This window comes from Spinacia oleracea, chromosome 2, assembly GCF_020520425.1.
Source record: "Spinacia oleracea cultivar Varoflay chromosome 2, BTI_SOV_V1, whole genome shotgun sequence".
Taxonomy (NCBI): Eukaryota; Viridiplantae; Streptophyta; class Magnoliopsida; order Caryophyllales; family Amaranthaceae; genus Spinacia; species Spinacia oleracea.
In genome coordinates this window covers 22,372,249-22,444,337 of record NC_079488.1, presented here as the reverse complement: position 1 = coordinate 22,444,337, position 72,089 = coordinate 22,372,249, and the positions used below count along the sequence as shown (strand labels likewise).

Genomic DNA, 72,089 nt, shown 5'->3' with positions numbered 1-72,089 from the left:
TAAAAAACTAACCACAAAATTCAAACCCTTTTCCATCAAGCAAGTACTACGGGACCAAAACACACAGGTCGACGCACTTGCAAACTTAGGATCCGCACTCAGAAAATCACCATTCTCAACCATTCCCTTAGCGCACCTACTGTCGCCCACTATAGACAAAGTAATCCCACAAAACACCAGCCTCGTCCTATCAACCACAAATAAAGACAGCTAGGCCAAACCCATTCTCGACTACCTAACACACGAAACTTGTTAGGGGGGAAAATACCCTCTTGGTGACATGTCCAAACACGCCACCATGGAAAATACGTGGCTGCCAGCAAGGAAGGACGTTATGTCTAGATAACTTGCCCCCAACGGTTGAGTGAAGACGACAACGGTTACATGACTAAGTAAAGTGCAATATTGACTACCTTCATTAAGTCTAATTATGTATATTAAATTATGAACGTTACGTTCATTGTGTAAGGCCTATAAAATGGCTTAGACAGCTCTTTTGTACGAATAAGTTCTACTTGCTAATAATACTCTCACTTATGCTCTACGACTCACCCTTGTTACTTTGCATTATCTAGCTCAATCGATTGTTAGAACCATCCTCAAGACAAGTTTGGCTCTGAGCAGAATTTGTCCAAAATAATTTGGCGTCCATCGTGGGGCTGACAATCAAGAGCATCTCGATAATCTCAACCCAAACACCAAGGCTGGAAATGCTAGCTCATCCAATTATATCACTCGTCGCGTTGAGGCCATGGAGCACCGCATTAGCCTCCTCCAGAAGGAGAACGAAGCTTTGCACTCTCAAGTCAGATCTTCCACCTCCATCGCCACTAGGTCCAGGTTCCAGTACCGTCGAGACACTTCTGGGCTGCGCCGCCGCCTAGACCTCGATGTCGCTCCTGAACATCCCCTCCATGTACCATTCGGCGAGCTCGAAGGCCCAGTCCTCGAACAGATCCGTGAGTTCGAGTTGCTGCCGAGCCAACCTCGTCCAAATCCGAGTTGGCTGCCTCCCCCTCCAACTCAAACGTTTTCTGCAGGTACATCGACGATCGTCACTGCCTCAACGGTCGCCCAAGTCAACTCATCCCAAGTCGGCATATCCCAGATGCCGACGTCTGTCCCCGTATCGGCACCCGTCTCCAATCTGGTATCCCGTCCGTTACCTCCTCCAACGGTAACTGTTTCGATGCCATTCCCCGTCTCGGCACCACCACTGAGGCCGACTACAACACCGACGATCCAAGCACCATGGGATCAACTCTTTTCCCAGTAAGTCGTTCAGCCCGTCGTCAACCTATTCACTTCGGCACCAGGAGAACCTCCTCAGATAATGGTGGTTCCCTTAGCAAGTCAGGCGCCGCAAGCAGCGTTCCCGCACACTCCGCTTCGTCCAGACTTCTCTCGAAAATATTCAATTTATAATACTCCTACCAGGTCAGTTGTTCCGGTTAGTCACGGTTTTGTAACTCCTTTTCCTTATGTGGCAGGTACCAACGCTACCCTGGGGACACCTCCCTTCATGCAACAAGTCGTGTCTTAGTTCACCCCCCATCAACGTCATAACGTGTACCCACAAAATACCTACTACCAACACCTTCAAGCTAGCCTTCCCGAAACATTTAGCCCCCTTGTTATGGTGCTCAACAGCATCTGCGAAAATACCAACCACCAGCTCCGACAAATCATGACCATGATAAAAAAAATTCTCTGTAGTTCCCACACCAATCAAAGAAGCCAGCCTGGATAGTTACGCTGATTCACCATATGCTGACCCCATCAATGCTATCGACATCCCGAAACTGTTCAGCCCACCCAATATGCCCATGTATGATGGAACCACCGACCCTAGAGAGCATATCCTAATCAACAAGAAGCGTATGATGACGATCCCAGTCCTCAAGCACATGATGGAAGCCAGTTTGTGCAAAGGCTTTAGCTCGACGTTAACCGAGCCCGCCTTAAATTGGTTAACCAATTTTCCAAATGGATGTATTACTTCCTTTGCACATCTCGACAACATGTTCAACCCGCAGTTTGCCAGCAGCAGAGGGTTAGAGAAGAAGACAAGTGATCTATACCGTGTGGTCCAACGACCCGACAAACCCTTGAAGGTTTCTATAGCTCGGTTCATCAGGAAGAAGGTGACAGTTCCAGAATGTGACGTCCCAACTACGATTGAGGCATTCAGACAAGGGTTGTATGGGGAGACCGACATATGGAGAGATCTCATCAAATATCCTTGCAAGACCTTTGAAGATGCCCAAGCCAAAGCAATGGCCCAAGTCAAGCTCGAAGAAACTCTCTACTCCAGGAAAGGAACCAACGATTATACAAAGACGGACAGGCGAATGCCCTATCCTAAGAGGAGAGATGATCGTCCTGCCCCTTACTCCCGATTTCAACAAGTAGCAGTGGTGGAGGAAGACGACGACACTGATTGGAAGAATTGAACAGCCCCGACCTACCTCCCAGAATTAACGAATATTCTTTCTGTGATGACACTGTAGGTCTGATGAACCATCTCTCGAAGATGGGGAAAGCAGTGCAATGGCCGCCGAAGTCCAGAAAACTCGACTCAAAGAAGGATCCCTCGAAGTGGTGCGATTTCCATGCCGACATCGATCACACCACCAATGAATGCGTAGCTTTGAGGAGAGAAGTTTCCTACCTACTAAAGAACGGATACCTCAAAGACGTCATGTCTAAAAAAGGTCGAGGCCTCGTCAACAAAGACAACTCCAATTCTCCATCTCGACCTCCTCCAGCTCCCCCTCATACTAAAACTGTAAATTTTATTGCTGAAGGCTCGGACATTTTTGGTTTGACTTATTCTGCAGCAAAAAGGCATGCTCGAGAGAATGAGATCGACAGACCAGCAAGGGCAGTGGCCGCGAAACATCTGACCCCTATATCCTTTGACGAATTCGATGCAGGTGACATCCCTGACAAACATCATGACGGTCTGGTAATATCTATTCCCGTTGGGAATTGTATGATCAAACGGGTCCTTGTCGACAACGGTAGCTCCACCAACGTTATGATGCTAGATGCCCTCAAGGAGATGGGGTTGAACCCAGACACCGACGTCGTTAAGAAATCTACGGTTCTGATAGGATTCATTGGCGAAGCAAAAACCCCCTTCGGAGAAGTCACTTTTCCCGTCTATGCCCAGGGAGTCAACCAACAGGTAAAATTTTGTGTTATTGATTGTCCTTCCTCTTACAACATTATCATGGGCAGGCCATGGATCCACGACATGAAGGCCATCCCATCGACCTATCACCAAACCATCAAGTTCCCGACTCGGTGGGGGGTCTAAGAAATCAAGGGAGATCAACAGGAATCCAAAGAATGTTACAAAGAGGCACTGAAGCCTTCCGCCACCAACAAATCCTCATTATAGAAACTACAGTCCATTTTCCACCCCAAAAGCTACAAAGAACCAAAGTCTGAACAACTCGACAAAGTTATCTTAGATCCTGCCAAACTAAAGCAAGTCTTCTTCATTGGGTGTGATGTACCAGACGACATCAGGTCGGAGCTCAAAGCATTCCTCAAAGACAACGCGTATTGTTTCGCATGGTGTTGTTCCTAGGTTTTGGTTGATGACACACATATTGCAAACTTCCTGATTGTGGTTGCTAATGACTTTAGACAGGTGAGTGCTTGAGTTCTATTAGGATAGGAACTTGAATAAGATGTTGAAGTTCCTGATATGCACTTGGAACAGCTACTGGAGTTCCTGAGTTGGAAGCAATACAAGCTAGAGTTTCAAAGTCACCAAAGGAGCAACACACATTACAAATCGAGTGTTCTTCATACTCACAAGAAAAGCTACAGACTCATGGCTACGAGTTCCTCTATAAGCATAAGAGGAACTCATCAATGTTCTAGAGCAGGAACAAGTGAAGCTTCAGAGCTGAATACCTCACAAAAGAAAGATATAAAAGTCTAGGTAGTTTACTGTACTTAAAATTTTGTGTAAAGTATTAATTCTGCTTTTGATATATAAGGAACTCGAGGAACGTAGGATTGTCTTTGTGTATTTATCTTATATCAGGCGACTAAGGTTTAAGGAAATTATTTAATTAAATAAATGATTCTTTTCGTTAAATAAAAATCAGATTTTCCTTAAAGATTTTGTTTACTAAATAAAAACAGTTTTGATATTCCTAAAATCCCTCCTAATATTTTGTAAAAGCTACAAACTGATTTCTGGTAAAAACTAAGTGGTTTATTTGGTCTAAACCACGTTTATTGATTAAGGAAGTTGAGGGAGAAGTGGTCTTCCCTTGATCCTCAAGTCAAGGGACGTGGAAACCAAAGTGACTGGCAGTTGGCAGTTGTGTTTTTGAAGGGATCTAAACCTAGGGATAAAACTCTATAAAAGGCCAGACATCCTATTGGAAAAACTACACAAACATTCTAAGAGTCTTACATTCCTAAATCGTTTTGTTAAAGCTTTTCTAAAACAGTTTGTGTCCTAGCAAAACCTGAGTTCCTAAGTTCCATATATATACTAAAGCTTTATTAATATTAAGAGTTCTCATAACACGCATTGTATTTTCACATTAGAGAGGATAGAGTTATCCTGTAAAGACTTAGAGTTTAAGTCTGAGAGAAAGAGAAGAAAAGTGAGTAGTGATCTGAGTAGGTCACTGTGAGGAACTTGAGTTTGAGTGGAACTCAAGTCAGAGAACTATTATAATCGAGGCATTACCATAATATAAAGGAATTCTCTTCTTGATTGGTGTCAAGAAGTGTTCGAAATTGTTATTCTTTGCCTTTATAATTCTCAGTTCCTTGATTATTTCTAAGTTTCGAAGAAACTCTCCTAAAGTTCGAATTACAATTCACCCCCCCTTTCTTGTGTGTGTTCCTACTGGAATATCAATTGGTATCAGAGCCAATACTCACTAAAACCACAGGAAAACCTGTTTGAGTCACGTTCCTGGTAGTATGAACTCACAAGAGAAATTGGAAGAAGGCTACTCCACGCAAAGGCCACCTATGTTCAATGGTAAGTTTTACTCATACTAGAAGAACAAGATGGAGATATTCATCAAAGCTGAAAACTACCAAGTGTGGCGTGTGATAGAAGTTGGAGATTTTGAGGTAACAAAAACCAATGCAGAAAACGAGGTAGTTCCTAAACCAATGTCTGAATTTGCCAAAGAAGACTTTGAAAAATATGAGATAAATGCTATGGCTGTTAAAATCTTACACTGTGGACTTGGACCCCATGAACACAATAGGGTCATGGGGTGCAAGAACGCAAAACAGATTTGGGAACTACTACAAGTAACCCACGAAGGAACTAATGAAGTTAAGCGTTCCAAAATTGATCTTTTGATGTCTAAATATGAAAGATTTGAAATGCTTCCCAAAGAAATTATTCAAGAGATGTTCACTCGATTTACTAACATAACAAATGAATTAGTTTCTCTTGGTAGAATCATTCCCACTGATGAACAGGTAAGAAAGATACTAAGGAGCATGCCACAAGATGATCGTTGAAGAACAAAGGTTACTGCACTGTTTGAGACCAAGGACTTTACAAAGTTTAACAATGAACAACTTGATGGTTCCTTGATGACACATGAACTGCATCTTGGAGCTGCTTTTCCTAAGAGCTCCAAAAACCGAGGACTTGCTCTGAAAGATGAGGAACTCGATGAATCTGAACCAGATGAGGAAGAGGCTGCCATGCTAGTCAGAAGGATGAGAAAGCTCTACAGGAACTTCAAACCAGGCAACCAGAAAGGAAGGAACTTTGCAAGGAAAACTGCTAGTTCCAAAACTGAGCAAGGTTGCTTCAAATGTGGAGAAACTGATCATCAAATTCGTGAATGCCCTTTGTATGAAAACGACAAAGTCAAAGGAAAAGGAAAGGAACAGGTCAAGGAACGCTACAATAAGTCCACCTTTAACAAGCCAAACTTCAAAAAGGCTATGATAGCTGCATGGGGCGAAGCAACAGACTCAGAAGATGATGAGGAACAACCAAATGAAGAAACTGCAAATCTTTTCCTCATGGCAAGAACGGATGGAACTGAACTAGTTCCACCAGAAGAAGTAAGTTCCTCCACTCTTCAGTGTATTTCAAAGTCAAAGCTAATTGAACTGTTGCTAGAAACTCTAGATGATTATAAAAAGTTAAGTATAATAAAAGCTCAAAGTGATAGAGCACTGGAACTCAGTAAAGACCATATGAATTATCTAAACAATGTTAGATCTGATGTTCAAGGTAGGTTCTTTGAATTGCTAGATAGGAATACCTTCATTAATGAATCATTCGAGAAAGTTAGGAATGAAAACATCCTTCTACAAGTAAAACTCAGTCAATACAAGATGTTTAATTTAAGTGTAGACCCTACAAAATCCTTGGAAATTAACATGGGTATTTTCAATGTCGACCTAGAAAGATTAAACAAAGACCTGATCACCACAAAGGAACAGAAAGAGAAACTAGAAAGGGAACTAGCCATGGCCAGAGCCCAGAAACAACCACCAAAGGTTCCTCCCAAGTGGATTGAGAATGCTCAATCCAAGAGAACATAAGGTTGAGGTTTTAACCACAAAACTAGTCATAAGAAAAAGTATGTGGAACTCCCAAGTGTGAAAGTCTGTTTCTCATGTTGAAGTGGAAGTCATGTAAGTACTGAATATTCCAAGATGAAGGAAGAGGATCAAAGAAACATAAACTATGTAAAGCAAAAATGGGTTAAGAAGTCAGATGTTGTAGTTGAAAAGGAACTCGATGAAACCCGAGTTCCTGTAACTAACCTTTGATCTCTTTTCAGATTCTAGTGAAGGGGAACAGCTCGTGGTATCTCGACAGCGGGTGTTCCAAACACATGACAGGAGACAAATCTAAATTCCTCTCACTAGAAGCCTACAATGGAGGAACTGTGACCTTTGGAGACAACATGAAAGGAGAAATTGTTGGAATTGGAAAATTTGGAAGGTCAAGTTCCCATGCCATTGAAAATGTATTTTTAGTCGAGGGATTAATGCACAGTCTACTAAGTATTTCCCAATTTTGTGGCAAAGGGAACTCTGTAAGTTTCACTTCTGCAAATTGTCAAATTATTAACAATAACACTGGGAAGGTTATTTTGGAAGGAACTCGTAAAGGGAACACATATTCTGTGGATCTCAATACGGTTCCAAGGAACAACTTAACCTGCCTCAATGCCATTGAAGAAGATCCCCTACTATGGCATAAGAAGTTTTGACATGCTAGTTTCTCATTGCTCGACAAACTAAGATCAAAGGAACTGGTTCGAGGACTCCCCTCAATCAAGTTCCTAAATGATAAAGTCTGTGATGCATGTGCAAAAGGCAAGCATGTCCGAAGTTCCTTTAAGCCTAAGAAATTGGTAAGCACAACAAAGCCTTTGGAACTCATCCATATGGACTTGTGCGGACCAATGCGAATCCAAAGTAGAAGTGGGAAAAGATATGTTTTAGTTATTGTTGATGATTATTCTCGCTTTACTTGGGTCGTATTTCTAACAAGCAAAGATGAAACATTTGATGAGTTTGTCACATTTTTAAAGAAAATCTAGAAAACTACAGGTCATCAATTGATCCATATAAGATCCGATAATGGAACAGAGTTTGAAAACTACAAATTCGATGAATAATGCAAGGAACAAGGTATGGATCACAATTTCTCAGCTCCCAGAACTCCACAACAAAATGGAGTAGTTGAGAGAAAAAACAGAACCTTGGAAGACATGGCAAGAACCATGTTAATAGCCAGTTCCTTGCCCAGGAACTTTTGGGCTGAAGCAGTCAATACAACTTGCTATATTATTAATAGAGTTATGATTCGAGCAATTTTAAATAAAACTCCCTATGAACTGCTAAAAGGTATTAAACCCAATATCTCTTACTTTAGAGCTTTTGGTAGTAAATGTTTTGTTCACAACAATGGCAAAAGGAACTTGGGAAAGTTTGATGAAAGAAGTGATGAGGCAGTGTTCCTAGGATATGCTCTAAATAGAAAAGCTTACAGAGTCTATAACAAAAGGTCAATGTGCGTTGAGGAAAGTGTACACATAATATTTGATGAATCTAAAAAAACTGATACAGTACAGGAACTAGAACATTTCGAAATTGGTTTGTCTCGTGCTGCAGACAATGATGAGGAGTTCCAACCAAGCAGGCAACCAGGCAGAGGAACTGTTTAACAAAATCAAGAAGCTCCTGTACAAGAGGAACACGAAGAAATCCAAGAAGATCCAGAAATAACTACAGAACCTGAGGAACTCCACACTGATCAACAAGGAACTCAGGTCACAGAAGGAATTGAAGAAGATACCTCACCACCAGCAGCTCAGTTTCAACCTAGACCTTGGAAACATCAAAAATCTTATCCAATGGAACTCATTATGAGTGACATTAGAAAAGGAAATCAGACAAGGTCATAGCTAAGTAACTTCTGTGCATTCCACGTGTTCCTCTCCATATTTGAGCCAAGAAATCACATTGAGGCTCTGGAAGATGCTGACTGGATCATAGCCATGCAAGAAGAATTGAATGAATTCAAAAGAAACAAAGTGTGGCACTTGGAACCCAAACCAAAGCACCAGAAAGTAATAGGACTAAAATGGGGGTTCCGGAACAAGAAAGATGAACATGCAACAATCATAAGGAACAAGGCAAGGTTAGTGGTCAAAGGCTATAACCAACAGGAACGTATTGACTTCGAAGAAACTTTTGCACCTGTTACTAGATTAGAAGCCATTAGAATTTTAATTGCTTTTGCTGCTTTCATGGGTTTTAAACTTTATCAAATGGATGTTAAATGTGCTTTTTTAAATGGTTTCTTAGAAGAGGATGTCTATGTAGAACAACCTCCTGGCTTTGAAAATTCCGAATTTCCAAATCATATTTACAAGCTAGATAAGGCTCTCTATGGACTAAAACAAGCCCTAGATCTTGGTATGAAAGACTATCAAAGTTCCTCCTACAAAATGATTTCAAAAGGGGCAGAATAGATAAAACTTTGTTTCTAAAATCTAGAGGAACTGACTTGTTAGTAGTTCAAATTTATGTTGATGATATATTATTTGGAGAAACTAATGAGAACTTGTGCAAGGATTTTGCGAACTTGATGAGCAGTGAATTTGAAATGAGCATGATGGGGGAACTCAACTTTTTCCTTGGTTTGCAAATCAAGCAAACTGAGGAAGGAATCATGAACCACCAACAAAAGTATGTGAAGAAACTCCTAAAGAATATGAGCTAGAATCAGCCAAAGTGAATCACACTCCCATGGGAACAGCTACCAGATTAGACACTGATCCAAATGGGAAAAGTGTAAATCAAACTAAGTATAGAGGTATGATTGGGTCACTATTATACTTAACAGCTAGTAGACCTGAAATTTCTTTTAGTGTAGGACTATGTGCAAGGTTTCAATCAATCCAAAGGAGTCCCACTTAACTGCTGTAAAAAAAATACTAAGATATCTCAAAGGAACTGATGACCTATGCCTATTCTATCCAAGAAGTGGATCATTAGAGTTAAAAGGATATGCTGATGCTGACTATGCAGGTGACTTAGTGAATAGAAAAAGCACATCGGATATGGTACAGTTCCTTGGTCCATGCATGGTTTCTAGGGGTTCCAAGAAACAAAACACTGTTGCTCTATCCACAGCTGAAGCTGAGTATGTAGCTGCTGCAGCTTGTTGCTCTCAAATACTATAAATAAAACAACAGTTAAGAGATTTTGGTATTATCTATGATTGTGTTCCTATCTATTGTGATAACACTAGTGTTATTTGTATTTCAAAAGATCCGGTTCATCATTCTCGGGTCAAACACATCCACATTAGACACCATTTCCTTAAAGATAATGTTGAGAAAGGATTAATTAAGTTAGATTTTTGCCAAACTGATCACCAAATTGCTGACATTTTGACTAAGCCTTTAAACAGGGAGAAACATGAGAAAATGAGGATGGAACTAGGAATGATCAATCTAAGGTAATTGCAAATTGAAGTTCCTCCAAGACAAAGACGAAAACTATGGTACGTATAGACTATTACAAAAACAAAATTTTGTGTGCAAACATAGTTGAAGCTTACCATTGTGGCAGACAGACTCACACTACAAATGTGCTAGGTAAGCAGTTCCTTTCAAACTGGTTAATTCTAAGATGCAAAATTAGGCAAGTCAAAACTAAGTCAAACAATTTTTCCATTTTTATTTTTTATTATTTTTACTTTTAAAATATTTTTTAACAAACTTTTAAAATTCAAAATCAAATACCCACATTCAAAGAACATTTAGGACGGTTCCATTGGCAATAAATAGAAGAAACTCTTCACTTCCCGCATTCAACCCATACAATCCCCTTTTTCCACTCTCACACGCTTTCTCCGCTGACACCACCTCTCCTCCCACCTATAAAAACTCTTCACCATGGTTCTCACCAGCAACAACAGCGATCTCACTTCTCTCAAACGAAAAAGAAATCCATCTTCTCCAGTTCCCATGGATACCTCACCCATGCAATCACCAATTCCCCTCCGATCTCACAACCCCATACTAGCAATTACTCAGGGGGAACCAATCGACACTAACATTGAAATGAAATCCCCAATTTCAAACCCTAGATCCTCCACAAGAAAATCCAAAAACCGTCAGGTAGAAACTTCTGGTGAACAACTTGAGGAAACAGAGGAACTACAGGAGAGTGCTCAAAGTCAGGGGGAAGGAAAGAGCTCCAAGAAACTCTCTGCAAAGGAGAACAATCTGGTGGAAGGGTTTGCAATTAATTCAACATGGCGTGAAGCTACGAAGTTCAATGAGTTGATGGAGATCCTCGAACACCAAAAATGGGTAAGACTGTTGAGTAACTATGCCAAATCGCCTTTAATTCCCGAAGCTATGAAAGAATTTTGCAAAAACTTTACTTGTGTTGATAATGTATGTTCGAGTAAAGTGAATGGCACTCGCATCGAATTTGATGCTTCTTATCTGGAACAGCTGTTTGGTACACCCAATAGGGGTTTTGATATGTGGTTGAAAGGTCAAATTACAGTGACAATTGACAATGTAGATGAGAATGATATTGTTGGTTCCATCGGAGGAGATTCCAAAGTTTCCACCTCCACAAAACACAAATGTTTCTCTCCCCTTCAAAAATTATTATTCAATATTGTGTGGAGAGGTGTAGTTCCTCGAACTCAGAAAAGAAACATAGCCAGTCTGTTTGATGCATGCCTCATGTATTGCCTCAAAATAAAAATTCCCATAAACTTTCCAGCAATCATGATCAAACATCTCTCCACCTGTATCCCCAAATACAAAATCCCATACTCTTCCCTTCTCACTGAAATCTTCAAAAGCTTCTCAGTTGACCTTAGTCCCTACTATGTCCTCCCTCTAAAATCGACCCAAATCCTACAACTTGAAATGCTTAATCTGTTAAACCTTAATATGGTTCAGGGCAAAGTCATTAGGGCTGGCAAAGAAGAGAAACAGGATGAAGAAGATCAAGAGGGTATCGTAGTTAAAGAAGAAGAGGAGGAGGAACTCGATCACTTGGAGGTGACTTTGTCTCGAGTTCCTAAAGGGAAAAGAAAGAGTGTAGGATCCCAAGGGAAAAGGGAAAATATGAGGGTGGCTATGCAAGAAAACAAGAAGAGAGGCCCAATCTTTATGGAAATTAATGAGGAAGGGGAGGTCAAGGAGATGCCCATAGAAGAGGATGATGTTCCTATCAAGCAGGAGGAACTGCCTGAAGATGCTGTGCCAAAGACCAAGACACCTAAGTCCTCCAGGAAATCCAAATCTCGTCGTGTTCCATCTGCACAGGAACATGTTCAGGATCATGGTGGTGCCTGGAACACAAAAGATTACCAGATTGTGGAACTCAAGGCTACAGTTGCTCGCTTGGTGGAACTGCAGGAAGGAACAGACCACGGGATCAGTGTAATGCAAGCTCACATTGGTGCCTTGGTTGACAATGTAAAGACCCTTCGAACCAATCTCCAACACTACTCAGATCAAGCCAATGCCACTCGTGCCACCATTCTCACCAAGATCAACAATCTGGAATCCTTTGAAGAAACAGTGGTCGTAGAAACTGCTAGTTCTGGTTCCCCATCCCAAGCATAATCAACCTCTCCTATGTTTAAATTTCTTTTTCCATGGAACAATTTTTTTTTTCTTTTGGTCTGTATAATTTTTAAACTTGGGTATTTGTTCCATCTTACTTTGACTTGCTTGAATAACTATCTTTTTGTTTTCTGGGTTTGATCATTACTGCTTGCTCTCTAATTTATTGTGTGGGTTAGTCTAATACTTTGATCCTAGCTTAACTTTCCAAACGTTGATCGTGGGGCACTGTGTTTGGAATGGCTATATTTCGTGCTATGCTTTTTGTTAATGTCAACAAGGGGAAGTCAAGGTGCAAACTTCCAAGGTAAAATCAAATCCAGTTCCTGATTCACCTTCTTGTGTACTCTATGTAAGTTTTTTTTCTTCTTTAATTTTTTGTTTTATTCAACTGAGGTCTACATCAGTTCCTGTTTATGTTTACTCTCATTGTAAAAAGTTTGCAAGTGTTGTCATCACCAAAAAGGGGGAATATTGTTGTTCCTAGGTTTTGGTTGATGACACACATATTGCAAACTTCCTGATTGTGGTTGCTAATGACTTAAGACAGGTGAGTTCTTGAGTTCCTATTAGGATAGGAACTTGAATCGGATGTTGAAGTTCCTGATATGCACTTGGAACAGCTACTGGATTTCCTGCGTTAAGCAATACAAGCTATAGTTTCAAAGTCACCAAAGGAGCAACACACATTACAAATCGAGTGTTCTTCATACTCACAAGAAAAGCTACAGACTCATGGCTACGAGTTCCTCTATGAGCATAAGAGGAACTCATCAATGTTTCAGAGCAGGAACAAGTGAAGCTTCAGAGCTGAATGCCTCACAAAAGAAAGATATAAAAGTCTAGGTAGTTTACTGTACTTAGAATTTTATGTAAAGTATTAATTCTGCTTTTTATATATAAGGAACTCAAGGAACCTAGGATTGTCTTTGTGTATTTATCTTATATCTGGCGACTAAGTTTTAAGGAAATTATTTAATTAAATAAATGATTCTTTTCGTTAAATAAAATCAGATTTTCCTTAAAGATTTTGTTTAATTTACTAAATAAAAACAAATTTGATATTCCTAAAATCTCTCCTAATATTTTGTAAAAGCTACAAACTGATTTCTGGTAAAAACTAAGTGGTTGATTTGGTCTAAACCACGTTTATTGATTAAGGAAGTTGAGGGAGAAGTGGTCTTCCCTTGATCCTCAAGTCAAGGGACGTGGAAACCAAAGTGACTGGCAGTTGGCAGTTGTGTTTTTGAAGGGATCTAACCCTAGGGATAAAACCCTATAAAAGGCCAGACATCCTATTGGAAAAACTACACAAACATTCTAAGAGTCTTACATTCCTAAATCATTTTGTTAAAGCTTTTCTAAAACAGTTTGTGTCCTAGCAAAATCTGAGTTCCTAAGTTCCATATATATACTAAAGCTTTATTAATATTAAGAGTTCTCAAAACACGCATTGTATTTTCACATTAGAGAGGATAGAGTTATCCTGTAAAGACTTAGAGTTTAAGTCTGAGAGAAAGAGAAGAAAAGTGAGTAGTGATCTGAGTAGGTCACTGTGAGGAACTTGAGTTTGAGTGGAACTCAAGTCAGAGAGTTATTGTAATCGAGGCATTACCATAATATAAAGGAATTCTCTTCTTGATTAGTGTCAAGAAGTTTTCTAAATTGTTATTCTTTGCTTTTCTAATTCTCAGTTCCTTGATTATTTCTAAGTTTCGAAGAAACTCTCCTAAAGTTCGAATTACAATTCACCCCCCCCCCCCCCTCTTCAGTGTGTTCCTACTGGAATATCACATGGTCCCATGAAGACATACCAGGAATAAGTCCAGACGTCATCACTCACAAACTCAATGTTGATCCACATCACAAACCTGTCAAGCAGAAACGACGGAAGTTCGCCCCGGAGCGTAATCAAATCATCAATGATGAGGTCCAACATTTACTAGATACAGGGGAAATCAGAGATGTCAAGTACCTGGATTGGCTGGCCAACGTTGTAGCTGTCAGGAACTGCACTGTGCTGGCGACCAAGGAGCTATACGGGAACAAGACACGTGTACGGAGTTACCTTTGGAGGCCGTGGAAGCCGTATGCTAGGACGGTGTACATTGAGTCGTACATTGATGATTTTATTGATGCAAAGGGTAAGGTAAAATGGTCGTCAAATGATGATGAATTAGGGTTAAATAGTTTGTATTATGGAGAGTTTGATAATAGAGGGCCGGGTTCGATCACGGGTGGTAGAGTTAATTGGGGCGGGTAACATGTTATGGATTATTATGATGCAACAAATTTTACGGTTTCTGATTTTATTGTTTGGGAGGCATGGTTAGATTCTACTTTATTTCCTTATGACGAAGGGATTTGATTATTCTTATTCTTATTATTAATTGTTATCGTAGTGCTCGTTTGATAGCGTTGTCAGCTTTCAGTTTTTGGGTTTAATAATTCATACTACTTCCGTTTCTGAAAGTGTTTAACGCTTTGGAATATGTGTCCAAATATGAAAACTTTGGTTGTAAATTCTCACTGTTATATACATGAAAACGTTACATGTAAGATCTTGTTAGATTGGTCTCGGTATATATTTTAAGAATATCAACTTCTTATAATGTTTTAGAAGGAAATAATGCCCTTGGTCCAAGTATGCATTCAATGCTAAGTCTAATAAATGCGGTTCAGTATTAATTAATTATACAAGCTAATAATTCGGTGAGATCAAGTGAACTGTATGCCTAGCTAGAGGCCGCTTCGGTTCAAGTGGAATTAATAATATTAATCCACAGCTTACTCTTGACTGAACCCATAGGGTCACACAAATAGTACGTGAACGAATCAAGTATTTAAGTGAATGAAATACTCCATTTATGGATATTCGGAATCGATGGATCTCGGTTCCAGTGGGAGCTGAAATCGTCAAAAGGCAAATTATGAATACTCCGAAAACGATTATATTGCCGGAAACGGAAATATGGATCTTATCGGAAATATAAATATTATCCAAGTCGTAGATGTTGCCGGAAACGGAAACATGGTACGTATCGGAAAATATTATCGGAAATGGAAATATCGCCGGAATCGGAAATCTTGACGGAAACGGAAATATTGTCGGAATCGGAAATAATATCGGAATCGGAAATAAATTACGGAATCGGAAATATTAAATATTGTTCGGAACGGAAATTAATTCTGGAATCGGAAATATTAAATATTGTTCGAATCGGAAATGAATTCCAGAATCGGAAAATTAATCGGAAGCGCGATGTACAAAATAAACATCGAACGAGCATGCTAGACGCAAGGCCCAGCACGAAGCTAGGCCCCCGCCTAGCAAAGACCGCGCAACCAAGGCTTAGCCAAGCAATGAAGCAAGGCCTGGCCCAACATGCGGCAAGGCCAGCAAGCTGGCGCGCCCTTCGTGGGCCGCATACCTGCTGCTGGGCCGAGCCAACCCACCGCATGCGCGCGGGCAGGCCCCTTGCGGGCTGTTCGTGCGTGTCGTAGTGTTCGTGCGTGTTTCGAATCCTTAAGTGTTTAGGATTTATCCGATTAGAATATTTTCCTGGAACTACTAGAATTAGTTGTTATGCAAAACACTAAAACTAATAGATTTAATTTGAATATAATTCTAATTGAATTAGATAAGTTGAATCCTAGTAGGTTTCTAATTCCGATAATCCTACCCTATATATAGGTGATGGCAATCACAATTTAAAATACATCAATTCAAGTATTCATATAGTTTTAAGTTAAAAACTAAAGGTTAATAAATTGCCAAATAATTATAAACGAATAACATAATACCTTAGGCTAAATTCTAGTTAATTGAATCTAAGGCGGATCCGAACGTGCTGTGGACTCTCTACGGAGGGACTGCACTTGGAGTCCTAAACTTGTTCTTGTTCGGTTCGGGAGCAGCTAGGGAAGGCACTGTAGACACCTACTTTTGTCCCCATTCCCGAAAGGGAAAGGTTCGATGATGAAAACATAAATCTCCACTTGACAACGCATCTCCTTAAAATAAACGAATCTCAATTCCCCTTTTCATTTCACCCGAAACCTGATATTTATAGAAAACTGCTATTTATGGAAACCTGCTAAAAATAGTAACTGCCGTAAAAGGTAGCTTCTAAAAGTGGCAAATCATAAAGGATAGAAACCTGTCAGAATTAGGTGTTGCATTCCAACATAAATCCTAAATGAGATAGAAAACTGCGAAAACCTATTCCTAATATGATTCGGAAATAAGAGTTACATATTAATTAAAATCCTAACGAGCCTAGAGTTCGTAACGGGCCCAGACGCATCCCGTCGCAAGGTTAATACGCACTAAAAGACTCGATTAAGTCTCAAACTCTACGGATTTCAGGAATCCGAATCTGACTAAGAAAACAGCCCAGACCCTATTTTCAACGCCTGGCTCTGGGCGCCGAAATCTTCGGCGCCCAGGCCTGGGCGCTGAAAATACCTGGGTACGTGTTTTTTTTCTAATTCTTTATGGATTAGAACTCTGCAATTCTATCTTTCCACGAACTCTTCCCTATAAATACAGCCCTAAATTCGACGTGAAAAGAACACACACACAACACAATTATATTCTGAGTATTGACTCCAACCCTTAGCCTAAGCCTCACGCTGCGAAATTGTTCACGCGTTCTGTCGGAATCGATGCATAAATCGAACAGAACGTATCCTGTCCCATAATTGAGATTCGTTAAATAAAAAGGAGAAATAGCAAAGTCAAAGTGGTTAGTTTTATGAGAACCGTGACGCACCTCTCAAGGGTGCGTCGTAATGTGCCCCTTCTCGATGATTTAATTGCTTTCCTCGCCCTTTTTATGAACTGTTAAACTAACTAAATCTGATTGTTCTATCACGCCTAACAAATATAATATTTTTGGGAAATCGGATTATCATGCTAGGTCCCTTAATACTATTTAAATCAGATAATCACGATCGGTCTAGTATTATATGTTGCCTATTGCTAAAATTAACTCAGATTAGTTTAATAGTTAACGCATGACCCTTCAATTATTTATGCTGAGCTAGTAAGGATATCCTTCCTCTGGAGTTATCGACGAGCGAAGTACTCCTCTCGGTAGTTACAGTCCCCCGAACCCTCAATCTCTACCTTGCGGGTGTATGTTGAGAGATCCCCACACCAGGGATCACAAGGGAACCTACAGCCGTCGTGGTCAAACATAATTGCACTCCCTTTATGTCACGATAACCGAGTTTTGTCAGTTTTTCTCATTGTCGTTAAAAACTGAATGGCGACTCCTATATTACTAGTCAATTGGGTGTAAACTCACAGGAAATCCAATTACACTTGATTGAATAAAAAGAATCGTCACACCCACGAGGGACGAGGTCACGCATTAGCCTCGTGCTTTTTCGACCCCCTCACAGTGGCGACTCCACTGGGGATAGTGAAGGAAATACTCGTGCTTGTAGGTAATCAAAATAGCCGAAGGGTGAAACGATCCTACCCCGCGTTTATTTCCCCATCAAGTTGGGACGACCTGAAAATCAGCATATTAATGTGAACAGGCAGAACAGCATAACGAATCTCGGCTCCCTCGGGAGTTGGGACTAAGTATACCTTTTTCCGCCAATAGGGGGGTGCATACGCCGCGCATGTTGCCCACTCGGTACTTGTGCAGGTAGTACACCTATCCCGAACCCAATCGCTCGCTCATTAGGTCCCTCTCGCCTGCATGCCCCCTTGGCTTGCACTTGCGGGTTGGCCTCTTGAGCGAAATTCGTCTGTTGAAGACACTACCTCGACCAGGGCATGTGTTGGATCTACGATAGAAGCGGTACCAAGCCAGGCGCAAATACTACCCATAGAAGCCTATCATAAACTACGTGACATATTTAATTTTCAAATCCATGTTTGTAATGTAGTTATGTGTAGCGAACTATGTGACTATGTTATGATTGTGCGTACGAATAATGCTAGACAAACAATGTTAGAAAACCAACGACCTTAAAAAAATTACCTAAACATTCATAAACCGATTGGCCAAAGAGTTATACCAAAATACGTGTTCCGCAAACCCGAATGATCTCCACAAAAATAAGCGACGCTCGGGATGGCCTGTAACGAATCCCACAAACGCTGCTACGCGTAAAGGACGTTATTAGGCAAGCACGCCAATCGAAGTCGCATAAACAGAAAACTGAAAACGAGTACCAGTCAGGGACGCATTTTCAACGCCCCCGGCTGGGCGCCAAAATTTCTGACGCCCACTGCTGGGCGCTGAAGTTGTTGCCTGGCCTTTTGGTCAGGCACAGCAGCTTCGGTGCCCGCGAATGAAAAAATATACGTAGCAAAAAAAAACTTTTCGAATTTTTTTTTTTGCTGCGATGGCGTATGAAAAGGCACTCGATTCTAAAAGCGACTTGTAAAAAAAAAAAATATAACTCTTTGTGTCGTTGTTAGGCCTCCTATGACGACAATGCCCGGCACCAAAACCGAGCATGCTAATTAAACGACCTTGAATGTCACATGGGCAAAGTATTCAAAAAATAATGTTCAAATGGAGTCTTCAAGGAAAAATAATGTTCAATAAATCCGAGTCTAGACTAGGTTATGCCGAAGTACAATCTAAATCCTAAGTCTTAGTTGTCTTATCCATAGAATCGGTCCTAATACTTGGTGTCGTTCTGCAAGCTAAAAGGTTAAACCATATTGAGTCTCCCTTCCTAACATTTAAATCAATAAGCACCCATATGTAATTGTCATCCCTTACTAAGAATTTACGGCCTAAATACTCTCTCTCACCAATAAAAAGAATATATTATAGTATTTGCAAAATGGAAACGGTCACATTCTGGAAATCATTCCCCCATAGTCGCACAACCCCCAAAGTGAACCTAAGGTGTTAATACCATTGGCAAAGAAAAAATTAATGGCCCCAACGCTTATAATCACATTGGGTCACGACTATCATAGTCCTCTCGAGTCACTCGCTCCTTGAAATACTACTAAGTACGGACTAAAAGATTTTCCATGAATGCAACATGACCAACCATGAAAATACCCAAATCGGCATACCATAAGGCTACCATTGGGGTAAAGCAATACACACTAAGAGAGAAGCCGCACTAATGATTCTAGTCTTGCAAAAATAAAAATCCGATCTCCCCAATTAACTACCTTGCCAACATTAAGCAAAATGGCGCATGACAAATGAACACCCAAGGGTTAAAATCTAAAGTGTCAACCAACGAAAGTTATGGTCCAATTAGCCTAAGTCTGAGAGTCGCTTGGTCAAGTATTATAGGCTTACACCACGTCATTATTTTGAGTCTAGGCCACCTCCTTGTATTCATACACGGGTTATAATCAGAAAGATTAATGAAAGTTTGAGTCTAAATCACAACTTCCAATTAAATCCCAGAAACTGGAATCTGAAAAGAAGCAAAAAATTATTTTCGATGTAATTCTTTCGTTAAAATTCAATAAGGTAAAAACAACATTTTGAATCTACGCTATTTGCACATTTTAAGAAACGACTAAACACGCTTGCAAAGTAAGACAATTTAAAGGTCCACCCTAGGCCAACAAAAATTAAAGGTCCACTCTAGGCCTACTAAAATTAAAGGTCCACTACAGGCCTACCAAACGAGGCTCACTCAGTCTCGCCTCGTGACTCAAAGACCACAACCATCTACCTTTTAGCCCAAATTGATTGAAGGATTTATGTTGAGGGGAGAAATCCCGAGAAAAAAGTAAAAAATAGAAAGAGAAAAGGGAGAGCGAAAAGAGCGAGCCATGAAATACTTAGCCCGTACCTCCCAAAGTGCGAAATTTACCTAAGTAAAAGAAGGAAAAGAATTGAGTCAACCAATCCAAATCATAAAGTTCTACGATGTCTACCCTGTCCAATCCTTATGTTCTTAGACGCCTTCGCTCTGAGGTCCCTGTTCAGCTCATTTAACCCATCCATGTTCTCATTGCCATAACCCAAGAAACCATTACCCACTAGTAGAAAAAACCCTTATTGCAGCGGGCTTTTAGACCCCTGTTGCAGCGTACATCGTATGCTGCAACTGGGGGGCCTGCAACAAGTCTGAACTTGTTGCAGCGTACAAGTTCGCTGCAAAAAGTGATTTGTTGCAGCGGGCTTTTAGATGTACGCTGCAACAAGTGCCAAAAAATTGGCAAAATTTTGGACTTGTTGCAGCGTACATATAAAAGCCCGCTGCAACAGACTCAACTTTTTGCAGCGTACATTTATTTGTACGCTGCAACAAGTCTGAATTTTTGCGAAAATTTTTTCCCTTGTTGCAGCGTACAACATATATGTACGCTGCAAAAAAGCACTTTTGGCGGGAAAATTCTAATTTTGTTTAGGGATACCTAGAGTGCCTTGCACCAAATATAGAAACCTGTCAAAACAATAATAGAATAACGCAACCTGTATAACAAATATAAAAACAACAACTGGAGTTTTGTATACTATATATCCCAAAACCAAAGTGCACATATTACATTTAAATATATGTTCCAATTTCAACATAAACATACATTTTAATATAAAATTTATTCTATAACAACTAAACCAACTCGATCAAGCGCGCTAAAGCCAATAATAAATACTTGTTGGTAAAAAACTTAGCCCATTGCTCACGAACCACATCAAATTCCTCGCATAAGGCGCAATCCTCGGAGTGTAGACCTTTACAAAAACAGAAATTTAAATTAAACATTAGATTAAATACAAATTAAATATCACATTTTAACATTCAAGAAACTAATGACAATGTCCTAATAGTCTAAAATGAGTCCTTAGGTTCTTTAGTTCAAAGTTGGGAGCGAAAATGTCATTTTAGCCTAAATATGTCCTATAACGACCAAACAAGCCTTAAATGTGTATAAGTAGTTAGAATAAGTCTTAGAAACTTAAAACTAAGCATATTAAACATGTAATAAGTTTAAAATAAGTCCTTAGGTTCTTTATTTTAAAGTTGGGATCGAAAATGCCTTATTTTATCCTAAATATGACCTATAACGATAAAACAAGCATTAAATGTGCATAAATAGATTGGAATAAGTCTTAGAAACTTAAAACTAAGCATATTTATCATATAATAATTTAAAAATGAGTCCTTAGGTTCTTAAGTTCAAAGTTGGGAGCGAAAATGTCATTTTAGCCTAAATATGACCTAAAACGACACAATGAGACTTAAATGTGCATAAATGGATTGGAATGAGTCCTAGAAAGTTAAAAATAAGCATATAAAACATTTAGTAAGTTTAAAATGAATCCTTAGGTTCTTTGGTTCATAGTTGGGAGCGAAAATGTCATTTTAGCCTAAATATGTCCTATAACGACCAAACAAGCCTTAAATGTGTATAAGTAGTTAGAATAAGTCTTAGAAACTTAAAACTAAGCATATTAAACATGTAATAAGTTTAAAATAAGTCCTTAGGTTCTTTATTTTAAAGTTGGGATCGAAAATGCCTTATTTTATCCTAAATATGACCTATAACGATAAAACAAGCATTAAATGTGCATAAATAGATTGGAATAAGTCTTAGAAACTTAAAACTAAGCATATTTATCATATATTAAGTTTAAAATGAGTCATTAGGTTCTTAAGTTTGAAGTTGGGAGCGAAAATGGCACTTTAGCCTAAATATGACCTATAACGACACAATGAGCCTTAAATATTCATAAATGGATTGGAATGAGTTCTAGAAAGTCAAAACTAAGCATATAAAACAATTAGTAAGTTTAAAATGAGTCCTTAGGTTCTTTAGTTCATAGTTTGGAGCGAAAATGTCATTTTAGCCTAAATATATCCTATAACGACCAAACAAGCCTTAAATGTGTATAAGTAGTTAGAATAAGTCTTAGAAACTTAAAACTAAGCATATTAAACATGTAATAAGTTTAAAGTTGGGAGGGAAAATGCTTCATTTTAGCCTTAATATGACCTATAACGAATTTGTGTATTACATCAAAGTATCAAGCAAAACAAATATGTGTATTTTTGCAATGATTGAAGCACGAATGAAAGTTCTGGCAGGAAATGAGCAGTTTGTTTTTTTCTTTTGTCTCTAAGATTTTAGAAACCTATCAAACAACTACCAATTAATTAAAACCTATCAAACAACTACCAATTAATTAAACCAATACAGTGATACCAAATGGGGCCTTAGCATTCTTATGTCAACTATTCGATGCAATCTAAATGTGTCCAATCTTAATTGGAAGCTGATAGCAGATTGATATGCCTAGGCAAAAGGTTTAATTATTTCACCTTCCCCTAGCTACAACTTTCAACTAAGTAAGAGGTTCTTTATTTTGTACAATAAGAGTACATCATTATACTTAACAGAGATCAATATGCATTGTGTACTACTTAAAACCTTCATATAGGATCATTACTCCTCCAAAAAGACAGTCGCAACTCCACATAACCTGTTCGTTTTTTAATGAAAATTCCAATTAGGAAATAAATAAAGTTCAGAAAAGACAGCTTCTAAAGACTTACATTACCTATTGTACCAATGCCAGCCAATGCGATTCCCAGCCAATCTACAACATTCATAAGCTCCTTCAAGTAAAAATGGGAGAAAATGGAAAGTATAGCAAGTCCACATCCAGAAACAGGTTGGATGACAGATACCTGAAATGGTTAGAAAGCGATCAGAAGATCAAGTTGGTTTCAAAAGAATATAGCCAGCTTAAAACGGGCAAGATAGAAAAAGGAAAGTATCAAGATGCTGACCATTAAACACTGTTGTATGCAGCATAAGCTTCAATTACAGTTGACAATTGAGAATAAAATACACAGAATTAAAAGAGGTTGTTGAGAAAAGATGCAAGAACTTGAGAAAAAGTGAATTTCATGGTACCAGGCTACCAGCAATTAACAAGAAGATTATAGGAAAAAAAATACAAACCAAGAAGTTAAAGAGAATATAGTGTTGCAAGTGCAAGCAGTATAATGCTGCTTCTGCTACAGACCTACAATATACACTCAGCAAGAAACAATAAACAATCGAAACATATGATTCACTAATGAAAAAACAGACCCATGCTTAAAGAAGCTTACAGACAGATGCTAGATACCAAGGTGACAATCACAATTCATAGGACAAGCAAAAATAAGGAAAACGGGAAGCGTAAATCTCATAACAGCTATCATAAGACAAAAGACACTATTAACACAATTTCTACATTATGTATACTCTATGAATAAAGGACATACTGGCTTGTGCTTTGTTTCTAGCAAAATCATCCTGCACAGTGCACACTAGTAGCAACTCTTCCATCAAAGTAAACCTTCAAGCATCAGTTTCTAAATACCAGTTGGGGATAAAGGGATGTTCGTTCATTAGAATATGCACCATTACGTATAAATGTCACAGAAAAGACAACACGAAACAGTTTTAAGGTTCCTCGCCATATCGCTTGTCCCTGAATCCCCACCACCGCAGCGATAAACACCAAAGTACAATACATAATTTCCCAACAAGGGCTAGTTGAAACTATATCATGAACTTTAGCTTAGTTTCTAATTGCCTGGATAGCAAACCATTGTCTTTTCCAGTAACTACAGGAACACACCGGAACAGCCAACAGCCAACAAAATCAACAAAATCAAAATAAAAATAAAAGTTGAACAAACGAAAATCAAAAACGAAAATCAAAACGAAAATCAAAACGAAAATCAAAAACGAAAATCAAAAACAATAATCAAAACGAAAATCAAAAACTAAAATTGAACCCTAATCTGAAAACGAAAATAAAAAACGAAAATAAAAATTGAACACACCATACCACCGGAACCACGACGCCGAGCAACCACCGGAACCACGACGCGACGGGGAGATGCTGAACCACGGAACCAAGACAGCGACGCAGGGCTGAACCACGGAACCACGGAACCAAGACAGCGACGCAGGGCTGAACCACGACGCGACGGGGAGATGAGCAACCAACGGAACCAAGACAGCGACGCAGGGCTGAGCAACTCTTGGGTTCGACGGCGACGCGAGCTGAGTTCGACGGCGACCTTGGATATTTGTTTAAGGGAAAAGGCTTGGAGCTATAGCAGAGAAGGAACAGAGATTGAGCGCGGTTTGTACGTTGCAACTAGGAAAGTAAAAATTTTAATTTGAAACGCGGACTTGTTGCAGCGGGCATTAACATGTACGCTGCAATAACTACGGGTTGTTGCTGCGGGCTTTTATTTTGTACGCTGCAACAAACGCATTTGTTGCGAACAACTAAAATGTACGCTGCGATAACCCTTTAAAGGGTTTGACCCGCGTTGACCGACTGGTTGTTGAAGCGTATTTATACTTGTACGCTGCAACAAGGGGGCTGCAACAGGGGTTTTTTCTACTAGTGACCTCAACTCTTATTTTTGAACTTGTTATCAACCACAAACCACGCACAGCCATTGACACGTGCGTCATGCCCATCATTTCCAAAGTCCAAACCTGCTCTTACACCACCATTAGCATAATGACCATATAACTGGTTTGGATACGTCCTGTTGATATACCCTTGAGCCGTCCCTATGCTACTCGTTGGCCTTGATTGATGTAAATTCATGACACTAGTTCGAGGCTGCAAATTGTGAGCCCTAGCAAATATAATCCTCATGCTTGACCAATACCTATAAAAATTATCCTATCTCATTCAACCCATCTTTCAAACCGTCTTGGTTCACGAATGAAAAAGAAAACAAATGAATAGTACAAAAAATAATAAATAATAAAAAAGGAAATTTGCAAAGCGCCTCTAAAGTTAGTCTAAAAAGAAAACGAAGCATTTAGCGCACCAAAAAAGATCCGCCCAGAAAACATTTTCAGCGCCCATCGCTGGGCGCCGAAATCTTTAGCGCCCCAGCCTGGGCGCTGAATCTCCCTGCTTGCTAAATTTTGTCCAGAAGTGCTCGTCATTTTATCTGCACATGCACGGAAAAATAACGAACACTTAGAGGGGTACAACACGTATTCTGATATACGTACCACCAAAAAATATACATGTACTCAAAAAATAAAACAAATAAACAAAATTTTGGCCTACGGCAAAGCAGTAGAGGGACATAATAATAAACTTCACTTATTCTACCGTTTCAAATAATATGTTTCCACCTCAGAACGTACTTGTTTAAAATCGGCATTCTAAGAAACCATTTTCTAGGCTAAGAACTACGCAAGGCCTGATTCCAAATTAAATCTATTTAAGGCGGATACGTAGGCAATCCATGATTCGGTCCAACCAATTTGCAAAAATATTAAAGCCTATAGAAAAACAAGAATAAAAAATAGAAGTCCCTTATTGAAACTTAGTTACTTGCAATCCAAGTCGAAAGAAAAATTGAAAGCACGAAGAAGAATCCAAGTCATCAAGATGCCAAAATGAGCACACATCGAAAAATAATAAGGGCACGTACCCTTGCCAGAAGGAGCACTCACACTCCTAGGAACTTAGCCAAGACTCAAAAGATCGCTTTGCCTCAATTGAATGGGGGCTAGCGCAAGCGCCCATGACCTCTAAAAGTACTCGACTTGACCCTCCCTAAAGCGAACTAACTCACTTAAAGACTTTCTTTCACCACTAGACATAGTCGTTCGCTTAAAGACCTTCTTTCACTAGACACAGTCATAATCGCCAACAAGTAGTAAAGGCAGTAAGCTTGCAATAAAGAGGATTGTTCTACGGCATCGCCCCATCGTTCCTTCGAACTCAGGGTATCCGTTCGTGGTAATTCAAATGCTTGCGAATCTCCTTTTTAAAAAAAAAAATCAGACATTGTCAATAGGACTCGCACTTAACCAAGGCTCACCCTACTCAGACATATGACACGGGCATCTAAGATCGAAATCTAAAAACATCGTTAATGGGAAGACATAATAGCAACTGGGGGCTAAAAAATTGAAATGAAAGAGCTAGGGAAAGAACTAAGTATACCTTGACCTTTTGTACAGACATACACCAAGTAAATCTAAGTCAATTTGAAAACGGTTTATATTCCCGCAATTCCGAAAAAGATGGCCCTAAAAAGCCCAAAGCACGTGCCGCACGGGCACAAGTAATATCTTGACGCCTGCACCCTGGCTTCCAGCAAATCCTTAGACAGCATTCCAAAAATCATAACAGTATTTTGATTCACTCATGTAATCCTGTACGAACCCTTCTATAAGTCAAACTTACTTAGGACACTTCGGATTGTACACAGTAGGACTCGGATTTTAAATAATTTTCAAATAATTTTCAAAGACTTCTTCGAACATAATAAAGTGTCGTTGGTTTAAGCTAAGTATGCGTTTATCTCGATGTTGCAAGTGAGTCAAAAAATTTCTAAATATGATTATGGGTAAAGAAAGGCACCTAACTTTTGGTCAAGGCACACTTCCACATGTTACTACCTTGACCATGGCGATGTCGCATAATACGACATTTACAAGAGAAGTAGCAGGTCACTACTCGAACGTACCTCGCACTAAACGAGTCTGGTTCAAAGTATTCATGATCCATGTCACCATGAATGCATAAAAACGTATGTCAAGCATTATAGCACCAAGCCAATCCCGTAGCTACAATTGGAGGCTTGAGAAAAACATTCTAAAAATGCTCGAAATGGCGATTTTATCGCAAATTCTCGACGCTAATGCTATACATACATCATAGGGGCACAATCCTAAGCTTTGATCGTGTAAAACGAACCTTAGAATGGCTACAACCCCTCCCAAATTCTAAGCGCTACTTAGAATATATAAAGTCACCCCACTAACAAAGGTAACTGAAAATCGCGAGTCACCAAAACTCCGATCAAACTACTGCACCTAACGCTCGCCCTATAAGCGCCCGTTACACAGCCTACCTCGTTCCAAAGCAAAAGCGAAAGAAAAAAATCAAGGATAAGAACCGTCAAAATATACCCAGAAATCCTTTTTCAACGCCCAGAGCTGGGCGCCGATATCTTTGACGCCCCAACCTGGGCGCTGAATCTTTCTGCTAGCCATATTTTGCCCAGATATAAAAATAAGAAAGAGACACCTATGAATCCGCGCATCGAACGAAGTAATAAGCCGTGCAAACCCACGCAGAAGGTGCTACACTTGTTCGAGCACCTGAACGAGGCGTGATGAAGTACTCCAATGCAAAAAATAATAATGATATCCCAACACCTGGAGGAATGTTCTCATACATGCGGTTAGGCCACACAAGCCTACGTCGCACCATAAGTTCAACCCTCCCACGGCACAAGTCTAAAAAAGTAGAGTAAGGCATATTGCACTAATGTAGGCACGACCAAAGAGTATATGTAAAAGAGGCAAAGACTACTTATCGCCCAAATTCAAAATGCAAGCCACACGACTTCTACATTAAGGATTAAAGGTAGCAAAATATTACCTACCACGAAAGGGATAGCTCGCACCTACACGAGCGGAACCCCAGGGCATCTTTCTCGAAAGAACCTGCAAAAATCGTACGCCAAAAGGAAGCATCCCAACATGCATACTTGGGGGCTCCAAGCTACGAAACAACCATAGAAAAATAAAAAAAAATATCTCGAAGCAAATGTTTGAACAATCGAAAGGGCACGATGTTTGAGCCCACCTCGTGAATAGGCCTGAACCCTACAAAGCTTCTAAGCAAACTATTCGAAATCAGTCATTGCTCAAAAAAAAATGATTCAAGCAAACTGATTAAGGGAACCGCACACAACGGCCATTCTATGAACGCTCGTTCGCACGTACATATCATCATTCTAAGTATCGAACATTCACGAACGCGTTTAAAAGGAAAAATATACAACAACAAGAGCGTTCAAAGTCTTACACCTCAAGGTATGTTCCTCGGGCGATATAGACTCGCCCAACTATCGCAATAACTGTACGCCTTAAGAGCAACATTTCCTTAAAATAATCGCCCCAAAGCGACAAGCACCGTAGTCCACCAATCGGCTACGGCTTCTCAAGAAAATCATCACGTTCTAAAAACAAAGAAAAAAAACAAAAGAAAAGAGAATACATATAACTTCCAAATGAAATAAACGAATGAACAAGAAGCCAACTGTGTAATCAAAAGACCAGCCCAAACAACACTTTCAATGCCCCACCTGGGCGTGAATTATTTCAACGCCCAGGCCTGGGCGCCGAAAATGTACCCAGGCTCAAAAAAGGCCCTAACTTCTAGTGGGCCCTCCCATACTCATTCGACTTGAAAATTGCCGAAAGTCGCACCTCACGACTTTGTCAAAGTAGCACACCACTACAAAGATCGCTCGCACTTACGAGCACGATCCCAAACACGATCAAAGACATTACGAAATGCGTAGGAACCTCTTTGACAAAAAATGACCGTCAAGCACGAGTGCTTGGGGGCTCGAAAGAAAATATATATTTCAAACGAAAGTGTGCAAAGTTAAAACGGTATTCCCAGACTACACTGTACGAAGTCCCGTGTTTGGATAACCTCAAAAAATAAAACCGGATTACGAGCTCAAAGACAAAGGTCGCCGTTGATACTTACACATAGTCCCCTAATCAAGGACCCTGGTAGTGGCAAAATTGAGCCATAAAGACTAGCTCAAAACCATGAAAGATGATGACCACAAGACAATGGTCCGTCTAAACACGTTGTCAACCCACGTTCAGGTTACAACTAAATTCGAGCATCCCTCGAAAGAATTCGCTCTTGCAAGAATGAATAAAAAGAAATTCTCAAAAGAAATCACAAGAAAAAAAATGAAATAGGGACTTGCCCACCTCAATCGGGCAAGATCGCGGCACACGAATCCCAAATCAAAAAGACGAATTCAGGTTCGCTCACCTCCAGCGAGCGGGGCGTCCACCCTTAGCGGACAGGGCTCGCCCACCTTCAGCGGGCGGGGTCTGCGTCACTAGCCGCACAGGTCCTCAGTTTTCGAAAAATAAAGTCTTCAAATTTAAAATAGGCTCGCCATCTTCAGCCGGCGGGGTCTACGTCACAAACCACGTAGGTCCTTATTTTCAAAAAAGCACAAACAAATTTCAAAATAGATTCGTCCACTTCTATCGGACGGGGTGTCCACCCTTAGCGGACAGGTTCGCCATCTTTAGCCGGCGGGGTCTACGTCACAAACCGCGTAGGTCCTTATTTTCAAATTTCAAAAACAGATTCGTCCACTTCTATCGGACGGGGTGTCCACCCTTAGCGGACAGGTTCGCCATCTTTAGCCGGCGGGGTCTACGTCACAAACCGCGTAGGTCCTTATTTTCAAATTTCAAAAACAGATTCGTCCACTTCTATCAGACGGGGTGTCCACCCTTAGCGGACAGGCTCGCCATCTTTAGCCGGCGTGGTCTGCGTCGCTAGCCACGCAGGTCCTTAGTCGCTGCAACGATAAATTTTTTCTGGTTTTCCCTTTTCCAAAAATTAAAAGGATTGGTTTTCCGTTTTTTCCAAAAAGGAGCGATGTGCTGGATTTTCCTTCGTTTTACGTCCCATAAAAACAAGGGGGTTTTCTCGTTTAGTTAGCCCTGAAAATGAGAATCTTTAAAAAAACATTTTTACCTCGTGGTTGGGCTTGGCCAGGCCCAATTACACTTTATAGCTTTGATTTCGAAAACATCTGTAGCTACTCCCAATGACAAAGTGAGGGAGTTTCTACGCACCTTTAGATCCTTCCAATGACAAAGTGAGGAAGTTTCTATACTATCAGTTGACTAATCCCAATGACACGTGAGGGATATGTCGACATTTCAAGTGATGACCCTTAAGTCAAATGTTATCACTCGGGGGCTCGTGAGACCCTCGCAAAACAGGTCACATACACCATGGCTTGTGTGACGCACTCCGTCTAATAGTTTGACCATCGTCTTACTCCAAGACTCAGTCAAAGTGGGGGCTAACTGTAGACACCTACTTTTGTCCCCATTCCCGAAAGGGAAAGGTTCGATGATGAAAACATAAATCTCCACTTGACAACGCATCTCCTTAAAATAAACGAATCTCAATTCCCCTTTTCATTTCACCCGAAACCTGATATTTATAGAAAACTGCTATTTATGGAAACCTGCTAAAAATAGTGACTGCCGTAAAAGGTAGCTTCTAAAAGTGGCAAATCATAAAGGGTAGAAACCTGTCAGAATTAGGTGTTGCATTCCAACATAAATCCTAAATGAGATAGAAAACTGCGAAATCCTATTCCTAATATGATTCGAAAATAAGAGTTACGTATTAATTAAAATCCTAACGAGCCTGGAGTTCGTAACGGGCCCAGACGCATCCCGTCGCAAGGTTAATACGCACTAAAAGACTCGATTAAGTCTCAAACTCTACGGATTTCAGGAATCCGAATCTGACTAAGAAAACAGCCCAGACCCTATTTTCAACGCCTGGCTCTGGGCGCCGAAATCTTCGGCGCCCAGGCCTGGGCGCTGAAAATACCTGGGTACGTGTTTTTTTTCTAATTCTTTATGGATTAGAACTCTGCAATTCTATCTTTCCACGAACTCTTCCCTATAAATACAACCCTAAATTCGACGTGAAAAGAACACACACACAACACAATTATATTCTGAGTATTGACTCCAACCCTTAGCCTAAGCCTCACGCTGCGAAATTGTTCACGCGTTCTGTCGCAATCGATCCATAAATCGAACAGAACGTATCCTGTCCCATAATTGAGATTCGTTAAATAAAAAGGAGAAATAGCAAAGTCAAAGTGGTTAGTTTTCTGAGAACCGTGACGCACCTCTCAAGGGTGCGTCGTAATGTGCCCCTTCTCGATGATTTAATTGCTTTCCTCGCCCTTTTTATGAACTGTTAAACTAACTAAATCTGATTGTTCTATCACGCCTAACAAATATAATATTTTTGGGAAATCGGATTATCATGCTAGGTCCCTTAATACTATTTAAATTAGATAATCACGATCAGTCTAGTATTATATGTTGCATATTGCTAAAATCAACTCAGATTAGTTTAATAGTTAACGCATGTCCCTTCAATTATTTATGCTGAGCTAGTAAGGATATCCTGCCTCTGGAGTTATCGAAGAGCGAGTACTCCTCTCGGTAGTTACAGTCCCCCGAACCCTCAATCTCTACCTTGCGGGTGTATGTTGAGAGATCCCCACACCAGGGATCACAAGGGAACCTACGGCCGTCGTGGTCAAACATAATTGCACTCCCTTTATGTCACGATAACCGGGTTTTGTCAGTTTTTCTCATTGTCGTTAAAAACTGAATGGCGACTCCTATATTACTAGTCAATTGGGTGTAAACTCACAGGAAATCCAATTACACTTGATTGAATAAAAAGAATCGTCACACCCACGAGGGACGAGGTCACGCATTAGCCTCGTGCTTTTTCGACCCCCTCACAGGCACGCTACAAATGTATGCATCCTAAATTATGGTAATTGTTATTTGACTATTAATTTGGATTCCTGGCTTTATGGTTTTTTTCCGCATGAAATATATGTTTTATATTTGTGATAACCTAACAGTGGTATCACGAGCCTCTAATTAATCCCATAATCAATTATAGTTAACATGGTTAAATTTTATAAATTTGCAATGAATTAAAGGGGTGATTAATTCGAATTTTGTAATTAATTGCAAATTCGTGCGATTATTCAGTTATATGTTTGCTGGATTTTTGGCAGTTTAGTCAATAATGGTCGGAATCGTATAATTTTATAGTGAATTTCGCATGTAAACGACGTTTTAAAATTTTGACTAAAATCAAAGATTTGATGCCGAACCCAGAATTCCCAAATTCGAAGCCTAACTATGACTTTTCGGAGGTTCTAGTTATTCGAACGCAAAATTTATAATTTTTAGGATGTTAAATTAAATATTTGCGATTCTTGTTTGTAAATCATGAATCTATGATTGACCTACAATATATGTTTAACAATTTTAATGCCTAAGCTTGTTAATTATACAACCTAATTTGTAATTGTAATTAATTTGTTGAAATTCGAAAAATTTAGAATTTGATTTGATTTTCATAATTAATTAGTAGTTTAATTAGGAACCTATGATTAAAAACCACCATAAAATTTGTTAAAATTGAAAAGTTTTAAAATTTTATGACCTAGATTTGAATCCATGAAAATATATAATCGGAAATTAATTTGAATAATAAATTTTCGATTTTCGCCCTAAATTTATGAAATTAATATGATTTATTAATTCGTCGATAAATTTAAATAATAAAGTTTTGATTTTTATAAAATCCGTTCTCGAATCTTGCACGCATGAAGCAATGGACGCTAAGTGTTACCCTTAAGAGGTGTTGTATAGTGCGGGCATGCGACGACGAGCAAGGGAGTTCGTCGCCCATGCGGTACGAATGCAGCGATCAAGGGCATGGCATGCGCGCAAGGCAGCAGCCCTGCCTAGCGCTGTATGCTACGAGCAGTGGGCGGGATGGGCGAGAGGGTAAGGAACGAGCACAACGCATCGTGCGCGCGGGCAGCGATGGCTGGCTCGTCCAACTACGTTGCCCAGCAGCGTGCCTCGACAGTAGGCGAGTGGGCTGCGCGCAAGTGTGGCCTGCTGGGCTTGCTGCGTTTGTGCGTGGTCGCTCGGCCTTTGCGGTACGATCAGTCGAGTGGCATGGGCGCTGCTGCTAGTTGGACTCGACGAGGCATGGGCGTGAGCCCAAGACCTCGTCTTGGCCCGATTGGTTCGTCTTAATTTTAATTTTGATATTCCGGTTGACAAACGATTTTAATTAAATTTAAATTCGTAATTTAATTTTTTCTCGGAATTTAATTTTGAATAATTTAATTATTTAGAAATTTTATTTATACTAATTATTTTACTAAAATCAAAACCTTGATTAAATTTTAATTAATTAATTTAATTCAACTGAAAATAAATTAAAGGATTTAATAATAATTTATATGAGCTTTAAATTTTAATTAAATTTGTATGTTTCCGGTTGGACTAGGAAATACAATTTTATGTTTAAAATTAGTAAAGCATGTAAATTTCTTGGTTTTAGTGGGAGCGTTTTAGTCATAAACTCTTGATTAGGTCTACATTCCTTTAAGGTTAAAACAACTCGATTAGTTAATACGGATTGAATGATTTGTAGATTATTGGAAGCCTTGATTAATTGCTCCAAATATTTATGTGATGCATAATATGTTCTACTAACCAGCTATGTGGGCCATTCATTGATAAATGAATGGGTGGATTGTATATTGTAAATATACTATTTTGCAGGTTATGGAAAGTGAGTAGTATGGCCCAAATAGGATAGAAAATATGGTCTGCGTACCATTAATTTGAATGTAAAATTGGTCTAAAGTACCAAAACTTTATTGCTTTAAATATGATCTGCGTACCATCAAATAGTTGTAATTAGTTTCAATTATGCATGGCTTATCGTATTTGAAGAAAATGGCTCCTCCCATTGTGAAATTCAAGACGGAGTTTCCAATCCATTTTCAAGACGGAGTTTGAAGTTGAAGCTTCAAGATGAAGTCGGGCCATACTAGTTCACATTTATATCTTATGCATGCTTTAAGTTATTTATTGCTTTAAATATGTCACAATTATGCATGAGATTGTGGCTTGATTATGTTGCATGATTAAGGATTTTAGTTCACTTAAAATCTAACCAATATAGTAAGAGCCTTAAGTTCCAAACTTTAAAAATTGAGTTAAAAGGTGCCATGCCAAAATAACACTTACTTGGATAACCTTTACGTCAATCTTAGTAATAGTTTTCCGCCATAGCGAGGTGTTACGTACTTATTGATCCTAAAGGGGTAAGGTACACAAATAGTTGTGAGTACATGTTAGTTTTGGTGAAACTCAACGATATAAGTAAGGAGTCCTTTTATGTCGTGGCAAAACAGATAGGTTTACCTAATAAGACCTTAGACGTACCTATCAACCAAGAGTAGTTTGTAGACTATTAGCAAAGGATTTGCTTACCTAAAATATTTTAGAATTGAGTCTAAATACATAATGTGCTTAATTCTTCAATGATTTAAGGATCTTGGATTCATTTTATTCACACCTGTCGGAACACATAATTCGAATAAAATGCTAATGACTTGTTTAAATTGCATGATTGCTTTAATTTTCAAGTTATTATCAGATAAATGTTTAGACTTTGCATGCTTCAATGCATGTTTTAATTATTGTTTATAATTATATATCTTGCACTGCAGTAAACCCTTTTTGAAAGGTAACAGTAAATTTCCTCGATTGGTAGTGAATCCAAGAACGATTCACGGAAATAAGAGAAAATGATTAATTTAAAATGTATGTTTCTTATTTATACTTTTATGGTTGTTTTTTAGTATCAAAGTCGAATGGCAAACTGATTGGTGCTTGTGAATTCAAAATACAATGTAGTTTTGAGATCATAAAGCATTGAGTTTAAACGTTCAGCTTTACCAATGGTTAACAACCTAATATCTTTGTCCATTTAATTCTCGAATGAGTCTAGTCCCTAGACATTCGAATAGATCGATGCTTAGAGAACTTTAGAAGCTTCTGGTAAGATCATCTAGTTGAAACAGAATATTCAACATAAATAAAATGGTAAGAACCTAGTTGGAGTGACATTGGACATGTCTAACAAAGTATAAAAGTAAACACTAAGGAATTCAATTCTTAAGGCTATAAGAAAGGGTACAAGAAATAGGAAAATAAGGAACAAATGAAAGGAATTTACGATTCCGTTTCTACCTATAAGTTTATGTTTAAAGAGAAGTGACCTAGCAATCAAACTTCCTTGGTATCATATACCGCTTGAGGTTCTTACTTCGGTAATAACTCAAACAATGGAAGCTAGGATACACTAATGACCTACAAAGTGGAAACGAAGCATGGCAATGCTACATTAGTTGTAGGGTCATCTAGTTTATTTTAAGTCCTTTCAAGGCTGGAACTTATTGGCTATTTTGTTCCATAATCAGCATCCCAAAACTTCTGTTTTCAAACACAGAAAGACTCACATTCAAGAAAAACAAAAACAATGTTTGTTTGTTTATTTGAATGAGTTGGTCATTTACAGATTGAGTCAATATGCTTGATTAAAACAAACAACTATTTGACAATAAAAATTTTACTAGGTTCAAATCAATCTCTTGATTTGAGTTCCACAAACCTTTAGCATTGTTGCTTAGACCATGTCAACAAGTTAGCATTCTAAAGCTCTATTTTGATGGACTTTTGAAAGTTGATTGATTTCTAGATCATTCAAGACAAGCTAGTCTTACTTGTTGAAAGTAACAAAAGATATGAACTATTGTTAGAACGCCTAGACAATAGAGTTCAAAGCTAAAGAAAGATTTTATGACTTTATTATATCACCTGGATTTGAGTGAATATCGGTTTATTTACTCAATGTGATATAAGTTTGAATCTGTTTGGGTAGTTCAAAGATTCATAGAAAAGTATAAAATTACCACTTGGCAAGAAATCATACATATCTAGGTTAGATCATGTTGATGATTACTTATACCAAGATTGATCATCAATGATTGTGTGTTCACAATCTAGCTCCATAAAATAGGGATTGTCTAAATTAGAATGATCTAAGTCAATTAGTACTAGATTCGATCAATGATGAATCATAAAGATTTTTCCTATAATTTCTAAACAAAATGCTAAACTACCACCAAACTAAACCAAATTCGTCAAAGCTATTTGAAAAGTAATTTCAAGAATAACTTTTCTATATATATATATATATATATATATATATATATATATATATATATATATATATATATATATATATATATATATATATATATATATATATATATATATATATATATATATATATATATATATATATATATATATATATATATATATATATATATATATATCTAAAGAGTTGCTAAACTCAATGAGAGCTTATTCAAATGAGAGCTAAACTCAATGAGAGCTTATTCAAACTAAGGCCCAAGTATAGATATATGTTTCATTGTGATTTATTCAAATGAGACACACGGGTATTGTTTCTACCACGAATTTTTGAGAACATAATATTTGTTTGCTCGAAATAATGTCCTTTTGATGATTCGTTTTCAAAATGACAAGTGGGAGAAAATAGACCTCGAAAAGTTTTCGAGGCGAACAACAAACATAAAAGGACATTCCGGAGGCTTTTAGAAGTTCCTCAGAAAATCCGAACACTTATTCTTTAAGGACTTTAGAAGTGGCTTTAAAGAATAGACCTCTCTTAGAAGACTTTACAAGTGCTTCAAGGAGGACAGAATATGTAACACCCTAATAATTCCTTGCTTTTATAAAATCATTTTCCAACTTAAAATAAAGGGATTACTAAAGTATTACCGCCACCGTGATAACGGTTAAGCTATTACCAGAATTACGCAGCGGAATTTAATGTCAACTAACTTTTAAAAACATAATTAATAAAATATTGAAGCCTCCTACAATTTGGAACCATGACGGCCCAAAAACCAAAACATAAATAGTTCAAACATTTCAAACATAATTAAAGTATTATTAAATAGTTTCAAAGTACGAAAACATGCACTCTCTCGATCATCCCAAGCCACATGATTCCGATCTACCAACCTGCTATAATATTCTACTCCCCATCAATGCAAGTGCAAATGATAGATCATCATAGGGTCATTAAGGCAAAGGCCATGACCAAAAATACACAAAGCACGTAGTCAGCAAAAGCTGAGAACTTACAAGAATAGATTGAATGAAACTAAAACATGCATCACTCACTAAGTACTAACCATCATGCAAAAGCCATATAATAAATAACAACCAATCATGAATACGAGACTCGACCCTTGACTCGATTCTTGACTCATAATTCAATTAGAATAAGCTTCGAACGGGCCAAAAGAATATTCCATAAAGGAAAGGTGATGGGAGCCAACCATACACCAAATAATAAATAATAAAATTGGGTCATACCGAGTGTTGCCGACGGAATTCCTACGCATAATATAAATGAAACAACGTCTTGTATCATTAGTAGGAGTACGAGCTTTCCGACAAGACTCCCCCCATTGTTCATACTCAAGGTATATACGTTCCAAGAGTTTTGAAGATTGTTCTGGTTGCACTTTACGTTTATTAATATTTTATTAAGGGTGAACTCAAGACTCAACAATGTACACATATACAATTAATAAACGACAACCAAAACAATCTTATTTTAATTCTTTAGGACTTGTGATCAACCAAACACGACTCTTGTGAAATTACTACCATGTTCCTCCTCACCAAAGTGAGACTCCACTTCATGCACATTAACATGAGGGTTGTGCCCTTGCACGACAAATCCTAATTCATTTCATACAAAATATTCCCAACTGAACCCTACATGTGCGGTGGCTTACATGAGCTAACCCTTCACATGTGGTAAAATAAATAGTACAACGAGGTACGAATAATTGGCTCAAAGTATGCTAGACGTCCCGTACAATAGCATACAATTAAATAATCATCCCTTGCATGTGAAACAAACCATACATGCATAAATATTGAACAACATGATTGACAATTAATTCCATACTCATAATAATCTCAACATGCTTGTTCAACCAACAATTCAATAATTCCAATAACATTAATCCACATGATCGTTCACCAAAGCATATATGAATCCACATAATATAATTCACATTCATCAACAATCATGTAATGTCATTGACAAAAGGTGTGGTCGCCCTAGACTTGTACGTACCTTGAATACCTAAGCGTAGGGGCCACTTTGCAATAACGAGCACTCAACTAGAAATCACCTCCTATCATCAAAATAATGAAACTTAAATTATTTCCATGCTCATTAAATTTCCAGCAACTTTATGAAATCTAAAACCTTATTTAAAATTTATAATTCAATCGTTTTTCAATAATATAATCGTCTCAATTTGCAAAACCAATCCCTAGTACGAAAACATACTTTTTTCGTCTTTAAAATCAATAAAAATCAACACTTTAAGCCTTTATTCAAATCTGAAAATATAATTGATTATCATAATTAAAATCATCACCTAATTATGCTAATCAATTGACTCGTTAGGTCTAGGTTAAAACCCTAACTTGAAAATCCTATTAAAACTAATTTAACATCATAAAAATCAATTCTTTATTAAATAAACAAATCTGAAAGTTCGTCCTTTAATAATTAAAACAAGCCTAATGAATCATAACCGCAAATCCTGAAACCACGGTATTCATAACCGGTTCCCAGCATTTTAATTACTCAAAACAATATTAATATTATTATTTAAAATACGGAATTGAAATAGAATAGGTAAGGAAGAAGAGAATTATACCAATCCGGCCTATAGCACGGAACAATCATGAATTAGGGTGATTGGGCGAAAAGAATTGAATTACGAACACGAACAACACACACACACACACGTCCGTGTGTGTGCGCGCGCGGGATTAAGGGGCGACGAGCAGGGCTGTGCGCAGGGGCTGGCGCGAGGGCGCACAAGAGAGAGACGAGAGCAAGGGTGTGCGGTGCACACGAAGCAATAACAACACAGCAGCACGGCACCAGCAGCGATGCGTGCTGGCTGGGCGGGCTGTGAGAGAAGGGAGGGCGAGAGTGTGTGATGGGGGACGGGCGAGCACACGGCACAAGGCAAGCAGCACTCGAGGAGTAGGGGCGATAGCACGGCAGCACGAAGGCACAGGCACGAGGAGGTGCGGGTATGCGGGCGTGCGGACGAGAGAGAGGAGAGGGAGTTGGAGTGAAGGGCAAGCAAAGCAAAACAGGGTTTATGAATTTTAGGGGCTCATTTAATGATGAGGAGTCCTATTTATAGGCTCCTTATTTTTAATGGGCTAGGCTTAGGAAAATAGGATTGGGCTTAGCAATTAAATGATTGGGCTAGCCAAGAGTTTGGAATTAAATTATTTTGATTGGGCTCGTTTAATAAAACGAATTGGACTTTTCATTTAAAACCCGAAGCCTTTAAAAATCATTTGCAACCCATTTAATTTCCCGACTCAAGAATTAAATTCGTTTCGTAATTAATTAAAATAATAAATATTCTAATTAATTAAAATACATTTAAATAAGATACATTTAAACATTATTTAAATGCTAATTAATCGTAAAATGCTTTATAAATATAATAAAATATACTTATAAATATTGTAAAAATACGAGGTATTACAGTCTACCCTCCTTAAAAGAAGTTTCGTCCCGAAACTTTGGTTCGGAAATCAAAATTCAACTCAAAACTTGAGACTTTATGAGACCTTTAATGCGTTCATTTGCAAAAAATTTAAGTTGCTGTACTCTTTACATGATTAAACAGGACAATAATAAGCGCAAATTCAATAGAAAGCACTAAATTGAGCATAAAATAGGGAAAAACAAGGTAAAAAGCGCGAAATTCTGCCGCACTCTACCCCCTTAAAAGACACGAGTTACGACCCCGTGACTCAACTAACCTCGGGAAAAAGCTCGGGATATTTCTTTCTCATTTCGTCCTTCGCTTCCCAAGAAGCTTCCTCAGATTCTTGATTAGACCATAATACTTTGACAATTTTCACATCTTTAGTACGCGTACTACGCACTTTGCTATCGAGGATTTTGACAGGTCTTTCCTCAAAGGTGAGACTTTGGTCTAATTCTATAGTCTCCGGTTGCAACACATGCGATTTATCCGCGATATATTTCCTTAACTGAGATATGTGGAACCATTATGCACTCTATGCAGGTCCATTGGCAAGGCTAGTCTATAAGCTACCTTTCCAATTCTTTCTAAGATTTCATATGGGCCTATGTACTTGGGGCTTAATTTCCCTTTCCATCCAAATCTCATAACACCTTTCATTGGTGACACTTTGAGCAACACCTTATCGCTTATATTGAACTCTTCATCCCTACGTTTCAAGTCTGCATAACTCTTTTGGCGATCTTGCGCCGCTTGAATCTTTGATTGGATGGTTCGGATTTGGTTCATGGTGTCCTCTATCATTTGAGGTCCCAACATTACGGTTTCACTAATATCGTTCCAGCAAAGTGGACTTCTACACTTTCGTCCATACAAAGCCTCAAACGGTGTCATTCCAATGCTAGCATGATAGCTATTATTATAGGAAAATTCAATCAAATCCAGGATATCTTCCTAACTTCCTTGGAAATCAATAACGCATGCCCGAAGCATGTCCTCCAAGGTTTGGATAGTCCTCTCAGTTTGTCCATCCGTGGCTGGGTGGAAGGCTGTACTCATTTTCAATGTCGTACCAAAGCTCTTCTGCACACTTTTCCAGAAATTCGAAAGAAACCTTGAATCTCTATCCGACACGATATCCTTAGGAACTCCATGTAACCTCCCAGCATTCTTAATGTAAGCTTTAGCAAGTTGTTCCATTTTCCAGGTTTCCTTCATTGGTATAAACACTGCTGACTTAGTCAACCTATCTACCACAACCCAAATTGTATCATTTCCAGTCTTTGACTTAGGCAAACAAGTGACGAAGTCCATAGAAATACAATCCCATTTCCAGCTTGGAATCTCTAAAGGTTGGACCTTCCCTTGAGGTCTCCTGTGTTCTATTTTAACTTTCTGACAAGTCAGACATCTAGCCACAAATTTAGACACTTCATTCTTCATCCTTGGCCACCAATAGACCTTCTTCAAGTACTTATACAATTTGTCACCACCTGGGTGCACAGAATATGGCGCATTATGCCCTTTTTCATCAATTTCTCCTTCAATTCTCCACACTTTTGAGGCACGCACCACCTGCCTTTGTACCTCAAACTTCCATCATCATGGGTTCGGAATTCTAACTCCTTACCTTGCGAAATCTTTTCCTGAATTGATTCGCTCCAACTTCACATCACCAGCTTGATTCTCCCTAATCTCATCAAATATTGACGGCTGGATGGTTAAGGCATTCATCATTCCCTCAAGGCTTTCATCACTCACTATTTCAAGGTTCAAACGCTGCATGTCCTTACACAGCTCGTTAGCAACTACTAACGCATTAACACTATGACTTGATTTCCTACTCAAGGCATCCGCAACTACATTGGCTTTTCCTTCATGGTACTGGATATCCAAATCATAGTCCTTAATCAACTCCAACCACCTTCGTTGGCGCATATTCAGGTCCTTCTGTGTGAAGATATACTTTAAACTCTTGTGATCCGTAAATATCCTACACTTCACACCATGCAGATAGTGTCTCCATATCTTCAATGCAAACACTATAGCAGCTAGCTCTAAATCATGGGTAGGGTAATTGGATTCATATGGCTTCAACTTCCTTGATGCATACGCAATAACCTTCCCGTTCTACATCAATACACACCCTAAACTATTCTTAGAGTCATCACCATACACATCATATGCACCACTCTCATCTGGTAAGGTTAACACTGGCACGGTTGTCAATCGCGTCTTTAAGGCTTGGAATGCTTCCTCACACTGGTCACTCCATTCAAACTTTGCTTCCTTCTTCATCAAGGTAGTCATGGGCTTGGCTATCCTAGAGAATTCTTGCACAAATCGTCTATAGTAGCCAGCTAATCCCAGAAAACTACGAATGTCAGTCACACTCTTGGGTGTAGGCCATTCACTAACAGCTTTGATCTTAGCAGGGTCAACTGCCACTCCTTCTTAGATACAAAATGTCCCAAAAATGCAACTCTTTCCAACCAAAATTCACACTTTGAGAACTTGGCATACAACTGGTTATCTCTCAAGGTACTCAACACAGATCTCAAGTGTTCCGCGTGATCCTCTTCACTCCTTGAATACACTAGGATGTCATCTATGAAAACCACTACAAACTTGTCCAAATAGCCATGGAATACACGGTTCATTAAGTCCATAAATATTGCAGGGGCATTGGTTAACCCAAAAGGCATAATAGTGAACTCATAGTGTCCGTATCTAGTCCTAAATGCGGTCTTTGGTATGTCATGAACAGCGATTCTCGATTGATGATAACCCGAACGCAAATTGATCTTTGAAAAGGTTCATGCTCCTTTCAGTTGGTCAAATAGGTCTTCAATCCTAGGTAAATGATACTTGTTCTTGATCGTGACCTTATTGAGCTCCATGTGGTCTATACAGAGCCTCATATTTCCATCCTTTTTCTTCACAAACAACACTGGTGCTCCCCAAGGCAATGCACTTGGCCTAATGTAACCTTTCTCCAATAGATCCTCTAGTTGGCCTTTTAACTCATTCATTTCTGCTGGAGCCATTCGATAGGGTGCTTTTGAAATAGGGGCAGTTCCAGGCACTAAATCTATGGTAAAGTCAATAGGATGATTGGGAGGCATCCCCGGGATCTCTTCTGGAAACACATTAAGGAATTCATTAACTATTGCAATGTCTTTAGGCTGATCCTTGATCACATGCTCTAGGTTTCTCACGTTACATAAGAAGACTGGGTTCCCTTTACCGACTAGCTTCACGAGTTCCATTGCCGTGATGATTCCTATTTTCTTAGGCTTACTAAAACGACGATATGACACTACTTTGCCTAGGCTAGACCTCAAGTGAACCTTATGCTTCTCACAATCTATTTTGGCTTTGAACATGGACAACCAATCCATCCCTATAATTACATCTAGCTCTCCTAACTCAAACTCGATTAGGTTAGATAAGAACACGGTCTTGGCTATGGTCAAAGGCACACCTCTATGGATTTTGGTACACTTCACTATACTGCCAGTAGGTATGACTATAGGTACTTCAATTGTTTCAGGCTCTTTCAACCCTAGTTTCCCCAAAGCATCTATTGATATAAAAGAATAAGTCGCACCAGAATCAAATAGAACTTTAACTGAAACGGAATTAATAGAAAAAGTACCCGCTATGACGTCAGAGGATGTTTCCGCTTCTTGCCTAGATATCACATTCAACTTTCCTTGGGCAACTCCTTTGTTATAGCCATCTCCATTGGTGTTCCCATTGTTGTTTCGGTTCCCATTCTGCTGTTTGTTTCCTCCAGGCTTTCCATGGTTCTGGTGATTGCCATTGCTATTGCCATTGGTACCACCTTGGTGGTTCCTTTGGTTTCCACCTCCATTTCCCCCATTTCGGTTCTGACTGTTCCGATTATTTACTTGGTGGTTACCTTGGTTAGGCTTCCCATTCTTAGAATAGCATTCATACTCCCTGTGGCCTAACTTCTGGCAGAATCTACAAGTCAACAAGTTCCCATCACAATCCTTTCCAGGGTGATTCATGTTACAGCGCCTAGAATCGAAGGTCCTTACTCCATTCCTTCCAGACTGATTTCCACCTCTTTGGTTATTGCGATTACCACCATTGTTAGCCCTAAACTGGAAATTCCCATTTCCTTTTTGCTTCTTAAAATTCCCCTGATTCTGATGGTTATTCCCTTGATTCGAGCTTCCGCCATCCTTTCTCTTTTCAGTACCACCATTCTTCCTTTGTTGTAACCCATACAGGTGAGCAGCTTTTCCGTACAGGGTGTCTAATGAGGTAAAGGTCTCTCCAGACAACAACATCTGTAAGTCCATGGTTCAACCATTCTCAAATCTTTGAGCCCTAAGCTCTTCCGTTGCCACCACTTCAGGTGCAAACCTAGACAGCTCTATAAACTTATAATAGTATTCTGTCACCGACAGACCCCCCATTTTGAGTTCAATGAACTGCTGCGCCTTTTGCTTCTTCAGATAAGGTGGGTAAAACTTGTTCCTTAGTGCAGTTTTGAATGCTTCCCACCCAAAGTTAGGTGTGGCTCGAAGGGTATTCTTACATCGTTGCCACCATAAATCAGCTTCACCTCTCAGGTAGTACACAACACTGTTCACCCTAAGGTTTTTGGGTAATTCACAGCTACAATGAGATTATCAAACTCTCTCAACCAGTTTTCAAGCACACTTGGTTCAATCTCTCCGCTATACAGTGGAGGCTTTCTTTGAGCTATTTTCTTAAACATTTTCCCAGCCGGATCATGCACTGGGTTGGCTCTAGTTTGAGCTAGGTCTCGAACTACCTCAGCTAGTTATCTAACCACTTCAGAAATCTCTTGGTTAGCCATATCCCTTCTCCTGAATAAAATAAAAAGGCTAACTTTAATATTGGTTGGACATGACATTACTAAGGCACTAGTTCGACAACGAACCTCCTCACAACAAGAACTCATTTAGGCGTACCCTAGGGGAAGAGTTGGCGCCACTTTTGGGCCTTCTCACCCCACTATTCGATGCATGTAAATTTAGATGGTTGCTACTTGACCACCTTGCATATAAAAATTTCATTGAAGCTAGAAATAATAATTAATCCCTTTGCGATACCCACAAGGCTTAGAATTCAGAATTGAACTTAAGAGATAACGAAAAGGAAATTCTATTCTTTAATTAAAACTCCAATGAATAAGTCTTACATCCACTAATGCCATAACATTTATTCTCCAACTATAAGGAAACTAAAAACCATAAATAGTAGCTTTGCCACTTTATTAATCAATGAAAAGTAAAACTAAGGATTACATTTTTCTAGAGACTAACGTCATCACGACTATCATTTCTTTCCTTGTACTGCTCTGGAGTAAAGTCTTGATCATTAGGATCATACAAGTCTTCTTCCGGATCCGAGTCTTCATCCATAGCCTCATCATTCTGTTGTGGCTCACTATCAACCACATTGTTCTCTTCAAGCTCATCTTCAGATCCACTGGATATCTCAATGGTTGGTTCAGGAACTACAGGATTAGGATTTTCAATCTCTACCACATCATCATCACTATCCTCCTCAACATCACTTACTTGCTCATCATGGATCATGCCATCCTCACCATCACTTTCTATTCTTCCATAGCCCATACCTAGACCCGCATAATACTTCCCATCCTCATAGCTATTTTCCGCAACCTCTAATATAGTAGCAAGAACCTCAAAATCATACTTCCACCTACCATCACTAGTCCCATATTTGTACCAATTAGGGGTACCATCACCAAAATTCATGTCACTGAACTTGTTCTTGAGGTCTATGTAAGGGTTCTTATGGGGCAAACAATGTATAACCATACTAGCCATCATATCTTTGTGCCTAAGGTGGGGCATATCCTTGGTCGAAGCCAAATAGTCACAAGCAAACACGATCTTCTGAACATACATGCGAGGAGTCTCATTATCCATCTTCTCTAAGTATCCTAGACTGGTGAACTTAGAAGGTAGCATCCTTAATTCCTGAAAATTCACAACTAAAAAGTCTTACTAACGCGTTTCCATAGAAATTCCAACCCCAAAAGGATACAATAAATAGTTCGTGGAGCCATACAATTTTCAATGCACAAATATATGCTCAACATGAAATATGATGCAATTAATCACATAAAGCAAGATAAAACAAAGTTAGAACATATACATGGCAATTAATAATCCACATACACTAGTAGAAAAAACCCCTGTTGCAACCCCCTTATTGCAGCGTACATGTATTCATACGCTTCAATAACCCGTCGGTCAACGCGGGTCAAACCCTTTAAAGGGTTATTGCAGCGTACAATTTAATTGTTCCCTGCAAAAAAGCTTGTTGCAGCGTATATTTAAAAAGCTCCCTGCAATAGCCCATTTTATTGCAGCGTACATTTTAAAGCCACTGCAATAGCTCGGGTAAAAATTTATTCGCTACAACCTAATTCGAACAAATTAATCCCCCGCGCTCAACTCCCTTTTTCTTCCCTTTGCTTTCTGCGTCGTCCCCTTAAAAAGAAAAGAATTTCCCTGCGTCGCCCAAAAATCTTTCCCAGCGTCGTCAATCTAGCTTCCTCGTCGGTGGTTCTGGCCTCCTCGCCAGTCGCCGGTGGCTTCTTTCGTGTATAATCCTGCATAATCTCGAATGTTATCAGTTCCGGTACGTAGACCAAATAATACAATGCAAGCAAAAGTTCCTAGATTCATGGAGATATAGAACAGCATATAAGTTATCATGCTTGCATATCCATCATTTGAGTCTCCAACAATTATTCCAATAATTACATATCCGATATGACCTATGGACGAATATGCAAGCATACGTTTCATGCTTGTTTGAGTAATAGCAATGAGATTCCCCAATATCATGCTAAGAATAGCTAGGATTTCCAAAAGAAGATGCCATTCGTTTGATGAGAAATAAAAGGGAATATCGAAAATTCGAGTGGCTGAAGCTGAAGCAGCTGCTTTCGAAGTAACAGAAAGAAAAGCAACGACTGGAGTGGGAGAGTCAGAGTCGAAAAGAGGATTCCTCACTTCTTTACTCTCATTCAAAACCGTGCATGAGACTTTCATCTCGCACGGCTCCTAAGTGATAAAAGACTTTTCTCGCCTCATCTCCAGTCGCCGGTAGATCTTTTCTCGCCTCCTCTCCAGTCGCCGGTAGCTCTTTTCTCGCCTCCTCTTCAATTCGTTTTTAGGGTTTGTTTAATTCGTTTCTTCAATTCGTTTTTAGGGTCAATTCGTTTGTTCAATTCGTTTTTAGGGTCAGTTCGTTTGTTCAAATCGTTTTTAGGGTTTGTTTAATTCGTTTTTAGGGTTTATTGATTGGCCCAAATTGTGTTATTTAACAAACATGTTTAATATTGTGTTATTTCTCTAATTTTTTTCGGACTTTTATTGTTTATTCTTAACCATCCTTTACAGTTTGAAGATGAACGAGATGCTAAAGATGCTGTGCACGGAGTTTTGATTGATTTCTCTAAAAAGCTGCGAAATTGCCCTCAAAACCCCTGCCCCCATCTCAAGCTGGTGAAGTTTTGATTGATTTTACACTCTTGAGCAGAAATACATACTATGAGCTCCACCTGTTCGATAAAATGTCTGAGCGAAATGACAATATGTTGAATGGCCATTCAGAACGTCTTACTTTGTCTGAAGAATGTGATAACCAGCAGCATAGTGTTAGTAAGTGGTCCAAATTTTACTTCGTAGTACTCGTAATACTTACACTGTTCTTGTGCAATACCCCTTGTAAAGAGTATGAATTGCTTTCAATATCATGCAGACAATCTCACTTCTTAGCTAAATTGTTTCGCTCTGTTGTTATGCTTTCTAGTTGGTGATTTAATAAATCTAATTATAGTATTAATGATTTTAAGTCTAGTAAAAATGTTAAATAAGAAATACAAATACTTTTTTGTTGTATGACATGACAGAGATTGACTTTATGTGCTTGACTGCTTGCAAATTTGTGTTTTGCAAGTGCTGTGTTTTGCTTCCTATTTGTATCTACCTTCTACAGGTGAACTCTGAATTTTAATTTTTCTATTGCTCTATCAATTATTTTACTTTTTGGATTTGTTCGTGCATTTGTAACACCATTCGGTCTAACGGAACTTCACTTTTTAGAAAGATGGTGAGTATTTGAGCCGCAATGATGTGTTTCTAGGTTGTGTTGATTCAGCCTTCAACAATTTTGCACAATGTACTGAAAAATCATGCCGAGAAAAGTAAGCATCCAGCTGTGCTCTGATCCCTTTAAAAAAAGAATTAATGGCTGATTCTTCTTCTCTTATCTGAGGGAAATGGTCTGATATGTTATTTCATACATACCTTCTCTGTTTCTTCCTCCTACTTTCTTACCCTAGTTGGTGGGGCCATTTAGTTTTAAGTAAACTGGGAAAAAGGGATAGATGTAGGCCATGTAGCCAAGTAAATCTAGACTGTGGACTGTGAATAGTTATGCTTCGCCGCTTTTTTTTCTTATGTCATCTTTAGTCACTCCTGGGAAAGTGTTGACAAGTATTGCAACTTCCTGGGCAAGGATTGAAGAGTTGTTCTGTTTTTGTAGTCGAATCGAAAGAGAATTTCGACAAATGAAGTCATAGATGTATATAAAATATGGAAAGGATATCTTGGCTTTCATGCTAATTCAACTACAGAAGGTGTTACGTTGTTGATAACGCATGATTTTCTCTTCTGAAACCAGCTTCTAGTTGGGATAGCGGAAATTTAATGTTATAAACCGTATGTCTTGACTTTGCAGTACCTTCAAGGCTCCAAGATTATGGTGTAAGTTTTTATCAATGATTTGAGTTTGGCTATTTGGTATCCTATTCTTAGATTTCTGAAGATCTAAAGCGTAGTACTCACTTTAGCTTTGATTGAATGCATATATGTGCTTGTATGCATTTATGTACGACACATGCAACAAGCCAACAACATTTAAGGCAACAGACTTTGTTTCTCAATTTTCTTTAGAATGATAAAGTTTATACTCTATATCAATCAACAAAAATGACTCTACACTCATGCTGAGTTTTCACCAAATACGTCAATGTATTTTGTTTTTGATACGTCTGTCATCTGAATACTGTTCAGAGGGTCAGTCTACTCGTGTCTGTATTTCTGACTTTCTAAACAGTCGAGCTGGATGGAGAAATGTGCAAATTATGGTTAACCTCCTGTCAAGTTTGGTGATGATATAATTGTCCTGAGTAAAACATGTGAATTCATGTGCATATTAGTTATGTCATGTGCTTGTGCGAGGAAATTAATGTCACTAAAGTCTTATTCTTGCTCGACTTACTCTTCTCTACAGGTGTATGGAAGATCTGGTGAGCACAACCCGCTATGTTTCTTGGTCTCTTCATAACAAGGTAATATTGTCACAAACATGTATACTTTGTGTCCAGCAGATACAGACAAGTGTAGAAAGTAGTTGAAATAAATTAGCTTATATGCTTTAAATGGAGAGGATATCTTCTCAAATGAGACAAAACAAACAAAGGAACAAGTTTTATAGGATCTGAATGAGGTACAAGAAAAAAATATGCTTTAAATCATCTGACTTCCTATATTTTGATGTGTGAACAGCGGATCGTATAGTCAAAGTGTTGAAACAGTTTTCTTTCATAGGGTTGATTGTTGTTTTTTTTTTTGTGTGTGTGAGTGTGTAATCAGTTTGCTCAAACAACCTGGTAACTGCAAATTACTTGTACAAGTTTAAATGGCAAGACGGAGAACGAAAAATCAGCATTTATAATTTCAGTTCATTGGTGAAGAAACTACAGCTGCCTTTGGTGCTACAGAGTTGACGGATTATCCTACATGGATTGTTGACCCACTTGATGGGACAACTAACTTTGTGCATGGGTAAATAGTTATAACCTTTCTCCTTTCTTGTTAAATTTTTCCTTCTGATTTTAAGTTGTATCCCTAACAAAAATACAACTCCCAGGTTCCCGTTTGTTTGTGTTTCTATTGGTCTCACCATTGGAAAAGTCCCAACTGTCGGTGTCGTGTATAATCCAATTATGAATGAGGTAAGAACTGCCAATGCTGGAACTTTATGGTCGGAATATTGTTGTGAGTCGATTGACCTCTTTAAAAAATCACAACTGACCTCTCTACGCTCAAGAAGTTTTTTTTTTTGTGATATATTAGGCTAAAATGATATTTTCGTTCCCAATTTTGAACTAAAGAACCTAAGGACTCATTTCAAACTAATTACATGATTAATATGCTTAATTTTAAGTTTCCAAGACTCATTACAATCTATTTATGCACATTTAAGGCTCATTGGGTCTTTATAGGTAATATTTAGGCTAAAATGACATTTTCGCTCCCAACTTTGAACTAAAGAACCTAGTGACTTCTTTTAAACCTTTTACATGATTAATATGCTTAGTTTTAAGTTTTCAAGACTCATTCCAATCTATGTATGCACATTTAAGCCTCATTGGGTCATTATAGGTCATATTTAGGCTAAAATGACATTTTCGCTCCCAACTTTGAACTAAAGAACCTAAGGACTCATTTTATATTTATTACATGTTTAATATGCATAGTTTTAACTTTCTAAGACTCATTCCAATCTATTTATGCACATTTAAGGCTTATTGGGGCGTTATAAGTCTTATTTATGCTAAAATTACATTTTCGCTCCCAACTTTGATCTAAAGAACCTAGGGACTCCTTTTAAACCTTTTACATGATTAATATTCTTAGTTTTAAGTTTTCAAGACTCATTCCAATCTATGTATGCACATTTAAGGCTCATTGGGTCGTTATAGTTCATATTTAGGCTAAAATGACATTTTCGCTCCCAACTTTGAACTAAAGAACCTAAGGACTCATTTTATATTTATTACATGTTTAATATGCATATTTTTAACTTTCTAATGCTCATTCCAATCTATTTATGCACATTTAAGGCTTATTGGGGGCGTTATAGGTCTTATTTATGCTAAAATTACATTTTCGCTCCCAACTTTGAACTAACGAACCTAAGGACTAACTTCCAACTTATTACATGATTAATATGATTAGTTTTAAGTTTAGACTTGTTTGGTGGTTATAGGTCATATTTAGGCTAAAATAAGGTATTTTCGCTACCAACTTTGAACTTAAGAACCTAAAGACTCATTTTAAAACCTTTACATGATAAACATGCTTAGTTTTAAGTTGCCAAGACTCTTTACAATCTATTTACGCACATTTAAGGCTCATTGGGTCGTTATAGGTCATATTTAGACTAAAATGACATTTAATCTAATGCTCCCATCAAAATTTTGTTTTTGAAGGTATATACTCCGAGGAATGCGCCTTATGCTAGTGAGGAATTGATGTGGTTCGTGAGCAATTGGCTAAGTGTTTTACCAGCAAGTATTTATTATTGGCCTCAGCGAGTTTGGTCGAGTTGTTTGATATTAAAATGTATGCATACGTTGAAATTAGAACGAACAAATATTTAAATGTAGTACATGCACTTTGGTTTTGGAATATATTAATATACAAAACAACAATTATTGTTTTTATATTTGTTATACAGGTTGCGATATTCTATTATTGTTGTGACAGGTTTCTATATTTGGTGCAAGGAACTCTAGGTATCCCTAAATAAAACTAAAATTTTCCCCCCCAAAAGTGCTTTGTTGCAGCGTACATATATGTGTGTATGCTGCAACAAGGGTGTAAAATTTGGCGAAATTCCAGACTTGTTGCAGCGTACAGATAGATGTACCGTGCAATAGGTGGGGTCTTTTACACCGTACACGAATTTGTACGCTGCAACAAGTCAAGATTTTAGCCAAAATTTTGACACTTGTTACAGCGTACATGCATATGTACGCTGCAAAAAAGATCTTTTCACAGCGAACATTGTACGCTGCAACAAGTCTGAACTCGTTGCAGGCCCCCCAGTTGCAGCATACGATGTACACGGTCTAAAAGCCCGCTGCAATAAGGGTTTTTTCTACTAGTGATAATCACATAAAATGCATACTTAAACTAATATGCCCTTCTTAGTCTACCCATTTCTCACTTGAAAATAATATTAATTTTCGAAATTGATTAAGAAATAACTCCTAACTTAGTTGAAATTATTTGAATTAAAATCGAAAATTAATAAGAATTATTGATTAATTAAATAAATAAATAAATAAATTTCGGATAATAAAAGAAAAATCCGAAAATAAATAGAAAATAAATTCGAAAAATATTCGAATAAATGAATAAATAAATAATTAAAATAATTCGGATATTTAAATAAAAGAAATTCCGAAATTAATAAAATAAATTCGAATTTAATTCGAAATTTTCGAAATAAATTTTTTTTTCGGACAACTAATTAAATTAAATAATAGTCCCAACTTTTCAACTTATTTCAAACGACCCATAATAAATATAATTTGACCCTTCAAATATTGAGTACTCAAAATAATACGTTTTGACTTTAGGAAAATAATATTTAAAAATCCTAAAATTCCGCATTAATCTCCGATTACCACTTTGTAGTATTGATTACTACAAAGAAGGAATGAAACTAAGATCTAGTATACCACTTTGTAACACCCTAATAATTCCTTGCTTTTATAAAATCATTTTCCAACTTAAAATAAAGGGTACTAAAGTATTACCGCCACCGTGATAACGGTTAAGGCTATTACCAGAATTACGCAGCGGAATTTAATGTCAACTAACTTTTAAAAACATAATTAATAAAATATTGAAGCCTCCTACAATTTGGAACCATGACGGCCCAAAAACCAAAACATAAATAGTTCAAACATTTCAAACATAATTAAAGTATTATTAAATAGTTTCAAAGTACGAAAACATGCACTCTCTCGATCATCCCAAGCCATATGATTCCGATCTACCAACCTGCTATAATATTCTACTCCCCATCAATGCAAGTGCAAATGATAGATCATCATAGCGTCATTAAGGCAAAGGCCATGACCAAAAACACACAAAGCACGTAGTCAGCAAAAGCTGAGTACTTACAAGAATAGAGTGAATGAAACTAAAACATGCATCACTCACTAAGTACTAACCATCATGCAAAAGCCATATAATAAATAACAACCAATCATGAATACGAGACTCTACCCTTGACTCGACTCTTGACTCACAATTCAATTAGAATAAGTTTCGAACGGGCCAAAAGAATATTCCATAAAGGAAAGGTGATGGGAGCCAACCATATACCAAATAATAAATAATAAAATCGGGCCATACCGAGTGTCGGGCCATACCGACGGAATTCCTGCGCATATTATAAATAAAACAACGTCTTGTATCATTAGTAGGAATACGAGCTTTCCGGCAAGACTCCCCCCATTGTTCATACTCAAGGTATATGCGTTCCAAGAGTTTTGAAACTTGTTCTGGTTGCACTTTACGTTTATTAATATTTTATTAAGGGTGAACTCAAGACTCAACAATGTACACATATACAATTAATAAACGACAACCAAAACAATCTTATTTTAATGCTTTAGGACTTGTGATCAACCAAACACGACTCTTGTGAAATTACTAGCATGTTCCTCCTCACCAAAGTGAGACTCCACTTCATGCACATTAACATGAGGGTTGTGCCCTTGCACGACAAATCCTAATTCATTTCATACAAAATATTCCCAACTGAACCCTACATGTGTGGTGGCTTACATGAGCTAACCCTTCACATGTGGTAAAATAAATAGTACAACGAGGTACGAATAATTGGCTCAAAGTATGCTAGACGTCCCGTACAATAGCATACAATTAAATAATCATCCCTTGCATGTGAAAAAACCATACATGCATAAATATTGAACAACATGATTGACAATTAATTCCATACTCATAATAATCTCAACATGCTTGTTCAACCAACAATTCAATAATTCCAATAACATTAATCCACATGATCGTTCACCAAAGCATATATGAATCCACATAATATAATTCACATCATCAACAATCATGTAATGTCATTGACAAAAGGTGTGGTCTCCCTAGACTTGTACGTACCTTGAATACCTAAGCGTAGGGGCCACTTTGCAATAACGAGCACTCAACTAGAAATCACCTCCTATCATCAAAATAATGAAACTTAAATTATTTCCATGTTCATTAAATTTCTAGCAACTTTATAAAATCTAAAACCTTATTTAAACTTTAGAATTCAATCGTTTTTCAATAATATAATCGTCTCAATTTGCAAAACCAATCCCTAGTACGAAAACATACTTTTTTCGACTTTAAAATCAATAAAAATCAACACTTTAAGCCTTTATTCAAATCTGAAAATATAATTGATTATCATAATTAAAATCATCACCTAATTATGCTAATCAATTGACTCATTAGGTCTAGGCTAAAACCCTAACTTGAAAATCCCATTAAAACTAATTTAACATCATAAATATCAATTCTTTATTCAATAAACAAATCTGAAAATTCGTCCTTTAATAATTAAAACAAGCCTAATGAATCACAACACGCAAATCCTCAAACCACGGTATTCATAACCGGTTCCCAGCATTTTAATTACTCAAAACAATATTAATATTATAATTTAAAATACGGAAATGAAATATAATAGGTAAGGAATAACAGAATTATACCAATCCGGCCTATAGCACGGAACAATCACGAATTAGGGTGATTGGGCGAAAAGAATTGAATTACGAACACGAACAAGACACACACACACACACACACACGTCCGTCAATGTGCGCGCGCGGGATTGAGTGCCGACGAGCAAGGCTGCGCGCAGGGGCTGGCGCGAGGGCGCGAGGGTGCACAAGAGAGAGACGAGAGCAGGGGTGTGTGGTGGACACGAAGCAACAACAACACAACAGCACGACACCAACAACGATGCGTGCTGGCTGGGCGGGTTGCGAGAGAAGGGAGGGCGAGAGTGTGTGTGTGGGCGACGGGCGAGCACACGGCACAAGGCACGCAGCACTCGAGGAGCAGGGGCGATGGCACGGCAGCATGAAGGCACGAGCACGATGAGGTGCGGGCGTGCGTGCGTGCGAGCGAGAGAGAGGAGAGGGAGTTAGAGTGAGGGGCAAGCAAAGCAAAATAGGGTTTATGAATTTTAGGGGCTCATTTAATGATGAGGAGTCCTATTTATAGGCTCCTTATTTTTAATGGGCTAGGCTTAGGAAAATAGGATTGGGCTTAGCAATTAAATGATTGGGCTAGCCAAGAGTTTGGAATCAAATTCTTTTGATTGGGCTCCTTTAATAAAACGAATTGGACTTTTCATTTAAAACCCGAAGCCTTTAAAAATCATTTGCAACCCATTTAATTTCCCGACTCAAGAATTAAATTCGTTTCGTAATTAATTAAAATAATAAATATTCTAATTAATTAAAATACATTTAAAAAAGATACATTTAAATATTATTTAAATGCTAATTAATTGTAAAATGCTTTATAAATATAATAAAATATACTTATAAATATTATAAAAATACGAGGTATTACAGAATATTCAAAGGACTTTCCAATGTTCAAGTGTCTGTTGATATTCTATTGTTTAATGTTCTATACCCAAGTAGGCATAGAGTTCAGGTCACTGAAAATATGAGATTCTTCTATTAGATAGTGAAGAAACCTACAACTTGCAGTCAAACTATTATCATGTAGATTAATGAGTTTGTGACTTGTAAGAAAGCTATGACGAAACCCAAATTCCCTAAAATGGTTAGAGGCTATATATAGACTCAAATGTTTTAGATGGTTAAAGGCCATAAAACATAATCAATGTTTTGATGACAAAATTGAAATTTTGTTGATTTGCAAGAATAGATTAACACCTATTGGTTGCAAATTAGTTTAAGGATAAAAATCATCAAACATGGAATTGTGTTCACACACAAAGCGAGATGATTTTCTAAAGGTTACAAGCAAATTCATGGCGTGGATTGTGTTGAAACCTAATGCATAATCGTAATGCTCAAGTCTATAATTCAAGCAATGATTGCATATTGGTACATATGGCAATTGGATGACAAAACGTATTCCTCAACCAAATATTGGAATAAACTATGTACATGGTATGACATAGGATTTGTGGATCCAAATAAATTCTTGAAAAGGAAAGCTAGCTTATGAAATCTAAGTACAGATTTAAGCAAGCAATTGGGAATTGGAACTGTATTTTAGTGAAGATAAGAAGTATTTTAGTTTCATAAAATATACATGATTCTTATAGATATATAAGAAGTTTAGTGGGAGTACATAAAAATTAATTGGTCCTATGTGTATCACACACATATCTCTCTATTGTGAAATAACATTCAAATTCTAATGACTTAGATTTGAAATTATTCATCAATGATGGACCAAGGCGAAACTTAGTACATACTGGGTATTAAGATCTTTTACAAAGATCTTATAATATTGTTTTATATTAAGTAATGGCATTTACTAAATCAAACACGAAAGACTCCATTGGAGATATTCGACCCATATGAATAAATCTAAGTAAAGAATGTTTGAACTATGTATAAGCATTTACTAAGTTAAACATCTAAGAGTCTAAATGAGATTCTTAACCTATATTATATATCATAGATTTTAGCTGGATTTAGTATCTACTGAAACTAGATGAGCTAAAGTTACATGAATAGAATTCAATTGGGAATTATTCTGCAAAAGAATTTATCATGTATGATATAATATGAGGATCGCCAAAAACGTATCGTATGACTTTAGGCATGACGAACATATACCAATCTCTATTGATCTAAGTAAAGATCAACTAGATTGAGATCAAGAAAAACTTATGCTACTTGAAAAGGTACATAAGAATAGTTCTTGATTCAAGGAAATAAAGATATGCTAAATATTGATGCTACACGCATAAACACTGGCAAAGGATCAAGCATGATTTCTTTGGAGTTAACCATTGACAAGGACGAGCTAAAGAGCATCATGTTTTAAAAATGGCAAAATGGATTGGAGACCATGAGTTGTTGCGTGGAAAATTAAATATTAATTTCCGTGTTCTGAGATACGGATTGAAAGTCTTCCACATATCTGTGAACTGCTTGGATAAGTAAATCCAAACAAAGCATCACTAGCAACCTATACAGTTGAAGTACAAGTAGTTGTTGCCTAAGAAGCAATGAAAACAGAGTTGTTTATGTTAAAGAGTTCTTCACTGAACTTGAATAGATCACATGTCTGCTGACTTGATAGTTCTTCATTGCAAAATGTGTAGAACCACTATTGTAGCAAGAAAGACTATAACACAAAATAAACATACTCAAAATATCTTATCATCATATCTCGAAGAACATTCGATGAAAAGGATATAAGATTGGCAAATTATGATAACTAAACCTATGCAATGAGTGAGAAACAACACTCACATTGTCGCACTGGAAATCAAGCATAGCTTTGAATTCCACTAATTGTTTTAAAGATGGATTTGAGGCCCATGGTTGTAAAAGATTGGGGTTGAACATTTATCATATATGAAAAGTATTTTCATATTCCATTTAATCTTGGTTTAGTATTAAATGATGAGGCCCTTCAATTTGACGATATATTCAAGATAGACTGGCAGGACCAGTCCTGTAACTAAGAAATGTCTATCAAGTGAACTTGAATGTCAAAAGTTGAAAAAGGTCCCTGGTCGGAGTTTTCTATAAAGGTGGACGCATAGAAAACGCTAGATGACTAGAATGCAAGATGACTAGTAGTTCTGTTTCTTGAACTATGTGGACATGGCAATGTCGCAATCATTTGCATAGATACATACTTTGAGAAGACTAGTATCGGACACACCTACGAAACTTTACTGTAAGAGATGAAAATCTGTCATAAGTAAATTTCATTAAAATTATTAGACACTAATCAGTGATTTGAGATTATTTGTCTGGAAACTGGTTACTTTGACGTTGTCAATCGTTGCACCGTAAAAGGAGGCCATAACGGCAACGCTCGGGTAATCACCTATCAAACAAAGTATAACCTCAAGATCACAAGATTGGGATTGTCCTCCCATAAACCGGGATAAGATGCTGAAAGTTGTACAAGGCCACTCGGAGAGCTAGAAACTGTAAAATGCATGGTCGTGCTCAGATGAATCATAGGCTATGATTATCTGTTTATTTGATCAGTTGAACTCTGAAACCGAGAAATACCTCTGGATATAATAAGGATGACAACTCTTACCTTATGTTCATGAGCAAGCATCAATCGACAAAGGAATTAGGAAATGCACACTTGTCCATAAGGACAAGTGGAAGACTGAAAGAAATAATGCCCTTGGTCCAAGTATGCATTCAATGCTAAGTCTAATAAATGCGGTTCAGTATTAATTAATTATGCAAGTTAATAATTAAGTGAGATCAAGTGAACTGTATGCCTAGCTAGAGGCCGCTTTAGTTCAAGTGGAATTAATAATATTAATCCACAGCTTACTCTTGACTGAACCCGTAGGGTCACACAAATAGTACGTGAACGGATCAAGTATTTAAGTGAATTAAATACTCCATTTATGGATATTCGGAATCAACGGATCTCGGTTCCAGTGGGAGCTGAAATAATCAAAAGGAAAATTATGAATACTCCAGAAACGATGATATTGCCGGAAACGGAAATATGGATCGTATCGGAAATATAAATATTATCCAAGTCGTAGATGTTGCCGGAAACGGAAACATGGTACGTATCGGAAAATATTATCGGAAATGGAAATATTGCCGGAATCGGAAATATTGCCGGAAACGGAAAATTGTCGGAATCGGAAATATTATCGCAATCGGAAATAATATCGCAATCGGAAATAAATTTCGGAATCGGAAATATTAAATATTTGTTCGGAAAGGAAATTAATTCCGGAATCGGAAATATTAAATATTGTTCGAATCGGAAATGAATTCCGGAATCGGAAAATTAATCGGAAGCGCGACGTACGAAATAAACATCAGACGAGCTTGCTAGACGCAAGGCCCAACACGAAGCTAGGCCCGCGCCTAGCGATGCCCGCGCAAGCACAGCAGGCGAGCAAGCAGCCCGCCAAGGCAAGCAAGGCCCAGCCAAGCAATGAAGCAAGGCCAGGCCCAACATACGGCAAGGCCAGCAAGCTGGCGCGCCCTTCGTGGGCCGCGTACCAGCTGCTGGGCTGAGCCAACCCACCGCGCGCGCGGGGGCAGGCCCCTTGCGGGCTGTTCGTGCGTGTCGTAGTGTTCGTGCGTGTTTCGAATCCTTAAGTGTTTAGGATTTATCCGATTAGAATATTTTCCTGAAACTACTAGAAATAGTTGTTATGCAAAACACTAAAACTAATAGATTTAATTTGAATCTAATTCTAATAGAATTAGATAAGCTGAATCCTAGTAGATTCTAGTTCCGATAATCCTACCCTATAAATAGGTGATGGCAATCACAATTTATATTACATCAATTCAAGTATTCATATAGTTTTAAGTTAAAAACTAAAGGTTAATAAATTTCCAAATAATTATAAACGAATAACATAATAACTTAGGCTAAATTCTAGTTAATTGAATCTAAGGCGGATCCGAACATGTTGTGGACTATCTACGGAGGGACTACACTTGGAGTCCTAAACTTGTTCTTATTCGGTTCTGGAGCAGCTAGGGAAGGCACGCTACAAATGTATGCATCCTAAATTATGCTAATTGTTATGTGGCAATTAATTTGGATTCCTGGCTTTATGTTTTTTTTTCCGCATGAAATATATGTTTTATATTTGTCATAACCTAACAGTTTTCACATATATACAAAATTGGATATATTAGTAGTTAAATATTGCATTTGAGCCCATGCAAATAGTAGCTATAAAGAACTTTATGAAACGAAGGTAGTATGATTTTATACCGATATACAAAGTATGAAATAAAAAAAGAGGCATACTTATGGTAATCACGTTGATTTGGAAAACTGGCAACAAAAAAAATGGAAACTACCCTTGTGATTTTCATATTTTGGTTTTAAGTTTGTAAAAAAACAGAAACTGAAAACATAAAACGATACCGAACGGACCCTTCATTGTTACTTGTTTTTTACTTCTAGGAAATGTTTCAAGCGAATGTACTAGTGTAGTTTTTCGCGATTTAGATGGTAGAGAAGGGTACATAAAGAGTATGATGCACCTAAAGAATGCACACATTTTTTTTTTTTAAAACAAAAATGTAATATCTCATGTTCTTTTATCAAAATGTTATGTTAATTCCTTCAGTTTATATATGCACTTGTGTTCTTAATTTGGTTGCACCCTTATCCACAATCCACAAATTAAGTTAGCGCTTTTTCCTACCCGTATTACTCATTCCGACCATATCTATTACTCCCTCCGTCCCATAATATAGTGCCCGTTTGACCTTTTTCACGGTAATTAAGAAACTTGAAAAGTAACATGATGAACTATTAATGTTACTATACTTTAGTAGAAAAGTACACAATTTATTTTATTTTTTAAACAAAAATACAAAAAGTAATAAATTATGGGACCATATTTTTATGATAGAAACATTAATGATAGAACCACACTATTTTCTAGGTACAAACACTAGATATTGGACCACATTTTGGGACACCCAAAATGGAAAACAGACACTATATTTTGGGATGGAGGGAGTACTATATACTAAAAGACACACCAGGAATGACACGTGTCACGTCCTGGTGGGTTCTTAGTATTTTTCCTTTTTTTTCCTATCGAAAAAATTTCACCTAATTTTAAGATTCTTAAAAAGACACACCAGGAATGACACGTGTCACGTCCTGGTGAATCATTCGTTCTTTTTAAAAAATATTTTAATTAAAGAATCTTTTAAAATATCTGATTTTTTTTTCTTATTCTTTCCTTCTATTTAATATAATACAAGTATATATGAAAAAATAAATTATGATTTCATGTAGTACTGCAAGGATTAAAAAAAATATTAATACTCATTGAAGAATATGTATGTCAGAATTAGAAAAAAAAAAATCATACTTTTTTTTTGATATTACTGTTCTATAATATACGTAGTAAGCTATTATTGAAACTCCTTAATAGCAAAATAGCAAATATGTTTTTGATTTTTATATAAAATTTTCAAAAAAATTCATTATACTCTTAACCAACAAAAGTTACTCTACATGTAAAACCCTTACTCTACATAAAGAAAGAAATAAATAAGTTACTCTACATGTATTATTATACGACTATACCCAAACATTAATTTTTTATTTTATGTAAAACAAGCGCTAAAAGGTGGGTTCAAGAATATTATTTATAAACCCAAAAGTCAGTTATGTACCGGTCTAGAAAATAGGGTATTATAACTGATATGGTTATCAAATCAATACCATATCCAAAATTTTGGACAAATCGATGATACGGGTATGGTTACAGTAACGAATATTATTCAATTATAAAAGAAAAGGGAAGTGATAAATCCAAGGAAAATTTTACTTCTTCCAAGGAAATCCACATTTTTTTAAAGGTGATTTCCTTGGAAGAAGTGAAATTCTTCCTTGGATTTATCATTTCCCAAAAGAAAAGGGTACCTAATAACTGTCTCATAAGTTTTTTCTTATATTTTCTCAACTTAAGTATTTTTGTCGAAACGCTAATCTCCTAAAATCGCACCAATCACTTTACAATTCAAATAAAATAATAATTTTCTCTGATTTTTTGAACGACCGTAAAACTTGATTTTGTTTTATTAAAAATTTCTTTTAAATAAATTATTCATAACAAAAAAAAAAATATAGTCTTATTCGTGTGTAGTACGGGACCTAACCTAGTTTTTAAATATTTATTAAACCACATTTTACTCTTTTGAACTACAAGCATCAACGTGGTTTAAGGTCAATGCTCAAAACTAGATCTGTCAAAAATCGGAACTTGACCCGAAAATATTGGGTCTTGAACAAGCTTTTGTGACCCGGAACCCGATTTTATCCGAATCCGAGCAACGTGAAAAGTAATGGGTCAATAACCCGACCGTATCCGTTTTTAACCAGACCGATTGAAAAACATTGTATTTATAGTAATAAATGAGATAATTAGGAACTTTAAACATAATAAACACGTTATTTTTACTATTGTTGTGTGTAATATGATTCCAATTTGAATTATACATCATTTTATGATTGAATTTGACTAAATATAAACTTGTGTAAGAAAAATTGTTAATTTGTGCTCATATTTTATATATTTATTACCTAAATTAGTAAAAGTATAATGCACGCTTTGAAATCTCTCAAAGCGTTGGGTCGACCCGAATACGAAAATTCTTGGTCTTGAACAAGCATTTGTAAACCCGAACTCGAAAATTTTGAGTCTTGAACAAGCATTTGTAAACCCGAACCCAAAAGTGACCGACCTTATTAAACCCGAAGCCAAAAATAATTATTTTTTTACAACCCGACCCGACCCAACTGTAGACGCCTACTTTTGTCCCCTTTCCCGAAAGGGAAGTTTCGATGATGAGAACATAAATCTCCACTTGGCAACGCATCTCCTATAAAATAACGAATCTCAATCACCCTTTCATTTCAGCCAAAGCTGCTATTTATAGAAACCTGCTAAGAATAGTAACTGCCGTAAAAGGTAGTTGTTAAAAGAGGCAAGATCATAAAAGATAGAAACCTGTCAGAATTAGGTGTTGCACTCCAACATAAATCCTAAAAGAGATAGAATTTACAAAGGAATTCTATTCCTGGTATAATTCGAAAATAAGAGTTACGTATTAATTAAATTCCTAACGAACCTAGAGTTCGTAACGGGCCCAGACGCATTCCTTCATAAGTTAATATGCACTAAAAGACTCGGATAAATCTCCCAAAAAGCTTCGTGTTCTAAGAGTCCAAATCTGACAAGAACTCGGCCCAAATCTCATTTTCAACGCCTGGATCTGGGCGCCGAAATCTTCGGCGCCCAGCCCTGGGCGCTGAAAGTGCCTGGGGCCGTTTTATCTCCGGATTCTTTTTGGATTCGTATCTTAAAATCTATCTTTCCACACACTCTTTTCCTATAAATACAGCCTAAAACCGACGTGAAAAGAACACACAATTCCATAATCTGAGTATTGACTCTAGCCTTAAGTCTAAGCCTCACGCTGCGAAATTGATCCGGCGTTCTGTCGCAATCGACCCAAAAGTCGAACAGAACGCATCCTGCCCCTTGTAGCTTGATGAATTAAGCCTAAATACTAGAACACTGTTTAGAAACCCGAGATTCGCTAAATAAAAGGAGAAATAACAAAGCCAAGTGGTTAGTTTTCTGAGAACCACAACGCACCTCTCAAGGGTGCGTTGTAATGTGTCCCTCATATGATTTAATCGCTTTCATCACCCTTTTATAAAATTGTCAAACTATTAATTTGATTGATCTATCATGCCTAATAAGATAATACCCTGGACAATTGAATTATCATGCTAGGTACCTTAAATCAATCTAAATAAGATAATCACGATCGATTTAGTATTATGTGTTGCATATTGCTAAAATCAATTCAGAATAGTTTAATAGTTTAACGCATGTCCCTTCAATTATTTATGCTGAGCTAGTAAGGATAACCTGCCTCTGGAGTATTATCGATGAGCACTCCTCTCGGTAGTTACAGTCCCCCGAACTCTCAATCTCTGCCCTGCGGGTGTACGTTGAGCGATCCCCACACCAGGGATCACAAGGGAACCTATGGCCGTCGTGGTTGAACATAATGGCACTCCCTTTATGTCACGATAACCGGGTTTTGTCAGTTTTTCTCATTGTCGTTAAAAACTGAATGGCGACTCCTATATTACTAGTCGATTGGGTGTAAACTCACAGGAAATCCAATTACAATTGATCTGACAACGTCACGCCCACGAGGGACGAGGTCACTCATTAGCCCCGTGTTTTTTCGACCCCCTCACAGTGGTGACTCCACTGGGGACGTTAATGAAATACTCGTGCTCGTAGGTAATCAAAATAGCCGAAGGGTGAAACGATCCTACCCCGCGTTTATTTCCCTATCAAGTTGGGACGACCTAAAAATCAGCATATTAATGTGAACAGATAGAACCGCATAACGAATCTTGGCTCCCTTGGCATGTTTCATCTCGGGAGTTGGGAATAAGGATACCCATCGCCACCCGGGGGGTGCATACGCTTCGAATGTTGTCCACTTGGCACTTTCGCTAGTAGTACACCTATCCCAAACAAAATCGCTCGCCCGCTAGGTCCCTCTCATTGGTGCATGCCCCCTTGGCTTACATCGTGATTGGCCTCTTGGGACGAAATTCTCTCGTGAATGCACTTCCCCGACCGGGGCATATGTTGGATCGACAATAGAGGAGGTACCAAGCCAGCACAAATATTACCCATAGAAGCCTATCATAAACTACGCGACATATTATTTTGCTTCATGTTGTAATGTTAGTTATGTGTAGCGAATTATGTGATTGTGTGTGACAAATTATACTAGAAAACCAACGACCCTAAAAATTGCCCAAACATTCATAAACACCAATTGGCCAAAGAGTTATACCAAAATACGTGTTACGCAGCCCCAGGCGATCGCCACAAAAATAAGCGACGCCCAGGACAGCCTGTAACGAATCCCATAATGTCGCACAACGCGTAAAGGACGTTATTAGGCAAGCACGCAAAATCAAGTCGTATATACGAAAAAAGGATACGCAAACAGAATACGAGTACCAGTCAGGGACGCATTTTCAGCGCCCCTGGCTGGGCGCCAATCATTTTCAACGCCCGTGCTAGGCGCTGAAGCTGCTGCCTGGCCTTTTGGTCAGGCACGGCAGCCTCGGTACCCGCGCACAAAGTATACGTAGCAATAAAAAAATTCGTAACGGATTTGCTGCAAGGACGTATGAAAAAGGCACTCGATTCTAAAAACGACTTACAAACTAAACAACTCCTTGTGTCGTCATTAGGCCTCCTATGACGACAATGTTCGGCACCAAAACCGAGCATGCTAATTAAAATAACCTTGAATGTCACACGGGCAAATGTTTCGAAAATCCAAAGAATGACCAAAAGAAGAGCCAAAAGTGTACCAACAAGAGTGAGAATAGAAAACCAATAGAAAGAGTCAAAAGTCTAGACTAAGTAATGCTTAACTTTGGGCCTAAACTTTAGCTTGTCTTATGCATAGGGCTGGTTCTGCCACTTGGTGTCGATCTGAAAACCAAAGGTTAGTGCGTCTCGAAGCTACATCACCAACACAAGGTCTAGTAACTCCAAGCTCCACCCTTCTTCCCCCATATCAAAGAACCCTTAACGGTATGTTTGTCCGGGAAGGAGAAGAACACCCATGATGTGACTTCCCTGAACCCTTCGTTCAGGATTGCCTGCTAAAGCCCGGATTTGAAATTTTCCATGACTGTCATACTTTGGATGAGGCACCCCACCTCGCCAAGACTGAAACAGTTGAAATATTGGACAACCAAGCTCTATGGACATTGTTTAACGAATCGAGGCCTGTGGAGGACGAGACTGTGATAACTACCCTAGCTCTACAAGATGAAGGTTTCAATCCAACTTGGTTAATCGCTCCTACATCAACACTAGAAGAGGTCGAGAACGGATGGGTGAAGACATGTCAGTGGGTCAACGCAAAGGGAATAGAGTTCAAGATGAGTACAGGTGAAGGACCAAGGTTCTACGAGACTAAACCCAAGGCTTGAGCCGTAGAGAGCACTTTAGCAAAACGCCTAGTAGTTCTTTAGATGATAGAAAGAATAAAGCTCTAGATATGGTCATAAGAACCCTTAGAATATCGATTAACTTATTTCAGTGTGTTTTCCTTACTTTCCAAATTAATAAAGGCGTAAAATTTCTCCTAAAATATTATTCTAACACTAAATAAGCAGTAATCATACTTGTAAATATAAAAATCAAAAAATGTAAGGAAGCGACCCACTTTAGGCCCAATAGCAAGGCCCACTCGGTCTTGAATCGTGACATCGAAACCAATTCCCGAAAATCCACAAAATAAACCATACCATCCCCTTCATATTTCCAAGACATAAGGGTCAAACCCGTGCAACCCAAAGAAATCAAATCCAAACCATGCAAATGTTGCTCAAAAAAAAAAAAATTCATAAAACATAATCCTATCATTCTCATCATTAACAACACGCACCTTAACCCACCCAAAAAGCCTACGAAAAGATCTTCATATCTTCCGCACCCTAACTACATTTTCAAAGCCGCTTCGAGTCACGAATAGAAAAAATTAACCCGGACGAAAATGCGTCTAACGCTAACAGTCCAAAAAGCTTGCGAAATAGCGTCAAAATTGATTTCTGACGAATAAAAAGTAAAATGAAACAAAGAAAAAGAAATAAACGCAAGAACATGTGAAGGAAAAGAAGCAACGCGCCAAGAAATCTGCCCAGAAATCATTTTCAGCGCCCAGAGCTGGGCGGCGAAATCTTTAACGCCCCAGCCTGGGCGCTGAATCTCTCTCTGCTTGCCAATTTTTGCCCATAAGTGCTCGTCATTTTATCCGCACATACACGGAAAAATAACGAACACTTGGGGGGTACAGCACGTATTCAGATATACGTACCAAAAATTCAGATATACGTACCAAAAAAAACACATGAAAAGATTTTTGTGCAAAATACATGGCTTATGGCAAAGCAGCAGATTAAAATAATAATAAACTTCACTTATTCTACCGTTTCAAATAATATGTTTCCATCTCAGAACATACTTATCGAATTCGGCATCCTAGAATTTATTCTAGCTAGAACTACGCGTGACCTGATTCTAAGTTAAAGTTATTTAACAAGGATCGATACGTAGGCAATCCTATTTATGGATTCGGTCCAATCAAATAAAAAATATAATGTTCATAAGTGTTGGAAATGAGCAAAAAAAAAAATATATATATAAGGAGAAGCAAAACGAAAACAAGAAAAATAAAATTACGCCTTTATTAATATTTAAAAATAATAAGAAGGAAAACAAAAAGTGCTAAGGAATGAAAAACAAACACAACTGGAATAAATAAAGGGCACCTACACCCTAACAAGAACTACACTACTCGAGTTCTTCCGGATCATCAAATAAAGTTTTGTAGAGGGCAATGTTCGCAGGGTCCACCCCCACAGGCTTCTGCGCTGCCCCTATATCAATCTCCATAAGAACAGGCTCCTTGACACTAACTTCCAAGGATGCCAAGGCCTCAGAAACATTTTCAGTTTGAACAGCTATAACCCGCTCAGCCTCAAGGGCACAAACAATGGTAGGGGAAGGCTTATCAACATCAATTGGATTAGCCACTGGTTCTACTAGGGGCTGAACTTTCCTAACCCATACATTATTCCGGCGACGATCTCCGCGAGAGCTTGCATTTCTTTTGTGAACGGCAGGCCCCTTCATGTTAGGCACCTTTTTAGGCCTAGAACTGGAACGGGGAGGAACTTCCTTTCGCTTTCGATCAGGACGAGCTTTTACAGTCTTAATACCATGGTCGCGAGGATTAGCAGGATCACGGCTCTCATACTTAGCCCTACCTCGAGGTATCAAAAGCTCAGCCGGCTCTTCATTTCGAGCCTTAGTTCTCATAGCCTTATCATCGGAACTCATCCACAACTTGTAGTTTTCGGAAAGACCCACAAAGCCATCTGTAGCCACGGTCCAACGCGGGAGGCCACCATAATACTTAGCCCACGCTTGAACCCGTGCTTGTGAAAAGACCGCTACTTTAGATGGTACCGTATCGGAAAACAGGATAGTCTGCCTTAAGCCGTATTGTCGCATGACTCGGTAAGGAAAGATGTAAACGGGCCGAGATAGCCCCAACAAAGAAACATAAACTAACACCTCGGAACCCCCCGTCATATTAGTCAAACCCCACCACGGTACCACCCACTTAATAGAGCATATGCCATGAGTGAAATACGAGGCCCACTCGGCCTCGTCCTGACCTTGGAGCAAATACTTTCGGTTACCCAAGGCTATAGGGCGATAATGTTTAGGATCGGCAGGAGCTTCTAAAAGCCTGAGTCTTTCCATGAGCCAAATCTGCAAAAAACGGGTACGATCAGAAAAATAAAAATAAACGAAAGTCCTGCCTGGGACGCACTTTCAACGCCCAGTTGCAGGCGCCAGAAATTCCGACGCCCAGCTCTGGGCGCTGAAAATCAGCTCCAGCAGGGGGCTGTCGAGGCAAACGAAAAAAGAAAAGGAAAAAAAATATGTGTATTACTTTGCGCGAATAAACGATCGATTACCTGCAGCAATAGGGGGCTCCCCTTAAAAATTTCAGACTTGACATCCTTTTTTAACTTATCCGCAGTCAGTAAGGTCTCGGCAACAACCAACGGCATAATGGAATAGCAACTCTCCATCTGGTTGATCAAGGGGATCAACCTTATGTCACCGAACTCGCCATTGTTATTCGACAGTAAATAGTGGTTCAACAAGCAGAATACAAGTGCTCGAATATTCAATTTCTGTTCGGTCATATGTTTACTAGGTCTAAAGTGATGTTTTACAAGCTTTGCCAAATTAACCTTATCACCCACAACGATCTCAGCGAGCATGTTAGCATCTAGTCCTAGGAAAACCCCTATAGTTGTTTTACCCTCTTCAACAGTGCCAGGGGTAGCAGGAGTAGCATTGGTAGGATAACCAAGGATCGCGGCAAATTCATCTGGCAAAGGGCATACTTCATTGCCCCGAAAGACGAAAACATGGTGATCAGAATCCCAAAAGTTTAGGGCCGCATACAGAAAATTATAATCAATATTAATTTGTTGTAAGCCTAAGAATGCCTCTAAGTGGTATCCTTTCAACAAAGCCTTTTCTGTGGGATTAATGGCTCTTAGCAAGCGCCTAACAACTCGTTGGAGGGAGAAGGGAGGAATCGACATGGCAAGAGTAGGGAAGAATAAAAGCTAAGCAATTGCAAAAGAGAGGAAGATTGAGAGTGGTGAAAAAGAAAGACGTACTTAACCCCTATATATACACGAAAGCATCAAGTGACATCCTAATCCCATTCGGAAACGCGTTAAGAAATCCGGAACTAAGAAAAACTGCCAAAATAGAATTTCCAGCGCCCAAGGATGGGCGCCGAAATTTTTAACGCCTGGCCAGGGGCGCCGGAAATGTGGCCCAAGGCCCGGATCCTTCAAAACGCGGAATAGGAAAGGGCTTAAAATCGTGTTAGTAGACACGAGGCCCTGTTGTAATCAAGATCAAGCCCAAAGCACCTTTAGAGCCCGAATAGTGAAAACAAATGTTAAAGCTTGTCGAAACTTAGACTCATCTCAAGAAAAAATATGTGTACATTTTTCAAGGCAATATAGAAAAAATAATAATCAAGGTCATTCTTCGAAACACAAAAAAAATCAAGTCGTTGGTTTCTCAAATTAAAAAGCGTTTATTTGTCAAAAAGATCAATCCGGGCCAAAGTAAGCTCGATGTATTAATTATTGAAAAATTAAGCAAACTTTGTCGCCCGGAAAATGAAGTCGCACTCCACGACTTCATCAAAGTAGCATACCACTACAAAGATCGCTCGCACTTACGAGCACGATCCCAAACACGATTAAGGACGTTATAAAATACGTACTTCTCTTGGCAAACAACGACCACCAAGTACAAATACTTGGGGGCTCGAAAGAAAGAAAATATGCGTTTCAAAAAAGGGATGCAAGTTGAAACAACGTTTCCAAGCTAAGTCCCGTGCTTGGACAAATTCAAAAATGAACTCGACCTCAAAGCAAAAGGTCTCCACTAACATTCACATATGGTCCCACCGGTCATTTCACAAGGACCCAAGTAATGGCATAACTAGGCCAGTTCTAAACGGTGACATACATCCTATGAGCCGTAAAGACTTGTTCAAAACCACGAAAGGCAGACGACCACGAAACGATGGTCCGTTTAGACACGTTGCCAACCCACATTCAGGTTGCAGCTAAATCCGAGCATCCCTCGAAAGAATTCGCTCTTACAGGAATGAATAAAAAGAAATTCTCAAAAGAAATCCCAAGAACAAATGAAATAGGGACTGGCCCACCTAGATCGGGCAACATCGCGCCACGAACCACGCGAGTCCCTAACCGAAAAGACGAATTCAGGTTCACCCACATTCAGCGCGCGGGGTCTGCGTCACTAACCGCGCAGGTCCTCAGTTTTCGAAAATGAAAAGAAAATAAAATCTTCAAAACAAAAACAGGCTCGCCCACCTTCAGCGGGCGGGGTCTACGTCACAAACCGCGTAGGTCCTTATTTTCAAAACATCAAAACAGATTCGTCCACTTCTATCGGACGGGGTGTCCACCCTCAGCGGACAGGCTCGGCCACCTTCAGCGGGGGGGGGGGGGGGGGGGGGGGTCTGCGTCACTAACCGCGCAGGTCCTTAGTCGCTGCAGCGATAACTTTTCCCGGTTTATCTTTTTCCAAAAATCAAAGGATGGTTTCCCTTTTCCAAAAATCAAAGGATGGTTTCCCTTTTCCAAAAATCAAAGGATTGGTTTTCCGCTTTTCCAAAAAAAGAGCGATGTGCTGGATTTTCCTTCGTTTTACGTCCTATAAAAACAAGGGGGTTTTCTCGTTTAGCTAACCCTGAAAATGAGAATCTTTAAAACGTTTTACCTCGTGATTGGGCTTGGCCAGGCCTAGTTACACTTTATATATTTGATTTCGAAAACATCTTTAGATACTTCCGATGACAAAGTGAGGGAGTTTCTATACTATCAGCTACCAAATTCCAATGACGCGAGAGGAATGTGTTAACACTTCAAGTGATGACCCTTAAGTCAAAAGTTATCACTCGGGGGCTCGTGAGACCCTCGCAAAACAGGTCACATACACCATGGCTTGTATGACGCACTCCGTCTAGTACTTTGACCATCGTCTCATCTCGAGACTCAGTCAAAGTGGGCGCTAACTGTAGACGCCTACTTTTGTCCCCATTCCCGAAAGGGAAGGTTCGATGATGAGAACATAAATCTCCACTTGGCAACGCATCTCCTATAAAATAACGAATCTCAATCACCCTTTCATTTCAGCCAAAGATGCTATTTATAGAAACCTACTAAGAATAGTAACTGCCGTAAAAGGTAGTTGTTAAAAGTGGCAAGATCATAAAAGATAGAAACCTGTCAGAATTAGGTGTTGCACTCCAACATAAATCCTAAAAGAGATAGAATTTACAAAGGAATTCTATTCCTGGTATAATTCGAAAATAAGAGTTACGTATTAATTAAATTCCTAACGAACCTAGAGTTCGTAAGGGGCCTAGACGCATTCCGTCATAAGTTAATACGCACTAAAAGACTCGGATAAATCTCCCAAAAAGCTCCGTGTCCTAAGAGTCCAAATCTGACAAGAACTAGGCCCAGATCCCATTTTCAACGCCTAGATCTGGGCGCCGAAATCTTCGGCGCCCAGCCCTGGGCGCTGAAAGTGCCTGGGGCCGTTTTATCTCCGGATTCTTTTTGGATTTATATCTTAAAATCTATCTTTCCACACACTCTTTTCCTATGAATACAGCCTAAAATCGACGTGAAAAGAACACACAATTCCATAATCTGAGTATTGACTCTAGCCTTAAGCCTAAGCCTCACGCTGCGAAATTGATCCGGGGTTCTGTCGCAATCGACCCAAAAGTCGAACAGAACGCATCCTGCCCCTTGTAGCTTGATGAATTAAGCCTAAATACTGGAACATTGCTTGGAAACCCGAGATTCGCTAAATAAAAGGAGAAATAGCAAAGCCAAGTGGTTAGTTTTCTGAGAACCACAACGCACCTCTCAAGGGTGCGTTATAATGTGTCCCTCATATGATTTAATCGCTTTCATCACCCTTTTATAAAATTTTCAAACTATTAATTTGATTGATCTATCACGCCTAATAAGATAATACCCTGGATAATTGAATTATCATGCTAGGTACCTTAAATCAATCTAAATAAGATAATCACGATCGATTTAGTATTATGTGTTGCATATTGCTAAAATCAATTCAGACTAGTTTAATAGTTTAACGCATGTCCCTTCAATTATTTATGCTGAGCTAGTAAGGATAACCTGCCTCTGGAGTATTATCGATGAGCACTCCTCTCGGTAGTTACAGTCCCCCGAACTCTCAATCTCTGCCCTGCGGGTGTACGTTGAGCGATCCCCACACCAGGGATCACAAGGGATCTTATGGCCGTCGTGGTCGAACATAATGGCACTCCCTTTATGTCACGATAACCGGGTTTTGTCAGTTTTTCTCATTGTCGTTAAAAACTGAATGGCGACTCCTATATTACTAGTCGATTGGGTGTAAACTCACAGGAAATCCAATTACACTTGTTCTGACAACGTCACGCCCACGAGGGACGGGGTCACGCATTAGCCCCGTGCTTTTTCGACCCCCTTACACCGACCGACCCGTTTGACAGATCGATCTACTCAAACATCCATGAAAAATGTGATTTAAGGCTGAAAATCAAGTCCTTAATCCCCAAACTTATAAAAGCTACGATACATTGCAGAGGACTTGATTATATTTTAGATGTTTTTTTTTACATTTTATTCTTTCTTTGATTTCGTCTCTTCATCGCATGTGAAAAGGGATTGATTATGTTTTAGAAGATGTTTTTTTTTTCACATTATATTGTTTCTTTGATTTCGTCTCTTGGTCACATACAGACATACTCACAAGTGAAAAGGATGACAACTTTAATTTATGACTCATCACCCTGTTAGATTCACACCTTATGGTTTCGAATAAGTTTGGAAAAGTCGTAGGTATCCTAGCTTGTTGGGTTTCTCCCTGTGTTCTTATGGACT

At 38.4% G+C, this 72,089-nt stretch overlaps 2 protein-coding genes across 6 annotated transcripts; both read left to right on the top strand.

The window, feature by feature from the left end:
- Positions 1 to 2,533: 2,533 nt before the first annotated feature.
- LOC130467271 (uncharacterized) lies at positions 2,534 to 3,897 on the top strand. The gene is made up of 3 exons (XM_056835740.1): positions 2,534 to 3,190; positions 3,658 to 3,661; positions 3,734 to 3,897. The coding sequence occupies exons 1-3, from the start codon at positions 2,534 to 2,536 to the stop codon at positions 3,895 to 3,897; spliced, it is 825 nt and encodes a 274-aa protein (XP_056691718.1).
- Positions 3,898 to 46,480: 42,583 nt separating this feature from the next.
- Positions 46,481 to 50,844, top strand: LOC110775631 (inositol monophosphatase-like). Of its 5 annotated transcripts, XM_056836569.1 has the most exons (6): positions 47,002 to 47,327; positions 47,435 to 47,535; positions 48,627 to 48,684; positions 49,077 to 49,180; positions 49,266 to 49,350; positions 50,611 to 50,844. In XM_056836569.1, the coding sequence occupies exons 1-6, from the start codon at positions 47,235 to 47,237 to the stop codon at positions 50,779 to 50,781; spliced, it is 612 nt and encodes a 203-aa protein (XP_056692547.1). In that variant the 5' UTR covers positions 47,002 to 47,234; the 3' UTR covers positions 50,782 to 50,844. The 5 variants fall into 5 exon arrangements, 2 of the variants coding, with proteins under 2 accessions (XP_056692547.1, XP_056692548.1); XR_002529832.2 differs by lacking the exons at positions 47,002 to 47,327; positions 47,435 to 47,535 and adding an exon at positions 46,481 to 46,990 and having other exon boundaries at positions 48,989 to 49,180; XR_008927539.1 differs by having other exon boundaries at positions 47,010 to 47,535; positions 48,989 to 49,180.
- The last annotated feature ends 21,245 nt before the right edge of the window (positions 50,845 to 72,089 follow it).

Bases quoted from the DNA above. Each gene is read 5' to 3' on its own strand.
- LOC110775631 (XM_056836569.1), top strand. From the start codon at position 47,235: ATGACAGAGATTGACTTTATGTGCTTGACTGCTTGCAAATTTGTGTTT. The intron at 47,328-47,434 runs GTGAACTCTGAA...TTCACTTTTTAG, and splicing joins TTTGTATCTACCTTCTACAG to AAAGATGGTGAGTATTTGAG. The intron at 49,181-49,265 runs GTAAATAGTTAT...TACAACTCCCAG, and splicing joins ACAACTAACTTTGTGCATGG to GTTCCCGTTTGTTTGTGTTT.
- LOC130467271 (XM_056835740.1), top strand. From the start codon at position 2,534: ATGGGGAAAGCAGTGCAATGGCCGCCGAAGTCCAGAAAACTCGACTCA.